The sequence below is a fragment of the Oncorhynchus masou genome, chromosome 24, assembly GCF_036934945.1.
Source record: "Oncorhynchus masou masou isolate Uvic2021 chromosome 24, UVic_Omas_1.1, whole genome shotgun sequence".
Taxonomy (NCBI): domain Eukaryota; kingdom Metazoa; phylum Chordata; class Actinopteri; order Salmoniformes; family Salmonidae; genus Oncorhynchus; species Oncorhynchus masou.
The window spans coordinates 40,465,848-40,537,936 of NC_088235.1; the positions used below are offsets into that span (position 1 = coordinate 40,465,848).

The 72,089-nt window shown below is 43.7% G+C and overlaps 1 protein-coding gene across 1 annotated transcript; it reads right to left on the minus strand.

Annotated features, from left to right (window-relative positions):
• Positions 1–1,854: 1,854 nt before the first annotated feature.
• On the minus strand, positions 1,855–49,115 carry sfrp5 (secreted frizzled-related protein 5). The gene is made up of 3 exons (XM_064933897.1): positions 47,934–49,115; positions 28,830–28,907; positions 1,855–7,579 (listed from the first exon to the last, which is right to left on the minus strand). Exons 1-3 carry the CDS (start codon positions 48,520–48,522, stop codon positions 7,251–7,253), a joined length of 996 nt encoding a protein of 331 aa, XP_064789969.1. The 5' UTR covers positions 48,523–49,115; the 3' UTR covers positions 1,855–7,250.
• Positions 49,116–72,089: the final 22,974 nt, after the last annotated feature.

The following is a 72,089-nucleotide window of genomic DNA, read 5'->3' on the forward strand; positions in this document are numbered from 1 at the left end:
TCTTTGAATTTCTCTGCAGTATTTTCAGGCATCATAAAATGTATTACAGCTTTCAACCTTTTCAGTGGCATGTTGAAAGAGGCATACTGTAGTTTAGTGTCACAATTTATTTGTACTTATCTGTAAAAATATCATTGGTTGATTGGTATGACTTGATTATCTACAGCTGGGGTCTGTTCAGGAGAAAGGATATATACAGAATGTTCAGATAGAAATTTGATCTCCTGTCAGATAGATTGGAATGGTACAGGAGATTGTGTTTGGTCTATTCATTATATCTGCAACATGCACTTCCTGAGTTTTTTGTTATGTTTGTTTTAACCCTATCCGAAACCTCAACCCTTATTGTAACCATTCAGAATTAATGCCTCAAATTAACTGTCAAAACTGGATGATTATCCCCCGTCTGAACAAACATTGAATACTGAACCATGTCAGTGTGAGATCTTGTTGGGAAGGCAGGGTGGAGGACATCAGCCAGGCTTGACAGTCTGACAGAAGCTGATGGGGGATCTGAATTAGTTTTATATTGGCCATGTCTGTGTGTGTGTGTTTGTGTGTTTGTGTGTCTACGTGCGTGTGGATATGCATCCTTGTGAGTGTGTTTGTGTGTCTTTGTGCGTATGCACGTGCACATGTGCTTGTGTGCATGTGTGTGTCAAGGGGACCAGGGGACAAAGCTGGCTCCTGTCTGTGTCCTGGGTCCCTCGTCAGGCCCTCATTAGTCACGCTAAGTGACCTTTGAGGAGGTGAAGATAGACTTTCTGGCAGTGTCCCATCTCCTGTCTATCTACATCTCCTTCTCCCTCTCTCTCTTGTCCCTCTCCCTTGCTAGCTCTCTGTCTGTCTGTCTGTCTGTCTGTCTGTCTGTCTGTCTGTCTGTCTGTCTGTCTGTCTGTCTGTCTGTCTGTCTGTCTGTCTGTCTGTCTGTCTGTCTGTCTGTCTGTCTGTCTCTCTCTCTCTCTCTCACTCTTTCTCTCTCTCCCTCCCCCTTCTCTCTCTTTCTCCCTCTATCGCTCTCTCCTCCATCACTCTCTGTCTCTTCCTCCCCTCCTGGGTGTTTCAGTGGTTCGAGAGACGGTTCAACAGAGGAAGGTTTTTATATCTCATACAAATACAGTACAGCATTGTCTAAGAATGTATTTGGAGAATGTGTGAACTATCAACTAATTTGAGTGTTTGTTATTGTATGTGTATTTGTGTGTGTTCGTTTTAGTGTGTCAGAAATGCAGCCTCTGTCTGTTGGAATCATATCTCTCTCTCTCTCTTTATCTCTCCCTTTTTCTTTCTCTCGCTTTCCCTCTCTCTCTCTTTATTTATTTATTTCTCTCTATCTCGCTCTCTCTATCTCTCTCTCTGTCTCTCTTTGTCTCTCTCTCTCCCTCCCTCTCCTTGACCCGGGTAGCAGCTCCAGCCTGGGGGGACTTGTCTGTGTGTAGCCTTATTAGAGGCAGTGTGGGCTGGGGAGAGCTGGGCGTTGTGCTGGGCTGTCTGGAGCTCCTCCAGACATATTCAGACCTGCTACTGAGGAGACAGGCTGGAACGTGGGAGGAAACGCACACACATACACACTCACATACAAGGACCGGAGAAGGAGGACACCCACATGATCGCTAGTGGAGAAAGGGCACTTAGAAAAGGTGACTTAGCCCTCTGAGACAGAGGCTGTTGTGTGTGTGTGTGGTCCCTTGTTTTACTATCTTCTCCCATCTTAGACTTGAGTTAGTATTAGAAATGTAGAAAGAGAAGCAAACAAAAATGCCTAAAAGTTCCATAGAGTAAACAACATTAGATAGTGAATGACAAAATCACATATATCTTTTGGTTTGAAAATAAATGGCACCATTAAGATAGTTATCTTTATAAAAATGTCAACTATATTTTATTTTATATTTTAATTTATTTACTTTTGCAAAACAATAAAAAGTGGTTCAGTAACAGAACTACTTAAAGTTTTAAAGGGTTAAAAACATAACTGCCTAAGTGAAATTCATCTTTTCATGAATTCAAGTGCTATGTCTGTATATGATCCTTGATTCTTGGTGTACCGTACCATAAAGTATAATTCAAGCAAATTATAACAAATTCATTTTTTTGTTTTAAAGTTGAATGCTGTCCCTTTACAGTCCTTTTACCACTGGAATTGTCATCTGGTAATGTAATGTGACATTTCTTCTAACATAAGGTACTCTCTGGTCTATATTACACTCAATTCCCAAATTAACCGATATGTTCTCACAATATATTTTAATACATAGGTAAATACCTGGTAACTAGAGAGCCGTAAAATCAAGCGTTACTAAAAAGTGAAATTTTTCAATAGTGATAGTGAAACATAGTGAGAACCAGAGAGTTCACCACCCAATGGGTAGTTTTATTCCATAATGAGTCTCTCTCTCTCTGGCCTCTCTTCTTTTTCTTTCTGTTCTCAGATTTAGTATCCTTCTCTCTATATATCTCTTTCTGAGGAGTAGGCTTATGGTCCCAATGCAGCCTGCTCTGTATGATAGTCAGTGGCAGCATCAATCCATCAATCCATATCTTCTTCTTCTTTCTAGGAATTCATACATCCATCTTCTTTTTGATATTTTTGATAACAACCTATTATTATATTTTTTTCGTTTAATTAACTTTTTCATTATTTTCTACACAAAATGAGAAACATAACAAGGAATGGAAACATGTTATTTGAATATTCCATAATGTTTCTGTGTAGGCCTGCAAAATTCCGATAACTTTCCCCAAATTCCTTGGATTTCTAGAAATCCTGGTTGAAAAATTCCTGGAATCGGGAGGGAATAGAAAGGACATGTGGATATCCTCCAATCATGTTTTCTGAAAAACCTTGGAATTTTGCAACGTCTGTATTTTCAGGAAATACCTGATCCTGCTCAGTCATGATTTTGAGCGTATGACAGAACATTCAAATAAGGTGTCATCAGCAGCTAACTAACTTTATATATCCACTCTGGACAGACAGGTAGCTTGTCTATTTCAGTGTCTACTGAACAAACAAACAGCTTGCTAAGGGCACAACCGTTAATTCAAACTTTACACATGCATTTTCTCTTACCCCTTTTTCTCAAAAGCATAAACTCTCCCTTTCGACTATTAATAAATCTTGAAGCTTGCTTTACTCCAATGTCTGCATTCTTTTGAAGAATTATAAAATCATTCAAAGCACCAAAAGCATTGTCCTTACCGCAATCTGTGCAAGTCTTACCATACTTTTTACTAACCCCCTCTGCTATCATCATAATGATAAGAGGACAACTGTAAAATATACATGTGATTGTTCTATTTATAGGATCTAACAATCTCATAGTGTCTTGGAGGATCCCGTCACCTTGTGACTGTGATAAACGCTGACTCCAATATATGGCAGGTTAGTAACACCACCACCCCTGTATCAAAAATCTGTAGTAACCATCTCAAAAACAGGAACGTCTGGGTTTCTTTGGGGCTCTCAGGGCAGGTATAAAATAGTGCTACTGTAGGGTAGGGGCTAGGGTAGGGTCTAGAGAAAGGGAAGGGGCTAGAGAAAGTGCTACTGTATGGTAGGTGCTAGGGAGTGAGTTATCAGAATAGTCTACATGGGGTGGGTGGGTAGCAGAAAGGAGATTGGGCCACAAAAAGGTTCAATGTTTGGACTAGTGGTCTGGATGGTCTGGAGGGTCTGGAGGGGTCTAGAGGGTCTGGAGGGGTCTGGAGGGTTCTAGAGGATCTGGAGGGTTCTGGAGCCGAGGGGCATGGAGGGTGTTTTCTAGAGCATGGTGGGATATGTGGGAGACTGGTGTGAGACTGGGCGAGACTTGGGAGAGAGACTGGGGAGACTTGGGTGAGAATGAGGGATAGATAGCCAGGTGAGAAGTAGCCCGAGTGCCAGTCTGTTTGTGGTATCATGCCCAACTCATTGTCATTTTGGCTTGACAAGGACAGAAATGGAGTTCGCAAGAGCACAAAGAGATCTGGGACCAGACTAGATGGGAATACTAATCCGATACTAATAGAGGTATTTGTGAGATATGAACAGTGGCTTAGTGGAGGGTATCCCCAGGTATACGCCGTATACCCGAAAAAATGTCAGTGGAAGTACACTCACTTCTTAATCCCCTATGGGCACTGCATACCCTCACTTCTTAATCCCCTATGGGCACTGCATACCCTCACTTCTTAATCCCCTATGGGCACTGCATACCCTCACTTCTTAATACCCTATGGGCACTGCATACCCTCACTTCTTAATCCCCTATGGGCACTGCATACCCCTACTTCTTAATCCCCTATGGGCACTGCATACCCTCACTTCTTAATCCCCTATGGGCACTGCATACCCTCACTTCTTAATACCCTATGGGCACTGCATACCCTCACTTCTTAATCCCCTATGGGCACTGCATACCCTCACTTCTTAATCCCCTATGGGCACTGCATACCCTCACTTCTTAATCCCCTATGGGCACTGCATACCCTCACTTCTTAATCCCCTATGGGCACTGCATACCCTCACTTCTTAATCCCCTATGGGCACTGCATACCCTCACTTCTTAATACCCTATGGGCACTGCATACCCTCACTTCTTAATCCCCTATGGGCACTGCATACCCTCACTTCTTAATCCCCTATGGGCACTGCATACCCTCACTTCTTAATCCCCTATGGGCACTGCATACCCTCACTTCTTAATACCCTATGGGCACTGCATACCCTCACTTCTTAATCCCCTATGGGCACTGCATACCCTCACTTCTTAATCCCCTATGGGCACTGCATACCCTCACTTCTTAATCCCCTATGGGCACTGCATACCCTCACTTCTTTTTTACCCCTTTTTTCTCCACAATTTCATGGTATCCAATTGGTAGTAGTTACAGTCCTGTCTCATTGCTGCAATTCCTGTACGGACGTGGGAGAGGCAAAGGTCAAGAGCCTTGCATCCTCCGAAATACAATCCTAATCCGGATGGCGCTGGGCCAATTGTGCATCGCCCCATGGATCTCCCGGTCACGGCCGGCTGTGACAGAGCCTGGGCTCAAACCCAGAATGTCTGGTGGCACAGCTAGCACTGCGATGCAGTGCCTTAGACCACTGTGCCACCCGGGAGGCCTCTACCCTCACATTTTAATGAGTGTACTTCTAGTATAATGGCGGTATACATCGGATCAATTATGTAGTACAATAAAGAAATCATGCACAAAGTATCCTACACAAATGCAAGGCACGTGAAATACATTACATGACCAAAAGTATGTGGACACCTGCTCGTTGAACATCTCATTCCAAAATCATGAGCATTAATATGGAGTTGATCCCCCTTTGCTGCTATAACAGCCTCCACTCTTCTGGGAAGCCTTTCCACTAGATGTTGGAACATTGCTGCTGGACCTCCTTCCATTAAGCCACAAGAACATTAGTGAGGTTGAGCACTGATGTTGGATGATTAGGCCTGGCTCACAGCCATTCCAATTCATCCCAAAGGTGTTTGATGGGGATGCTCTGTGCAGGCCAGTCAAGTCCTTCCACACTGATCACGACAAACCATTTGCGTATGGACCTCGCTTTGTGTGTGGGGGCATAGTCATGTTGAAACAGAAAAGGACCTTCCCCAAACTGTTGCCACAAAGTTGGAAGCACAGAGATGTTTAGAATGTCATTGTATGTTGTAGTGTTAAAACTTCCTTTCCCTTGAACTAAGAGGCCTAGACAAAGAACAATTCTTGTGCTGATGTTGCTTCCAGGGGCAGTTTGGAACTCAGTAGTGAGTGTTGCAACAGAGGACAGTGCTACGCGCTTCAGCACTCAGCAGTCCCATTATGTGAGCTTGTGTGGTCGACCACTTCGTGGCTGAGCCATTGTTGCTCCTAGATGTTTCCACTTCACAATAACAGCACTTACTTAGCTTGAGCAGGGCAGACATTTGACCAACTGACTTGTTGGAAAGGTAGCATCCGATGACCGTGCCACGTTGAAAGTCACTGAGCTCTTCAGTAAGGCCATTCAACTGCCACTGTTTGTCTATGGAGATTGCGTGGAAGTGTGCTCGATTTTATACACCAGTCGGCAGTGGGTGTGGCTGAAATACCCAAATTCACTCATTTGAAGGGATGTCTAAATACTTTTGTAAATATGGTGTATATTCACATGTGAGCTGTACACAGCCTAGTTTCAGAGCAAACAGCAAGAGTGCGCAGCTGTTAACTGGTTGTTTCATGGAGCAGCTCACAGAAGAACGACATCGGTTAGTAGCATAGGTTGGAAAGACGGTTCAACTTTTGATATCTACCAGTAAATGCGAACTAAGGCAACAATGTGTATGCAAACCAGATATTGAAAAAGTGGGGTCCGAAATTGGTGTGCAATTCAGTCATCATGCGCTGTTTGAATGAAAATGTCTGGCAAAAATCCTTTCCAATTAAATGTTGATTACAAAGTAGGCCTACCTGGTAGAATGATACCATGATGATTTGTATCAATTGGGAGGGCATTTGTTTTACAAACTCTGCCATCACATGTAGGATATTGTACAGTACAGAAACACCACTAGCCAAATTCCGCCCTACAAAGGTAAAATGCAGTAACTACGAATTTGTTCAAAAGTCTTTGATCCATTCTAATGGCTAAGTATATTATCTGATTAATGTGGAATTAAGTTTCCTGACACAAGAACCAACCAGTTGATCAGAAGATATCATTGAGTATCAGAGAATGCTGTCTGTCTCGACAGAAAAATACTTTGAAGACGGATCATACAGTCAAAAAATATGTAGTTACTGTATTTTGCATTTGTAGTGCATAAAGGGTATCTTGCTAGGTGCACAACTGAATTAATGGGCAACTACTACCTGCCAAAAATATTTTATTACAATTTTCCCATGCCTCAAAAATGGTCCACGGATGTGGTTAAGCATTATCGTGGACTTAGAACATACATTTGTTTTTCTATATATAAAAAAAGTGTGATTCTGAGAGTGAAAACCTGAAAAATCTATAGGAAAATACATAAAAACTATAGGAAAATATATATATTTTTTGCCTTTCCTTTGACGGGCAGGCCATTTGGGAATATTTTTGGCAGAATTAGAGTATACCCACTTCTACAGGCATCACAAAACCACTGGATATGAAGGATACATCTCCACAGTGTCATAGCAAAAAAGTATGATAGGTAGGACAATGGAAGGATAGACGGGAGAGGGGGGGACAACTGGGGAAGACTGGGAGTATGGTTGTGATTGTTGTATCACTAAGGTCACTGGAAGACAGTATGATAGGTGGGACACTGATGACTCTTCATATACTTGATGGCAAACTTCAACTCCTTGCTTTTCTTCTCCCATTTGTGGATGGACATGAGCAGCAGCTGCTGGTCCACCTTACGACCCATGATGAGGAAGTTACTGCCAAGACTGTCGAGCTGAGCACAGGGGCAGTTGGCTCCGTTCTTTATGTACAGTGTCAGTTTCTTCAAGTCCTTCTTACGCAGGACACCCATCTTGAGCACCTTCTTCTTCTTCTGGGCAGCGATGAGTTTACGGTCGCCCTTCTCTTTCTTCACTTCTTTGATCTTCATCTTGATAGCTATGGGAGAAGGGAGCGAGAGAGAGGACAAAGAGAGGGGGTGAGGAGAGAAGAGGAGATGGAGGGAGGAGGGAGAGAGAAAGAAAGGAGAGAGAGAAGGGAAAGTGACAGAGAGAGAGAGAGAGATGGAGAGGGAGGAAATATGAAGAGTTATACAAAATTGGATCAATGACATCAATTTTATTTCAGATGAACATCCTAATGATTGTGTTGCCTTTAAACAACATATTTAACTTATTTAAATCTATGGTAGGGTAAACAGAGACAACTTAAATCCATGATCTAAACAAAAAAACATACAATCCATTCTTTAGCAAATCAAATCAGCCTAACATTGGACCTGATCATTCAAAGACGACAATATATGAAAGCTAATCATGTGTTTTATGTCGTGACTTGGCCATTGCTTTGACAGCACACAAACGCATGCACGCACACACACAATACGCAAACACTCAGATGCACACACACACGGTTAGATCCCGCCCCAGGCACAGGGGTACTCTACACCTCTCTAGATCAGGGTTTCCCGGTCCTGGGGCCCCTCCCATGGGTGCCTTTGGTTTTTACCGTAGCACTACACAGCTGATTCAAATAATCAAAGCTTGATGATGAGTTGGTTATTTTCTGAATTCTCTGTGTGGTGTTAGGGCAAAAACAAAATGTGCACCCACCGGGGGCCCCCAGACCGAGTTTGGGAACCCTGGTCTAGAGGGTCATCATTTACCCCTGACACAACTAATCGCTATTACCTTGGGACTGCCTCAAGACTACATCCTCTGTGTGTGTGTGTGTGTGTGTGTGTGTGTGTGTGTGTGTGTGTGTGTGTGTGTGTGTGTGTGTGTGTGTGTGTGTGTGTGTGTGTGTGTGTGTGTGTGTGTGTGTGTGTGTGTACGCCCTAATCGTTGTCCCTCTATTGAGCACCTAAACACTACAATGGAAAGTTACACTGGTGGATGTGTCCCAAAATGGCATACAAAACAACACACTATAATGGGAAAAGGATGCCATTTGAAACGCAGCCCATGACAAACGTTTTATTCTCTTACTTACTGAAACCCAGTTATAAAGCATTTATAATGTAAATATTCCTACATGTGGCACTGTATATTCCTCTATATGGTTGTTTACATTCTGGTGAACCACAAATAGATAGCAACAGCGTAGATACGTATATGCTATGACAAACAGAGCATTAAGTTAGTGACTCCAATACATTCATTTATACAGCTTAATGTATACACGTGAAGGCGGGTTAAATGGGACTGCCCTGTGTGTGTGTGTGTGTGTGTGTGTGTGTGTGTGTGTGTGTGTGTGTGTGTGTGTGTGTGTGTGTGTGTGTGTGCGTGCGTGCGTGCGTGCGTGCGTGCGTGCGTGTGTGTGTGTGCGTGTGTGCGTGTGTGCGTGTGTGTGTGTGTGTGTAACAGAGAGGAATTCTCCATGTGAACACACCCTGACAGGCAAAATTAATCATGTTGAGGGTAAGGACCAACGTTGGTATGAAACATTGCTATGTTTCCAACCCGCCTGGAAGATTGCCATTTCACTTCTCGCCTGCTGTTTTATAAACATACATTCCATATTCATTTCATGCACACATATACACACATGGTCTTAGTATGTTCAGGGGGATATGTGTCTGTTTAGTGTTTGTGTGTTCCACTGGATAGGATTTGACTTGAGACATTGCACAAAATAATGCAAGTAACATACAATAAAATGGCCATGGAAAGAGTTGTCTCACACAGTTTTCAGTGAGGAAACTGCAGGTTGGATGGCTAAGTGGGCCTAGTTCACACACAAACACACCATACAAGCACACACACACACACACACACACACACACACACACACACACACACACACACACACACACACACACACACACACACACACACACACACACACACACACACACACACACACACACACACACACACACGCACACACACACAATGATGGAAGCTTCAAAAGGGGTCAGCTGTAAGTAAAATGCCCTGTGTGCCCACCTAGAGATATGTCATAAGTAATGTTCTCGGAGTCGGTGTGTGAGTGAGTCTGACCTATGTCCTGACAAGCTCAACCTGCTTTATACAATGAAAATGAAAGGAGCGAGAGAACGAGGGGGGCAGACAGATAGAGACCGAGAGAGACTGAGAAAGACCGAGAGAGACAGAAAGAAACCAAGAGAGAGGCAAAGCAGGAGAAAGTGACGGAGAGAGAGAGGGCCTGTCATTTTGAGCAGAAACAGCACTTCCTGGGGCGAGAGCACGTCAGCCTCACTAACACGTAGGTGTTGGGTATTTACAGGACCACACCTAAGAGGGTTATACCTAGCAGGTCCACAGCCAGGTCTCTCTGGGACTGCTTTGCTTGGTCAGCAGTTTATTGCCAGTGACTGACTGGATATCCAGCTGCCCAGTGGGTAAAAACCTGACAACGTCAAATCAACGTCCAATTTTGGTTGCCTGATTGACAAGAAACTTTAATTCAACTTGAAATCATGTCTGAGTTATTGTCTACGCAATAGTCGGAAGACAGCTAGTTTCCATCCTCCTCTGGGTAAATTAAATGCAATTCCGAAACTAGGAGGCTCTTGGTTCTCATGCCATTCCATAGACTTACACAGTGATTGCCCACCTCAACAACAGCCCCTTCACATTACACTCCATGCAGTTTGGCTTCAGAGCGAAACACTCCACAGAAACGGCCAACTGCTTTCTTCTGGAAAATGTGAAGTCCAAGATGGACAAAGGGGGTGCTGTTGGGGCTGTGTTTCTGGACCTAAGGAAGGCTTTTGATACTGTTAACCATGAGATTCTCATCACAAAATTGTCAAAGTTCAACTTTTCCCCTGATGCCTTGAGATGGATGAAATCATACCTTGAAGGCAGAACTCAGTGTGTCAGAGTGAGCAATGAGCTGTCGCCCTATTGTAGCTATGATGTGGGCGTGCCCCAAGGGTCAATACTGGGGCCCCTCCTGTTCAGCCTGTACATTAATGATCTGCATTCTGTCTGTACTGGGTCTGAAGTTCAAATGTATGCAGATGATACAGTGATATATGTGCATGCAAAGAGCAAACAACAAGCTGCACAAGAACTCACTACTGTAATGGTCCAGGTTACAAAGTGGCTCAGTGACTCGTGTTTGCATCTCAATGTGAAAAAAACTGTTTGCATGTTCTTCATAAAGAGGGCAATAGATGCTACTGAGCCAGATGTCTATGTGTCAGGGGAGAAGCTCCAGGTGGTATCCGATTTTAAGTACCTTGGCATCATACTTGATTCCAACCTCTCTTATAAAAAGCATGTGAAAAAGGTAATTCAAATAACTAAATTCAACCTAGCTAATTTCCGATTCATACGAAATTGTTTGACTACAGAGGTAGCAAAACTGTACTTCAACTCTATGATACTCCCCCACTTAACATACTGCTTGACTAGTTGGGCCCAAGCTTGCTGTACAACATTAAAACCTATTCAGTCTGTCTACAAACAGGCTCTCAAAGTGCTTGATAGGAAGCCCAATAGCCATCATCATTGTCACATCCTTAGAAAGCATGAGCTCTTGAGTTGGGAAAATCTTGTGCAATACACCGACGCATGTCTTGTATTCAATATCCTTAATGGCCTGGCTCCCCCTCCACTCAATATTTTTGTTAAACAGAAAACCCAGACATATGGCAGCAGATCCACAAGGTCTGCCATGAGAGGTGACTGTATAGTTCCCCTAAGGAAAAGCACCTTTAGTAAATCTGCATTCTCTGTGAGAGCTTCCCATGTCTGGAATACACTGCCATCAGACACACATAACTGCACCACATATCACACTCTCACAAAATGCTTGAAGACATGGCTAAAGGTCAATCAGATTTGTGAACATGGTCCCTAGCTGTGTGTTGCCGCTTTCCATGTTGTCTGTTGTCTGTAGCTTGTGAGGTGTGGAAACACTTTGTTGCTTTTATGAATTTTGTCTTGCTGCTTTTTGCTCTATGTTGCTCTGTCTGTATGCTACGTCTTGCTTGTCCTATGTTGCTATGTCTTGCTTGTCTTATGTTGCTATTGTCCATATTGTAATTGTTTTTAATAACCTGCCCAGGGACTGCGGTTGAAAATTAGCCGACTGGCTAAAAGCCGGCACTTTTACTGAAACGTTGATTAATGTGCACTGTCCCTGTAAAAATAAAAATAAACTCAAACTCAATTATTACAACTTCCGGAGGACGTCCTCCAACCTATCAGAGCTCTTGCAACATGTTGTCCACCCAATCAAAGAATCAAAGAATGGATCTATACTGAAAGTATACGCTACAGCTAGCTAGCATTGCAGTGTATAAAATGTGGTTGACTAGTAGTTGACTCAAAGAGAGAGAATGTCACATGGAATCACCCTGGAGAGACAATGCAGGTACGGGGAGTAAAACATTTAATAAATAATGGACATGGAACTAGAGAGTAACAGTGTCAGCAAACAGGTAACACAAACAAAAAACAACTAATGGGTCAGCAGGAAACAGAGCAAGGGAGCTGGCAAATATAGGGGAGGTAATAAACAGATGAGTGAGTCCAGGTGAGTCCAATATCGCTGATGCGCGTGATGAGAGAAGGCAGGTGTGCATAATTGATGACAGGAGTGCATGATGCAGGGCAGCCTGGTGACCTCAAGTGCCAGGGGGGAGGGGGGGGGGAGCGGGAGCAGAAGTGACAGAGAAAGGCAATAGTTGAACAGTTTTGAATAAATTAATTTCATAAAATATTAAGGAGAAGAGAGAGAGATAGCACAAATTGATTTCATTTCTTTCTTTTTCACTTTCACTTAGTTTGGTAGCGAATGCAGCTAGCTAATTTAGCCTACTCAAACACCCGGCTCAAACAGAGAGGGATGCTATGTTAGCTAGCTGGCTTTAACTATCCAACACTGGAACTCTTCCAAGTCAAGTTGAGCTTTTGGTTGTATTAATTTATTTCCACTGAGGCCCGCCGGTGTAACTGCCAAACTGCTTGCTGCTGACTGTACACTGTACTTGTAACGGGTTGACTAACACGTTAGTTCTAGTAGCTATGTTGACTATGCCGTTAATATGGTGACAATGATGTAGCCTGTGTGTAGCAGTTAGCAGTTATGATATGAAGGTTGGCTTGTAAAGTTTTTTTTGCCTAGTCACAGAACGCTGATGTGTTGTGGCCAGGCACAACTCCAACACCATCATTAAGTTAGCTGATGACACAACAGTGGTAGGCTTGATCACCGACAACGATGAGACAGCCTATAAGGAGGTCAGAGACCTGGTCATGTGTTGCCAGGACAACAACTTATCCCTCAACGTGATCAAGACAAAGGAGATGATTGTGGACAACAGGAAAATGAGGACCAAGCACGCACCCATTCTCATCGACGGGGCTCTAGTGGGGCAGGTTGAGAGCTTCAAGTTCCTTGGTGTCCACTTCACCAACATACTATCATGGTCCAAGCACACCAAGACAGTTGTGAAGAGGGCACGACAAAACCTATAGCTGCACCATCGAGAGCATCCTGACTGGTTGCATCACCTGGTATGGAAACTGCTCGGCCTCTGACCGCAAGGCACTACAGAGAGTAATGCGTACAGCCCAGTACACCACTGGAGCCAAGCTTCCTGCCATCCAGGACTTCTATACCAGGTGGTGTCTGGCCCTAAAAACTGTCAAAGATTCCAGATTCCAGCCACCCAAGTCATAGACTGTTCTCTCTTCTACCGCGCGGCAAGCGGTACCGGAGCGCCAAGTCTCGGTCCAAAAGGTTTCTCAACAGCTTCTACCCACAAGCCATAAGACTCCTGAACATCTAATAAAATGGCTACCCAGACTATTGCATTGCCCCCCCCTCTTTTACACTGCTTCTATTTTCTGTTTATTAACTATGCATAGTCGCTTCAACTCTACCTACATGTACATGTTACCTCAATTACCTCGACTAACCGGTGCCCCTGCACATTGACTCTGTACTGGTGCCTCCTGTGTATTGCCTCGCTATTGTTATTTTACTGCTGCTCTACTTTTATTTCTTATTTTTTACTTATCTATTTAAAAAAAAAAATTAACACATATTTCTCTTAAAACTGCATTGTTGGTTATTAAAGGCTTGGAGGTAAGCATTGCACTGTAAGGTGCCTGTTGTATTCGACGCATGTGACAAATAACATTTGATTTGTGGCAGTGAAGTCCACAAGCAAAGGGAAGAGGTGAGAGAAGGAAAACACGTAGATGTGAGTAGGAATTATACAACAATCAGTGTGATCATGTTGGCTGCTATGAAAGTGAATTGTGTTTGTGTGTGATCAGGGGTGTATTCATTCCGCCGATTCTGTTGAAAAACATTTCTTAAACTGAAGCAAACGGAATGAAACTGGGATAAACATACCTGAATTTGTCTGGTTTGCAAATGTTGGACTAATGATTACACCCTAGATCAGCTAGATGCAGGCATGATTGTGCAAGGCGGTGTTGAATGTGTCAATGTCTGTCACCTTGATTACTCAAATTTCTCTTGACCTGTGCACATACGTTGTAAACTTTCATTCACAGGTTAGGTTGTAGTTATATCTGGGAAACCTCATGATGCTTATAGGGAAAATGTTTGTGTCATGTAGTAGCCTGAACCTATCGATGTTACATTGAGCTGTGTGAATGGGATATGAATGACAGTCATCCAATATGCTGTAATAGAAATAAGGCCATGCTCATAAAAAAATATTGTCCTCCCTCATCTTAAACGGCACCGGCCGCACCTGGTGTGTGGGTGCATCTGCATGCGTGTTTCTGTGTCTCTGCCATCTGCCATCATACGCAATCATATTACATTCTAATAAGAGAGTTATTGCGTCATGCTTTTTCAAGCTATATTCCCCTGTTATTCTCCTTCATTCCCCCTGCACTCCACAATTTACCATTATTCAATCTGTGACCTCATGCTAGATGACAAAGAATAGGACTTTGGCTGCTACTCTAAATGTGAAAGAGAATGAAGACATTGGATGTGTCCCAAATTGCATCCTATTCCCTATATGTGACTGACCGCCTCGATTCGGTCTTATGTAGCAAAATTTGAAATGGTGTTTTTTACATAAAGCAGAGACACAGAGCTACAAAATGGTATATCATACACTACATATGAGGAACAATGGGAAAGTAATTCTGCTTTGAAAGTTGATAATCTTGTAACCTCACTTTTGAGAAAAATGCATTTGAATGTTTTGGTACCCACTGGAGAGCTCTTCTTTGTCTACACCCATTCTGCATTGTTCACACCCTCTTAAGCTTTAGCCCCACCCATCTCTTTAAGGGTTGGTGACTATAACTGTGCTGCTGGCAATGCTTTTTTCGTCATCAGATACGTCATCAGAGAACACAATAGAACATTGTACTGTCTACAATCGGTTTGTTGTTAATATAATTATTTTGTTCATAAAATCGATTTTAATCAGAACTAAAGTTTTGTCGCTACGGATTTCACAACGTGGATAGCCTTTACAGCTGGGACTGCAAATTTCTGGTCCATTTTCTTTTTTGCGTGGATTCTGCGAGTGCTAGTACTGTGGACACCTGTCATTGTCATGGGAATGACTCATGGTTATCTTTTCGTAGAACAACTGATTGCAGTAAAGAGCCAACCGGGATACTAAGGAGATCCTGAGGGTAATCGATGAGTACCAACAGCTTTACACTATGGAAAAACAACATACTCCATCATGGAAAGACAACCTCACAAAAGAACTTCAACCTGACAAAAAAAAGAAAAACAAGGTCAACAGACATGGACGATTTACTTACCATTGAAGTAGATTGAAGATTTCAACAGGGATTGTCTACTCAGGGAAAACAGGGTGACGAAGGAGTCACTACTAGACATACAAAGTCGTAGCTTGCGTGAAAATCTATTTTTTTCTGGGATTCCTGAGGATGCATCCAATAATCCAGAGTTCGCGATCAGAGAATCAATGCAATCCGTCTCTTCCTCTAGAGACTGTAAACAAGGTGGCTTTCCACCGAGTACACAGACTTGGAGCTCAGAGCGACAAGACCAAGGATCCCCGTCCGATCATCGCATTTGAACACTACCAACAAAAGGAGCTGATCAAAAGCAGGGGAAGGGAACATAAAGGGACCAAATGTTTAGTCTCAATGACCAATTTCCAAGGGAGATAAACAAACGTCATAAGAGACTGTATCCGGTACAAAGGCAACAATGGGAGAAGAGTAAGCGTGCCTTTATCATTGTGGACAAACTCTTTATAGATGGACAGCTATTCTGAGACAGCTCCATAACACCATGGCTGTACTAAATTCTACAGGAACTTCAGGTTATGAAAAAATGAAAGTATGGGAACTGTAAAAATATCTGAACATCATGAAGTGGATATGAACACACACGTACTCAATTGCATGCTCGCTTACACATGCTGACTTATACATACAGTACACATACACACCTGATCTCGCTGTCTTCTCTCACTCTCTCTCTCTTTTCTCTTCTCTCCCTCTCTCTCTATTGTCGAGAACGGTTTTATATTTTAATGTGTTTATTGTTTGTCTCTTTTTTTATGTATTTGTCTACAAGTTTATATACTGTATGTTTACAACAAGCAAGGGGAAGATATCAGAATAGGGGTATTAGGGAATAATAACATATTGTACGGAATATATTTGTTCTATGGTGAAGCTGTCTCTAGAGTAATGCAAGGTCTCTTTCATGTGAAACGTCAATTGCTTTGGAAATGCTGGAATGTGTTTTTCAATGATACTAAAGGTAATTATGATGCAAATATGACGGTGATACGTATGGATTACAATTATCATCATGAATATTAAAACTATACGCACTACATGGTACACAAATAGACACTCAACGATGCAAATTGGCGGAGTTATTATTTATTTGGAAATCACACATTATAACCTTACACTTATACAGACATCGTACACACTCTCACTAAATCACTTCCAATATCATACACATCAACCTACTCAGATTTACTACACACATAGTAGCTTGTCTCAATTTTCTAACATCTGTGGGATTGGCTCACCGGCAAACAGGCAAGGGAATAATACAAATATTGCTAGAACCCATTTCTTGAATTCTAAATATCAGACATTTGAAAGCTCTAGTTTTGACTGTCATAATACCTCTGATGGAGGTAACTTTAAAAGCATTAATTATGGTCAAATTAGACAGAGAAAAGTATCACGATCGTTGTTGTAAGAATTGGACCAAAATGCAGCCTGGTTTGGGTTCATCATCTTTAATTAACGTGAACCGGCAAAAAACAAGAAAGAGGAAAGAAACGAACGTGAACCTATGTAGTGCTAACCAGCAACTATACACAAAACAAGATCCCACAACCAACAGGTGGGAAAAGGCTGCAAAAGTGGGAAAAGGCTGCCTAAGTATGATCCCCAATCAGAGACAACGATAGACAGCCGCCTTTGATTGGGAACCATACCAGGCCAACCGAGAAATAAAGAAACTAGAATGCCCACCCTAGTCACACCCCGACCTAACAAAAAATAGAGAATAAAGGATCTCTAAGGTCAGGACATGACAGCAAGGGGTGAAATAAGTATAGCCATTTATAATTGTAACAGTTCAGCAGATTATAAAAAAGAAGATCAGTCTTTACATGACTTAAAGAAAAGTAATATAACATATACTGTCCACAGGAAACTCAAATATCAAAAAAGATCTGGCTCATTAATCTATATGGTCCAAATCAGGATGATCCATACTTCGTCTTACAGGCAACAAATTATCAAATCATTATAACACAGTGTTAAGTTCCTCAATGGACCGCAAAGGTAATCACTCTACAAACTATCATCACCGTGCCCTTATTAAGGAAATCACAAATAATGGACACATTAGAAATAGTGGATATTTGGGCACTTAAAAAACCTGACCTAGTGAGATATACAGTGGGGCAAAAAGGTATTTAGTCAGCCACCAATTGTGCAAGTTCTCCCACTTAAAAAGATGAAAGAGGCCTGTAATTTTCATCATAGGTACACTTCAACTATGACAGACAAAATGAGAAAAAAAATCCAGAAAATCACATTGTAGGATTTTTTTATGAATTTATTTGCAAATTATGGTGGAAAATAAGTATTTGGTCAACAAGCAAGATTTCTGGCTCTCACAGACCTGTAACTTCTTCTTTGAGAGGCTCCTCTTGCCCCCACTCGTTACTTGTATTAATGGCACCTGTTTGAACTTGTTATCAGTATAAAAGACACCTGTCCTCAACCTCAAACAGTCACACTCCAAACTCCACTATGACCAAGACCAAAGAGCTGCGAAAGGACACCAGAAACAAAATTGTAGACCTGCACCAGGCTGGGAAGACTGAATCTGCAATAGGTAAGCAGCTTGGTTTGAAGAAATCAACTGTGGGAGCAATTATTAGGAAATGGAAGATATACAAGACCACTGATAATCTCCCTCGATCTGGAGCTCCATGCAAGATCTCACCCTGTGGGGTCAAAATTATCACAAGAACGGTGAGCAAAAATCCCAGAACCACACAGGGGGACCTAGTGAATAACCTGCAGAGAGCTGGGACCAAAGTAACAAAGCCTACCATCAGTAACACACTACGCCGCCAGGGACTCAAATCCTGCAGTGCCAGACGTATCCCCCTGCTTAAGCCAGGACATGCCCAGGCCCATCTGAAGTTTTCTAGAGAGCATTTGTATGATCCAGAAGAAGATTGGGAGAATGTCATATGGTCAGATGAAACCAAAATATAACTTTTTGGTAAAAACTCAACTTGTCGTGTTTGGAGGACAAAGAATGCTGAGTTGCATCCAAAGAACACCATACCTACTGTGAAGCATGGGGTTGGAAACATCATGCTTTGGGGCTGTTTTTCTGCAAAGGGACCAGGACGACTGATTCGTGTAAAAGAAAGAATGAATGGGGCCATGCATCGTGAGATTTGGAGTGAAAACCTCCTTCCATCAGCAAGGGTATTGAAGATGAAACGTGGCTGGGTCTTTCAGCATGACAATGATCCCAAACACACCATTCGGGAAACGAAGGAGTGGCTTCGTAAGAAGCATTTCAAGGTCCTGGAGTGGCCTGGCCAGTCTCCAGATCTCAACCCCATAGAACATCTTTGGAGGGAGTTGAAAGTCCATGTTGCCCAGCAACAGCCCCAAAACATCACTGCTCTAGAGGAGATCTGCATGGAGGAATGGGCCAAAATACCATCAACAGTGTGTGAAAACCTTGTGAAGACTTACAGAAAACGTTTGACCTCTGTCATTGCCAACAAAGGGTATATAATAAAGTATTGAGATAAACTTTTGTTATTGACCAAATACTTATTTTCCACCATAATTTGCAAATAAATTTATTAAAAATCCTACAATGTGATTTTCTGGATTTTTTTTCTCTTTTTGTCTGTCATAGTTGGCCACCTCGCTTCGCGTTCCTAGGGAACTATGCAGTTTTTAGTTTTTTTACGTGCTATTTCTTACATTGGTACCCCAGGTCATCTTAGGTTTCATTACATACAGTCGAGAAGAACTACTGAATGTAAGAGCAGCATCAACTCACCATCAGTACGACCAAGAATATGACTTTCGCGAAGCGGATCCTGTGTTCTGCTTTTCACCCAGGACAACGGAATGGATCCCAGCCGGCGACCCAAAAAACGGGCTTCGTAAAAGGGGGAAACGAAGCGGTATTCTGGTCAGACTCCGGAGACGGGCACATCGTGCACCACTCCCTAGCATTCTTCTCGCCAATGTCCAGTCTCTTGACAACAAGGTTGATGAAATCCGAGCAAGGGTAGCATTCCAGAGGGACATCAGAGACTGTAACGTTCTTTGCTTCATGGAAACATGGCTCACTGGAGAGACGCTATCGGAGTCAGTGCAGCCAGCTGGTTTCTCCACGCATCGCGCCGACAGAAACAAACATCTTTCTGGTAAGAAGAGGGGCAGGGGCGTATGCTTCATGGTTAACGAGACGTGGTGTGGCCACAACAACATACAGGAACTAAAGTCCTTCTGTTCACCTGATTTAGAATTCTTCAAAATCAAATGTCGACCACATTATCTACCAAGGGAATTCTCTTCGATTATAATCACAGCCGTATATTTTCCCCTCCAGGCAGACACATCGATAGCTCTGAACAAACTTTATTTGACTCTTTGCAAACTGGAATCCATATATCCTGATGCTGCATTCATTGTAGCTGGGGATTTTAACAAGGCTAATCTGAAAACAAGACTCCCTAAATTGTATCAGCATATCAATTGCGCAACCAGGGCTGGAAAAACCTTGGACTATTGCTATTCTAACTTCCGCGACGCATATAAGGCCCTGCCCAGCTCGGAAAAGCTGACCACGACTCCATTTTGTTGATCCCTGCCTACAGACAGAAACTAAAACAAGAAGCTCCCGCGCTGAGGTCTGTTCAACGCTGGTCCGACCAAGCTGTTTCCACACTCCAAGACTGCTTCCATCACGTGGACTGGGATATGTTTCGTATTGCATCAAACAACAACATTGACGAAAACGCTGATTCGGTGAGCGAGTTCATCGTTGAAGATGTCGTTCCCATAGCAACGATTAAAACATTCCCAAACCAGAAACCGTGGATTGATGGCAGCATTCGCATGAAACTGAAAGCGCGAACCACTGCTTTTAATCAGGGCAAGGTGACCGGAAACATGACCGAATACAAACAGTGTAGCTATTCCCTCCGCAACGCAATCAAACAAGCTAAGTGTCAGTATAGAGACAAAGTAGAATCTCAATTCAATGGCTCAGACACAAGAGGTATGTGGCAGGGTCTACAGTCAATCACGGATTACAAAAAGAAATCGAGCCCCGTCACGGACCAGGATGTCTTGCTCCCAGGCAGACTAAATAACTTTTTTGCCTGCTTTGAGGAAAATACAGTGCCACGGACATGGCCCGCAACCAAAACATGCAGACTCTCCTTCACTGCAGCCGATGTGAGGAAAACATTTAAACGTGTCAACCCTCGCAAGGCTGCTGGCCCAGACGGCATCCCCAGCCGCGCCCTCAGAGCATGCGCAGACCAGCTGGCTGGTGTGTTTACGGACATATTCAATCAATCCCTATCCCAGTCTGTTGCTCCCACCATTGTTCCTGTTCCCAAGAAAGCTAAGGTAACTGAGCTAAACGACTACCGCCCCGTAGCACTCACTTCCATCATCATGAAGTGCTTTGAGAGACTAGTCAAGGACCATATCACCTCCACCCTACCTGACACCCTAGACCCACTCCAATTTGCTTACTGCCCAAATAGGTCCACAGACGATGCAATCTCAACCACACTGCACACTGCCCTAACCCATCTGGACAAGAGGAATACCTATGTGAGAATGCTGTTCATCGACTACAGCTCGGCATTCAACACATTATAGTGCCCTCCAAGCTCGTCATCAAGCTCGAGACCCTGGGTCTCGACCCCGCCCTGTGCAACTGGGTACTGGACTTCCTGATGGGCCGCCCCCAGGTGGTGAGGGTAGGCAACAACATCTCCACCCCGCTGATCCTCAACACTGGGGCCCCACAAGGGTGCATTCTGAGCCCTCTCCTGTACTCCCTGATATGTATATACTGTACTCGATACCATCTACTGTATCTTGCCTATGCTGCTCTGTACCATCACTCATTCATATATCTTTATGTACATATTCTTTATCCCCTTACAATTGTGTCTATAAGGTAGTAGTTTTGGAATTGTTAGCTAGATTACTTGTTAGTTATTACTGCATTGTCGGAACTAGAAGCACAAGCATTTCGCTACACTCGCATTAACATCTGCTAACCATGTGTATGTGACAAATAAAATTTGATTTGATTTGATTTGTACCTATGATGAAAATTACAGGCCTCTCTCATCTTTTTAAGTGGGAGAACTTGCACAATTGGTGGCTGACTAAATACTTTTTTTCCCCACTGTACTTGGAGGGGACTTAATCAAGCTAGTCGCCTTGACTACTTTCTTGTTTCTTTCTCTCTTCCATCAAAGGTGAAAAAAGTTATAATAGGGGACAGAATGTGATCGGATCATCATCTAATTGGCATTCACATAACTCTTATAGATTGCCCACGTGGACGGGGATATTGGACATTTGATCAAAGTTTGCTTGAGGGCAACTTATTTTTAACCAAGACAAAATTATTTATAACTGAATTTTTCCAGTATAATATAGGTTCAGCAAATCCCCTTATTGTTTGGGATACCTTGAAGTGTACCTTCAGGGGTCATTCAATTCAATATTCATCAATAATGAAAAAGCAGTTTCTGGCTAAAGAGACAAGACTAACAAGGGAAATACATATACTAATAGTTCAGGTAGATAGCAATAAAAATGACAGTACAGAGACAAAATAAGTTAGAGGAAAAACAAAAAGAACTTGAGGAACTTATTCAAGAACGATCTCATGTAATCTATTACAAAAATAAAGCAGACTGGATGGAATATGGAGAAAAATGCACAACATTCTTCCTGAATCTCCAACACAGGAACGCTAACAAAAATAATTTTCAGAAACTCGTTACTGAAGACGGAGTCATCTATGATTCTCTGAATGATATTTTAAAAGAGGAAGATAATCATTTTTGGCAGATGTTCTCTTTTCCGTCTCATCCTCTCCCACTGAATGAAGATTACGGAAAGGAATTCTTTCCAAATAATATAAAAAATGGAAAATTATTAAATGTACAGAAAGATCCGTGTGAAGGACAAATTACAGAGCAATAACTTTTTGAGGTTATTAAATCCTTTCAGTCTGGAAAAACCCCAGAGCTTGATGGCATACCGGTAGAGGTATGTCAAGCCTTTTTTGATATACGAAAAGCTCCATTGTTAGATTGTTTTAACTACTCCTATAGAAATGGTAGTCTGTCAGGTACTCAGCAGGAAGGTCTGATTATTATTTAAACAAGACCCAGATGGCAAATATAAAGACCCAGCCTATCTAAAAAACTGGAGGCCCCTTACACTTCAATGTTGTGATGCAAAAATCCTTGCGAAATGCATAGCATTCAGAATTAAAATGGTTTTACCAGGTATTGTTCATCCTGATCAGACAGGTTTTTTACGTAGACAATATATTGGAGATAATATACAACACTTCTAGAAATAATGGAACATAATGAAACATCTAAGAAGCCAGGCCTGGTATTTTTAGCAGATTTTGAATAGGCATTTTATAAAGTAAGACTGGATTTAATTTATAAATGCTATTTCTCAATTTTGGTAATTCTCTTATAAAATGGATAAAAATAACGTATAGCAACCCCAGGTGTAAAATAGTAAATAACGACTACTTCTCAGAGAGTTTTGAATTGTGAATTGTCAAGAGGAGTTAAACAGGGGGTCCGCTGTCACCATATCGTTATGACCATCGAAATGCTAGCTATTGAAATCGGAATCAATAACAATTTAGTGGATTAGAAATCCAAGGCTTAAAAACAAAGGTGTCCATCTGCAATGTCTCATTGACAATCTAGATAACTTTTCTGTACTCTCTGGAATAAAACCTCATTATGATAAGTGTACAATTTTACAAATTGATTCTTTAAAAAATACAACTTTTACATTACCCTGCAGTTTACCTATAAAATGGGCTGATGGTGAAGTAGACATACTTGGTATTCATATCACAAAATATTTAATTAACCTCTCCACAATGAATTTCAATAGAAAACTTGTAAAAATAGACAAGATCCTGCAAACATGGAGAGATAAATAACTGTCTATTTATGGAAAAATTGCCCTGATTAACTCCTTAGTCATAGTTCAGTTTATTTTGCTTTATCTGGGACGCTAAACCAGACCAAATAAAATGTGTCTGTCTATATAATGAATATGTAATGCTCCGGGTGTCGTGGGTGTGGAGTCAGACGCAGGAGACAGAGAGTGCAAGGCTGTGCTCTTTAATGCACCAACGCACCACAGGGTGCTCACAATAATAACGGCCCCAAACACGGGGAATTAGATAGGTACAACTGACAATTCACGACCAGGAACAAACACGTTCCTCTACTACAGAGCTGAAGGTTACACTCATTAATCCCGCACAACAAACAGGCGGACCGGCTGTCTAAAGAAGCTCAACTAATCATCACAAACAGGTGCTACCAATAAACATACAAGGAGGGGGAGGAAAGACAATCAGTGGCAGCTAATAGGCCGGTGACGACGACCGCCGAGCTCCACCCGACCGGGAAGGGAAACCACCCTCAGTCAGATTCGTGACAGAATATGAATTGGGTTGGTTGAGATTATTAAATATAAAAGCACTAAAACCTAAATGGTTCTCAGGTATACTACTAAGAAAAGCTCATCCATTGTTTAAGAATGGCTTTTTTGCCTTTGTGCAGATGGCCATGTTTAATTTTCGATTAAATGAAAATGATACTTTTTTTCAAAGTATCTCTCTTTTTCAAACAAGCATTGCAGAGCTGGCTACAATTTCAACTTCATCCCCCTGAAAAGATAGAACAAATATTATGGCTAAACTCAAATGTGCTGGTTGATAAAATACCTGTATTTATTTGTTTTTAAATTATATTGTAAATTGGAATGGTAGAGTTATGTCCTTCATGGAATTATCAGAATTATATGGGAAGGTCTGCTCAATCCAAGAGTACAACCAATTGATTACAGCATTACCCCAAAAATGGAGGAGGCAGCTGGCAGCGAGAGGAGGTAAGGACTGGTCTGTCTGCCCAATATAAAGGATCAAAACTGGCAGAGGAATAAAAATAGCATAAACAGGAAAGTATACCAGTTTCATTTGAGGACCAGGATGTTGACAACTGTGCCATACAGATTGCAAAATATTTTGGAAGAGATTTTTGATGTACCGATTCCATGGTACAAGGTGTATGAGTTGATATATGACAACGCAAGATTCAAGACTTCATGCTTTTCAGCTAAAATTACTACATAAAATTCTTGCCACCAACAAAATGTTGAATATTTGGGGCATAAAATCATCGAAGCTCTGCAGATTTTGTTGTGAGGATACAGAATCAATAGACCATTTATTTTTGTATTGCCCTCAGGTAGCCTGTTTCTGGTCTCAGGTTCAGGAATGGCTGAAAATGCATAGCATTGAACTAAAATTGACCCTAGAAATAGTACTGTTTGGAGATCTGGAGAGACCGGACAGTCAATTACTACTATACTAATACTCTTAGTAAAAGTATTTATCTTCAAAGTGCAATCTGTAAATTCTATTCGATTAGATAGATTGGAATTGTACATTAAGCATCACAGCATAGTTCAAAGATATGAGTTGCGTAGAAACCCAAAGTGGGTGGCCAGCAGAGATAGATGGGATGGGCTGAGGGAAGCTGGGGGTTGGTATGTGGAATAGGAGACAAGTGGGAGTGCAGTTGCGGTGCGGGATATAGAATGATTGTTAAAGATAAACATTTTTTTAAGTAAAAATAAAACATAATAAAAAGTATGTTTGAATGACACAGAGGGGCAGTGTATTTACAACTAATGTCGGTCTGCCTGAGGCTGAGTGCTCTGAAATTGGCGTAGATAGCCAGAGCGAATTTAACAGCTTCATCTATCAACAGTTGTCGCAGTGACATTGTATTGAAATGGTTACCTGCGTAGTGGAGTCTTTTTGTTAAGACATGTAGCTAGGTAAACAATTATCCATAATCCCAAATCATGAAGTTACTACCCTGCATAAATCTGCAGGTAGCTAACCAACCAAGTTCAATGTTAGCTAGCTAACATTAGGCTATAACTAGAAAAGCAAATGGCTCCGAGATACAAATTATAAGATCATACACGTAACATTAGCTAGCGAGCCAGACAGCTAACGTTAGCTAGATAGCTAACAGGAGACTAACTTGAAATGAAAACAACCTTCGTCAAAATTAGAAACGTGTAATATCTGAAAATGTAGCTAGCTAGACTATCTTACCCGTGCTCTGAAATCGGAGTAGATAGCCAAAGTGAATTTACCAGCTACGTCTATCAACCGTTGTCGCAGTGACATTCTATTGAAATGGTTACTTGCGTAGCTTTCTAGACTATCTTACCCATATACATCATAGACGCTTCTCCCTGTCATGGATGCCATGGTTGCCCTTAGTTTGAAGATGTAATCTGGATAAAGGTGTTTTCTCCATCTACTTAGCTATCATACTCTAATTCCACTGATTTCAAAACTCGGTCCTCCAGAAAGTGTTGAGCAACACTTATGCTGTTATATGATGTGATATATAAAAAAAGCTGCTTAGACAGGATTACTTACACATACTTACCTGCTGAAATACACAGAAGCGTGCTATAAGGCAGACCAATCCGAACTCATCTCTCGGCATGTCCAGCCCACTCATTATCTCAGCCAATCATGGCTAGCGAGAAGATTGCTGTCTTTTTCTGTGGCTAAACCAACTACAGTAGGCTCATAATTTAACATTTTCATTTGCATTTACAGATGGCATACAAGTCTGTTATTAAGGCACATGAAAGTTTACATTCCAGAATGCATTTCTGCCTTTTTAAAAAGTAGTGACCTGCGAAATATGGCTAGCGCAATGCGCGTACAGTGCTCTGGTTTTGACTTGGGTTTATAAGGCTTTATGCACTATGTAGGGAATAGGGTTCTATTTGGGACACATTCACTCTTTTGTCTTTCTCTTGGAATTTTATTAATGACACTGTTCCGCCATGCTTCAACCAGAAGTACCTTCTCATTAATTAAAGGTATGGCTGGTATCATATGAACTTGTGAGTAATGGACAGCAATAATATGTTGGGTAATATCTTATATTTTGGGGTGATACATAAAAGAGGTTATAGTGTACTCTGTGATCTCATGTACAAAATCCTGAAAGACGTAGAATATCTTTGCTTTAGTTGCTTGTTTTGAACAATGATTGATTGCCACTAGAGATCTGGACAGCTTGGGCAATGTCCATGATTATCATAATCATTCCATTACACAGCGTGTGTAGAACGTTGTGAAACTCGTCAGCCTTTTATTGTTCTGTGAAATGAAGGCTAATCCATGCGAGATATTGTCAAGAAACTGAAGATCTTCTACAATACTGTGTACTACTCCCTTCACAGTACAGCGCAAACTGGCTCGAACCACAATATAAAGAGGAATGGGAGGCCCCAGTGCACAACCGAACAAGAGGACAAGTACATTAGAGTGTCTACTTTGAGAAACAGATGCCTCACAAGTCCTCAACTGGCAGCTTCATTAAATAGTACCCGCATAACACCAGTCTCAATGTCAACAGTGAAGAGAGTGAAGAGGATGCTGGCCTTCTAGGTATAGTTGCAATGAAAAAGCCATATCTCAGACTGGCCTATAAAAATAAAAGATTAAGATGGGCAACAGAACACAGACACTGGACAGAGGAAGATTGGAAAAAAGTGTTATGGACAAATGAATCTAAGTTTGAGTTGTTCGAATCACATAGAAGAACATTCGTGATACGCAGAAAAATCGAAAAGATGCTGGAGGAGTGCTTGACGCCATCTGTCAAGCATGGTGGAGGCAATGTGATGGTCTGGGGGTGCTTTGGTGGTGGTAAAGTGGGAGATTTGTACAGGGTAAAAGGGATCTTAAAGAAGGAAGGCTATCACTCTATTTTTCAACGCCATGACATACCCTGTGGACGGCGCTAAATTGGAGCCAATTTCCTCCTCCAACGGGACATCGGGACCCAAAGCACAGCTCCAAACTATGCCAGATCTATTTAGGGAAGAAGCAGTCAGCTGGTATTCTGTCTATAATGGAGTGGCCAGGACAATCATCGGATCTCAACCCTATTGAGCTGTTGTGGGAGCAGCTTTACCTAAGAACATCAAGCCAATCCAATTTGTGGGAGGTGTTTTAGGAAGCATGGGGTGAAATCTCTTCAGATTACCTCAACAAATTGACAACTAGAATGTCAAAAGGTCTGCAAGGCTGTAATTGCTGCAAATGGAGGATTCTTTGACTATATTTCCAATTCATTTTGCAACTAATTTTATATATCTTTTCATGGGAAACAAGAACATTTCTAAGTGACACCAAACTTTTGAATTGTATTTTGGTCAACAGTACCCCCAAACCAAAACATCTTCCTGCAGCCATGCATTGAACTCTATGTTGTATGGACGTTACTATCAGGACATTGCCTGAAATGTACCATTTAATATATGAAATGGATCAAATTGAGTAGATTAAATTGTTTAACAATTTACATTAAATTGTTTCAAAATGCACTTAAACTGAACTCGAACACAACCTGCTGACTAGATTTTCTATTTGTATTATTGTATCTTTCCTATTTGTAATCAGCGTTGGGGAGGATCTGATTACACGTACAGTACCAGTCAAAGGTTTGCACACACCTACTCATTCAAGGGTTTTTTCTTATTTTTTACTGTTTTCTACCTTGTAGAATAATTGTGATAACATCAAAACACATATAAAACTGTCATTAGCCATTCCTGTTAACTGGGTCGTTCCACTTTTGCGTCCCTTTAAAATGAAAAGATTATGCACCAATATAGCATTTCAAGGCCTGTTATATTAAACGAATTGCCCTTTGTTAAAGACAACATGGAGAATTCAATAAATCAGATGTTTTAAATGTTCTGAAGATCAATATTTATTTCATGTGATTAGTGAATCATTTACGTCTGTCGCTAATTTAAGGTCAACCCTGTTACTGAACTCTTGTTATAATATGATGAAACTATTGTTTTTTTAATATATTTTTTCAAATGAAACATGAAACATCTAATAGTGAAATAAATCATAATGTAAAAGCTGGTTCTACTATTTTTGGCAATTTGACACGTTTTGCACACAACAAGCTTCCATTCCCCATGTCACAAGAGGATTTATGGCTGAATTAAGATGAAATTGTCAACCCTGTTACGGCCAACCCTGTTACTTTATTTGGCACTTAAATAGGCACTTACTATATTATTTTGAGATGGGAAAACATGTTTGTTATGAAGTTTAACATGTAGTCAGAATGTAAAAATTAGGCGAAATCAAACTTTTTTTCTCAAAAGGCACTGAATTGGAATGACCCAACTACACACATCACACGTCACACTTCTCTCTGTGTGTGTGTGTGTGTGTTTGCATGTGTGTGTGTGTGTGTGTGTGTGTGTGTGTGTGTGTGTGTGTGTGTGTGTGTGTGTGTGGGTGTGTGAGTGTGTGTGTGTGTAGTACTTACCAAAGTCACTGGCACAGTAATGTTCCATAATGGTGTCAGCTTTCAGTTCGTTGTCACATGGAGGGCAGGCTTTAGATGCTGAGAAGAAATACAGAGAGAGATGAGAATGATTGATATTGTGGCAAAGGCAGAGGGCAGTCCCAACCTGAAATCGAACCTTGGACCTTCCGACTTTCAGCCCAACACCTTGGATTTCACACCAAGACATTCAAACCTCTTCACGACAAAGCTCTGTGTTGGGTTAAGATCGCTACGATATAATAAATTATTACTGAAAATGCATGTATTAATTTCAGCTAGTGTAGGCAGTTGCTTATATACAACAGCCAGATTACAGTAGAGTAGAGTGGACTAAAGAAGAGAAGAAGGCTGCAGTAGAGCAAAGAATCAGCTTGTTCATACAGTGCATTCGGAAAGTATTCCGCCCCTTTGACTTTTTCCACACTTTGTTACGTTACAGCCTTATTCTAAAATGGATCATTATAGTAGCAACACCCCAAAATGATGAAAACAGGTTTTTAGAATTGTTTGCTAATTCATTAAAACAAAAAAAACAGAAATACCTTATTTACATAAGTATTCAGACCATTTGCTATGAGATTTGAAATTGAGCTCAGATGCATCTTGTTGCCATTGATCATCCTTGAGATGTTTCTACACCTGGAGTGGAGTCCACCTGTGGTAAATTCAATTAATAGGACATGATTTGGAAAGACACACACCTGTCTATATAAGGTCCCACAGTTGACAATGTATGTCAGTGCAAAAACCAAGCCATGAGGTTGAAGTAATTGTCTGTAGAGCTCCGAGACAGGATTGTGTCGAGGCACAGATCTGGGGAATTGGACAAAAACATTTCTGCAGCATTGAATGTCTCCAAGAACACAGTTGTTTCCATCATTTTTAAATGGAAGATGTTTGGAAACACCAACATTCTTCCTAGAGTTGGCCGCCCGGCCAAACTGAGCAACCGGGAGAGAAGGGCCTTGGTCAGGGAAGTGACCAAGAACCCGATGGTCACTCTGACAGAGTTCCAGAGTTCCTCTGTGAAGATGGGAGAACCTTCCAGAAGGACAATCATCTCTGCAGCACTCCACAAATCAGGCCTTTATGGTTGATTGGCCAGACGGAGGCTACTCCTCAGTAAAAGTACATAACAGCCCGATTGAAGTTTGACAAAAGGCACCTACAAATCTGATGAAACCAAGATTGAACTCTTTGGCCTGAATGCCAAGCGTCACGTCTGGAGGAGGAAACCTGGCACCATCACCATCACCATGAGAAGCATGTTGGTGGCAGTATCATGCTGTGGGGATGTTTTTCAGCGGTAGGGACTGGGAGACTAGTCAGGATCGAGGGAAAGATGAACAGAGCAAAGTACAGAGAGCTCCTTGATGATAACCTGCTCCAGGGTGCTCAGGACCAAAGACTGTTGACGAAGGTTCACCTTCCAACGGGACAACGATCCTAAGCACACAGCCAAGACAATGCAGGAGTGGCTTCGGATGTCCTTGAGTGTCCCAGCCAGAGCCCGGACTTGAACCCGATCAAACCTCTCTGGAGAGAGCTGAAAATAGGTGTGCATCGACGCTCCCCATCTAACCTGAAAGAGCGTGAGAGGATCTGCAGAGAAGAATGGGTGAAACTCCCCAAATACAGGTATGCCATGCTTGTAGAGTCATACCCAAGAAGACTCAAGGCTGTAATCGCTGGCAAAGGTGCTTCAACAAAGTTCTGAGTCTGAATACTTATGTAACCTGTTTTTGCTTTGTCATCATATGGTATTATTGTGTGTAGATTGACGAGGGAAATAAAACAATTTAATACATTTTAGAATAAGGTGTAACGTAATAAAATGTGGAAAAAGTCAATGGTTCTGAATACTTTCTGACTGCACTATATATAGATCAGCCTGTGCTGTTTTATGCCCTAGTCTAGACTGAAGCACTTGTTTAGAAGCAGCCTGTCAGAAGTTATTTGCCGAAGAGGGAATATATAGCGCAGGATCTTGAGTGATGTTTTCACTGCAATTACACTGGAGAAAATGTTTTAATTTGAGAAGTTGTATATTTTGGTGTTGAGGCGTGGCATGTGTGTTCGTATGTGTGTTTTTCTCATTACTGTGTGTGTGTGTTGGGGCTTAGATTGTGTGTGTGCGTGCGTGCATCTGTGTCTGTGTTCATGTTTGTGTGCGTGTGTGTGTGTGTCTGTGTGAAAAGGTAAATGGCTACAGTAACAGCTAAGTTTAATGAACAGTGATTTTGTGTGCAGAAGCAGAGAACCAGTCATACAGTATGTCCCAAACATGAAACACACATGTAGTCTGATAGGCTACAGTGGAAAATCAAGGGAAAAGCAAAGCAAATTACTCAAATTACTCAAATTAGGCCTCTCGTCTCAGTTTAACTAACTGTGTGTGTGTGTGTGTGTGTGTGTGTGTGTGTGTGTGTGTGTGTGTGTGTGTGTGTGTGTGTGTGTGTGTGTGTGTGTGTGTGTGTGTGCACATGGGTGTGTTAAATCACATGGTTTTATTAAGAATGTCTATGCAGTTGTCTTATGCCATTTCCTATAGAGACCGAAATTAGTTAATTGATCCACACACAAACGTTTAGGGAAGAGAGAAAGAGAGCCAATAATAGTATTGGTTGCCAATAATAGTATGTTTACCACTGTAACATACACTGAGTGTACAGAACATTAGGAACACCTACCTAATATTGAGTTCCACCCACTTTTGCCCTCAGAACACCCTCAATTCATCAGACATAGACTTTATAAGATGTCGAAAGCAGGGATGCTGGCCCAAGTTGACTCCAATGCTTCCCACAGTTGTGTCAAGTTGGCTGGATTTCCTTTGGGTGTTGGACCATTCTTGATGCACACAGGAAACTGTTGAGCATGAAAAACCCAGCAGCGTTGGAGTTCTTGACACACTCAAACCGGTACGCTTGGCACCTACTACCATACCCCGTTCAAAGGCACTTAAATATTTTGTCTTGCCCATGGCACACACACAATCCATGTCTCAATTGTGTCAAAGCTTAAAAATCGTTCTTTAACCTGTCTTCTCTGCTTCATCTACACCAGCGGTTCCCAAACCTTTTATAGTCCCGTACCACTTCAACATTCAGCCTCCAGCTGCGTACCCCCTCTAGCACCAGGGTCAGAGCACTCTCAAATGTTGTTTTTGTCATCATTGTAAGCCTGCCACACACACACTGTACGATACATTTATTAAATATAAGAATGAGTGTGAGTTTCTGTCACAACCTGGTTCGTCAGAAGTCACAAAGAATTCTTATTGGACAAGAACACAAATAATAATACAATAATAATCAATATTTTTCCTCTTTATTTAACCTTCTTAAATATAAAACCTTATTTGTTCATCAAACATTGTGAATAACTCACCACAGGTTAATGAGAAGGGTGTGCTTGAAGGATGCACATAACTCAGCAATGTTGGGTTGTATTGGAGTGAGTCTCAGTCAAAAATCATTTTCCACATACAGTCTGTGCCTGTGTTTAGTGAGTGCCGAGAATCAACTCTCACGTAGGTATGTGGTTGCAAAGGGCATCAGTGTCTTAACAGCGTGATTTGCCAAGGCAGGGTACTCTGAGCTCAGCCCAATCTTGAAATCTGGCAGTGGCTTCTGATTAAATTAAATTTTCACAGAACCGCTTGTTGCAATTTCGATGATGCTACTTGTTCAGATATCGGCAAGTGGATTGGAGGCAGGGCATGAAAGAGAAAACGAATCCAGTTGTTTGTGTCATTTGTTTTGGGGAAGTACCTGCGTAATTGTGCACTCAACTCACTCAGGTGCTTCGACTATATCACATTTGATATTGTCTGTAAGCTTGATAGGCCAGTCGTGTGAGAAACTCGTCATCAGGCAAGAGGACAAGTGAAAGTAATGGTCAGTAAAGAAAACTTTAAGCTCGTCTCTCAATTTTAAAATACTTTGTCCCTTGATAACTAGTGCACTTCTGTATGTTGTAAAAGCATTACATGGTTGCTGCCGATAACATTGCATTGTGCAGAAAATACATGAGAGTTCAGGTGCCTTGCTATAACAAAGTTAACTAGTTTTACTGTAGTGTCCAAATCGTCTTTCAAGCTGTCAGGCATTCCCTTGGTAGCAAGAGCCTCTCAGTGGATGCAGCAGTGTACCTAAGTGGCGTCGGGAGCAACTGCTTGCACGTGCGTTATCACTCCACTATGTCTCCCTGTCATGGCTTTTGCCATCAGCACAGATACCGACATGAGCAACAGCTATGTTTGTCTACATATGGACCGTTAGTGGAATTCCCATGAGAGAGTGACGGTTTTATTTGTGGTACCTCCGACGGATTTGCGAGCTGAAAAACATCCCCACAGCATGATGCTGCCACCACCGTGGAGATGGTGCCAGGTGTCCTTGTAACGACGTTCTTCGTTTGTCGCAAGAAAGTCGGACCGAAATGCAGCGTGTTGGTTACTCATGTTTATTAGTGAAACAAACAACGGAACTATACATGAAATAACTAATAAATACAAAACAACAAAACGGAACGTGAAACCTATTACAGCCTGTCTGGTGAACACTACACAGAGACAGGAACAATCACCCACGAAATACAAAGTGAAACCCAGGCTACCTAAATACGGTCCCCGATCAGAGACAACGAGAATCACCTGACTCTGATTGAGAACCGCCTCTGGCAGCCAAACCTATGTAACACACACCCCTAATCAGCTACAATCCCAATAACCAAAAAACCCCACTAAGAATACAACAAACAATAAACCCATGTCACACCCTGGCCTGACCAACTAATTAACTAAAACACAAAATACTAAGACCAAGGCGTGACAGAACCCCCCCCCCCCTAAGGTGCGGACTCCCGAACGCACCTCAAAACCATAGGGAGGGTCCGGGTGGGCGTCTGTCCATGGTGGCGGTTCCGGCTCGGGACGTGGACCCCACTCCATAAATGTCATTGTTCCTCCCATTCGCGTCCTGGGATGATCCACCCTCGCCGCCGACCATGGCCGAATAGTCCTCACCCAGAACCCCACTGAACTGAGGAGCAGCTCGTGACTGAGGGGCAGCTCGGGACTGAGGCAGCTCGGGACTGAGGAGCAGCTCGGGACTGAGGGACAGCTCGGGACTGAGGGGCAGCTCGGGACTGAGGGGCAGCTCGGGACTGAGGGGCAGCCCAGCACTGAGAGGCAGCCCAGCACTGAGAGGCAGCCCAGTACTGAGAAGAAGCCCAGTACTGAGATGAAGCCCAGCCAGGCAGTTGAATCCGGCAGATCCTGGCTGACTGGCGGATCCTGGCTGACTGGCGGATCCTGACTGACTGGCGGATCCTGGCTGAATGGCGGATCTGTAAGAGTCTGGTTGACTGGCAGATCTGGAAGAGTCTGGTTGACTGGCAGATCTGGAAGAGTCTGGCTGACTGGCAGATCTGGAAGAGTCTGGCTGACTGGCAGATCTGGAAGAGTCTGGTTGACTGGCAGATCTGGAAGAGTCTGGCTGAATAGCAGATCTGGAAGAGTCTGGCTGAATGGCAGATCTGGAAGAGTCTGGCTGAATGGCAGATCTGGAAGAGTCTGGCTGACTGGCAGATCTGGAAGAGTCTGGCTGACTGGCAGATCTGGAAGAGTCTGGCTGACTGGCAGATCTGGAAGAGTCTGGCTGACTGGCAGATCTGGAAGAGTCTGGCTGACTGGCAGATCTGGAAGAGTCTGGTTGACTGGCAGATCTGGAAGAGTCTGGCTGACTGGTAGATCTGGAAGAGTCTGGCTGTCTGGCAGATCTGGAAGAGTCTGGCTGACTGGCAGATCTGGAAGAGTCTGGCTGAATGGCAGATCTGGAAGAGTCTGGCTGACTGGCAGGTCTGGAAGAGTCTGGCTGACTGGCAGATCTGGAAGAGTCTGGCTGAATGGCAGATCTGGAAGAGTCTGGCTGACTGGCAGATCTGGAAGAGTCTGGCTGACTGGCAGATCTGGAAGAGTCTGGCTGACTAACGGCTCTGGCTGCTTCATGCTGACTGGTGGCTCTGGCTGCTCCATGCTGACTGGCGGCTCTGACTGCTCCATGCTGACTGGCGGCTCTGGCTGCTCCATGCTGACTGGCGGCTCTGGCTGCTCCATGCTGACTGGCGGCTCTGGCTGCTCCATGCAGATTGACAGCTCTGGCGGCTTCTTGCAGACTGACAGCTCTGACTGTTCCATGCAGATTAACAGCTTTGGCAGCTCCTTGCAGACTGGCAGCTCCTTGCAGACTGGCAGCTCCTTGCCGACTGGCAGCTCTTTGCAGACTGGCAGCTCCTTGCAGACTGGCAGCTCCATGCAGACTGGCAACTCCATGCAGACTGGCAACTCCATGCAGACTGGCAACTCTGGCTGCTCCAAGCAGACTGACAGCTCTGGCTGCCCCATGCAGACTGGCAGCTCTAGCTGCTCCATGCAGGCTGGCAACACTGGCTGCTCCATGTAGACTGGCAGCTCTAGCTGCTCCATGCAGACTGACAGCTCTGGCTGCTCTAAGCAGACTGACAGCTCTGGCTGCCCCATGCAGAATGGCAGCTCAAGCTGCTCTATGCAGCCTGCCAGCTCTGGCTGCTCCATGCAGACTGGCAGCTCTAGCTGCTCCATACAGGCAGGAGGCTCCGGCAGCGCTGTAGAGGAGGAAGGCTCTAGAACCGCTGAACAGGCGGGAGACTCCGACAGCGCAGGAGAGGGAAAAGGCGCTGGCTGCGCTGAACAGGCGAGGCGCACTGAAGGCCTGATGCGTGGTGCTGGCACTGGTGGTATTGGGCCGAGGACACGCACAGGAAGCCTAGTGCAGGGAGCTGCTACTGGAGGGCTGGGGTGTGGAGGTGGTACTGGATAGAGGACAGGCACAGGAAGCCTGGTGCGGGGAGCTACCATCGGAGGACTGGTGTGTGAAGGTGGCACAGGATGGACTGGACCGTGAAGGTGTACTGGAGAGCCTGAGAGCAGGACTGGCACAGGACGTGCAAGGCTAGGTAGGTACACAGGAGGCCTAGTGCCTGAGGCTGGCACATTTTTCACCAGCCGACTAACACGCACCTCAGGACTAGTATGGAGCGCTGACCCAGGTGCCATTAAATCCCTGACACGCTCCGTCGGACGAATATTGTACCTAAAGCACCAAACTAGCAACTCCCTCATTACTTTCTCCTCCAATTTCCCCATTAACTCCTTCACAGTCTCTGCTTCTCTCACCTCCAACACCGATTCTGGTCTCCTTCTTGGCTCTTCACGATAAACAGGGAGAGTTGGCTCAGGTCTGTCTCCTGACTCAGCCACTCCCCATCTGAGCCCCCCCCCCCAATAAATTTTTGGGGCTTCGCTCTGCGCCGCCGTGTCTTTTTTTTCGACTCCATTCTCCTATAGCCCTCTTCGCACTGCTCCAGCGAATCCCAGGCGGGCTCCGGCACTCTCTCTGGGTCGTCCCCTCACCTGTCTATTTCTTCCCACGTCGTAATATCCATACTGTACTCCTCTCTGGGCTGCTCCTGTTTCCATCCACGTCGCCGTGCTGCCTCCTCATACCAGCGCCTCTCCGCTTTAGCCGCTTCTAGTTCCTCCTTGGGGCGGCGATATTCACCAGGCTGAGCCCAGGGTCCTTTTCCTTCCAGTTCCTGTTTCCTCTTCGCCTGCTGCACCTTTGGGCGGCTGCACTCCCCTGGTTTAGCCCAGGGTCCTCTCCCGTCAAGGATTTCCTCCCATGTCCAGAAATCCTTAATACGCGGCTCCTCTTTTGGCTGCACCTGCCTGTTGACACGCTGCTCGGTCCGTGTGTGTTGGGTGATTCTGTAACGACGTTCTTCGTTTGTCGCAAGAAAGTCGGACCGAAATGCAGCGTGTTGGTTACTCATGTTTATTAGTGAAACAAACAACGGAACTATACATGAAATAACTAATAAATACAAAACAACAAAACGGAACGTGAAACCTATAACAGCCTATCTGGTGAACACTACACAGAGACAGGAACAATCACCCACGAAATACAAAGCAAAACCCAGGCTACCTAAATACGGTTCCCGATCAAAGACAACGAGAATCACCTGACTCTGATTGAGAACAGCCTCAGGCAGCCAAACCTATGTAACACACACCCCTAATCAGCTACAATCCCAATAACCAAAAAACCCCACTAAGAATACAACAAACCCATGTCACACCCTGGCCTGACCAACTAATTAACTAAAACACAAAATACTAAGACCAAGGCGTGACAGTCCTCTAGATGTGACGCTTGGCATTCAGGCCAAAGAGTTCAATATTGATTTCATCACACCAGAGAATCATGTTTCTCATGGTCTGAGAGTCTTTAGGTGCCTTTTCTCAAACTCCAAGCAGGCGATCACGTGCCTTTTACTGAGGAGTGGCTTCTGTCTGGCCACTCTACCATAAAAGCCTGATTGGTGGAATGCTGCAAAGACAGTTGTCCTTCTGGAAGGTTCTTCCATCTCCACAGAAGAACTCTAGAGCTCGAGTTCTTGGTCACCTCCCTGACCAAGGCCCTTCTCCCCACAATTGCTCAGTTTGGCCAGACAGACAGCTCTAGGAAGAGTCTTGGTGGTTCCAAACTTCTTCCATTTAAGAATGATAGAGGCCCCTGTGTTCTTTGGGACCTTCAATGCTGCAGACATTTTTGGTACTCTTACCCAGATCTGTGCCTCGACACAATCCAGTCTAGGAGCTCTACGTACAATTTCTTCCAACTCATGGCTTGGTTTTTGCTCTGACATGCACTGTCAACTGTGGGACCTTTCCAAATCATGTCCAATCAATTTAATGTACCACAGGTGGACTCCAATCAAGTTGTAGAAACCTCTCAAGGTTGATCAATGGAAACAGGATGTACCTGAGATCAATTTCATATCTCATAGCAAAGGGTCTGAATAGTTATGTAAAAATTACAAGAATGTCTAAAAACCTGTTTAGCTTTGTCATTATAGGGTGTGTAGATTTAGGAGAGAAAACATTTATTTAATTAATTTTAGAATAAGGCTGTAATTTAACAAAATGTGGAAAAAGTCAAGGGGTCTGAATACTTTCCCAAAGGCACTGTATATTACCTGATTGTTAATTTAAATGCATAATAACAGAGTGTATTTGGACAAGGGAAAAAATCACAAGTCAAATTTCTTTAAATTCATGATTGCTATGGGAATATCTAATTAAAAGCAACGTATTCAATTCACTTACATCACACGACAATATAGTATGGGCCCTGGTCAAAAGTAGCACACTATATAGCGATTAGGGCGCCATTTGGGACCTATTCACTGACTGCAGCCAGCCCAGTCTAATTGATTTCCCCTGTTAATGAATAAACAGGACAGAGCGTTGGTTGTGCTGTATAGAAGGAATGTATTCTCCTGACACAAACCCTGGCACTGAGACAACTGGGCAGCCAGCCAACACACCACAACTCCAGAGAAATTACAATCTATTACTCTATGGGATGAATAAGATGCAACAGCCTCCAAGTGAATTGTTCAAAACAGGCAGAGCAGAGAGGGAGAGAGAGAAGGGGGGAGGAGAGAGAGGCTGTTTGTGTGTGTGTGTGTGTGTGTGTGTGTGTGTGTGTGTGTGTGTGTGTGTGTGTGTGTGTGTGTGTGTGTGTGTGTGTGTGTGTGTGTGTGTGTGTGTGTGAGAGTGAGAGTGATAGAGAGAGAAACTGTCATTCCACCGTGAAGGTTCCCATGCATTAACACAGTGAGGCCTGCTACACAGAGGGGGTCAAGGCTTTAATTGTGTGTTGCTGACAATAAGACAAGGGCACGCACACACACACACACACACACACACACACACACACACACACACACACACACACACACACACACACACACACACTGAGGGTTTCTGTGTGACTAAAGAGTTCACCTCGATGCGCTCCAGTGCAGTGAGGCATGTTGAACTTTGACCCCTCTCATTATCAGGCGAGACGGCTAGTTAGGACCAGGTGATAACCTCCAACCTTTGACTTTTGACCTTTGGAGGTGAACGGGCTGGCCTGATAATGAATGGGCTCTCTCTCACTCCCTCTTACTTTCCCTCTCCTCCCTCTCTCTCTTTATTTAGTTCTATGAGTACATGTTTGCATGCATAAGTATCTGCACATGGTAGTACAAACTGGACAGGGGTCATGTAAATACACTAGCCTCTAATAATTTTGTTAAAGTGGTCAGTGTATGTTCTAAACATTGACAGAGAGTCAGCACTGTCATAGCCAGTTCTCAGATCTATTTGTGTTGTATAGGTCCTAACGTGGCTGTATGACCAGTGACCATAGGAGTTGGCAGGACTGATCTGGGACCAGTCTAACACTTTCAGGTCACCAATAGCACAATGACCACTAGTCATACTGCTGGGCTGATGTTTAAAGGGAACATCTGATCCAACGCTCTGTACACGGAACACTGGCCATGCCTTTGGAGAATATTATTTCTGTTCTGTAGAGGACACACTCACACACATACACACACACTGTGGGTATAGGATTCCTACAGATGCGAGAAGCGTGCTGTATTTTAGTGGTCCCAGGGGTCGGCCTGCGGGGCGATGTTTAAACTCTTCTCTGTCTGTGAGCATGGTGCATTTAACCAGATGTTAGCCTCACTGACATAAATCACATGCTGTATTTCATGTGTGCGTGTGTGTATTTCATCCCCGCCACAGCAGCGTTTTATGTCAGAAGTGTCTCTGCTCGTAAGTTAAACGGCCCAAATGAGCCGTGAGATTGTGACCTGTGCATAGTTTATTCATAAAAGCCCCTCTGATACATGGGAGTGTGTGAGTGTGTGTGCAAATATGAGTGTGTGTCTATAAGTGTGTGTCTATGTGTGTGTGTGCGTGTGTATGCATGTGTGTTTACATGTGTGTGTGTGTGTGTGCGTGCGTGTTTGTGCGGGTGCATGTGTGTATGCATGGGTTCGTGTGTGTGTGTGATACTGCACACTCTGTTTAGGATCAGTGTTATTCAATCTGACAGTAGACAGCAGGCCAGTCATCACACACTCAGTGACCAACAAGATGTTACTGTCTCACTTCAGTATCCAACGTTTGGGGGGGATAAACATGACATTTTGACTGGTTAAGGTAAATGTTAAGGTTGGGGTTAGGGTTAAAACAGGAAAAACTTGACGGTTAAGTTTAGGCATTAATTCCGACTGGCTAAGACAAGGGTTAAGGGTTGGGACAGGGTTAGGGTTAAAACAGGAAAAACTTGACGGTTAAGTTTAGGCATTGGGCCTCTTGAGTGGGACAGCGGTCTAAGACACTGCATCACGGTGCTTGAAGCGTTACTATAGAAGCTGTCACAGCCAACCGTGATCGGGAGACCAATAAGGCGGCGTACAACTGGCCCAGTGTCGTCCGGGTTAGGTGAGGTTTTGGCCGGCCGGGATTTCATTATCCCACCGCGCTCTTGCGACTCCTTGTGGTGGTCCAGGCGCCTGGATGCTGACCTAGGTCGCCAGCTGGACGATGTTTCCTCCGACACATTGTGTCAAGAAGCAGTGCGGCTTGGCAGGGTCGTGTTTCGGAGGACGCCTCTCCCGAGTACATAGGGCAGTTTCAGTGATAGGACAATTGGAAATTACAAAATTGGGGAGAAAAAGGGTTAAAAGAAATAATAGTAATACGTTTAGTCATTAGTTTCGACTGGCTAAGGTATCGGTTAAGGTAAGGGTTAAAGTAAGGGTTAAGGTAAGGGTTAAGGTAAGGGTTAAGGTAAGGGTTAAGGTAAGGCCTAAGGTAAGGGTTAAGGTAAGGGTTAAGGTAAGGGCTAAGGTAAGGGTTAAGGTAAGGGTTAAGGTAAGGGTTAAGGTAAGGGTTAAGGTTAGGGTTAAGGTAAGGGCTAAGGTAAGGGCTAAGGTAACGGCTAAGGTAAGGGTTAAGGTAAGGGTTAAGGTAAGGGTTAAGGTAAGGGCTAAGGTAAGGGTTAAGGTAAGGGTTAAGGTAAGGGCTAAGGTAAGGGCTAAGGTAAGGGTTAAGGTAAGGGTTAAGGTAAGGGTTAAGGTAAGGGCTAAGGTAAGGGTTAAGGTAAGGGTTAAGGTTAGGGATGAGTTAAAACAGAAAAAAAGTGTCCTAGCGTACCAGCTCTCACAGCTTCACGTCAGAGTTAGATGTTCAGTCATGTTTCTCAAACATCAAATGTCTAAGTTATTCAAAGTGTTTAAAGTTTAGGCATCACCCTGGATTTTTAAGGTTAGGAGGACAGGGCTTCCCAGACCTCCCTCTCATCTCTCCTCTCTCTACCTCTCTTTCTCTTTCTCTTTCTCTTTCTCTCTCTCTCTCTCTCTCTCTCTCTCTCTCTCTCTCTCTCTCTCTCTCTCTCCTACACCTCCTTTTCACCTCACCTCATCTCTCTCTCTCTACCCTCTAGACCCCCTCATCCCATTTCTCGAGTGAGCTGAGTACATCCTACAAAGTGGTTATCAAATCCTGCAGAAGCTCTGCACCACCACTGAGCAACATCCTACAACACAGTACACATGCACACTTGCACCGTCAGTCCAATCCTCTTCTGCTTGTTATGCTTTCATACACTCCAGCCTCCCTGTTCCACTCTCTCCTATAACAACCCCAAAACCCATGATCCTGCCAGGTACCGCTGCTTGTTTGTGTTGCCTTGCTATCTCTAGGTGTCAGTTTCATGTAATCGCACACCCAGCGCCCAAACACACACACACGTACATGGACATGTGCACACACATAGCACACAAACACCACAAGCACACAGACACACAGTTGGACATTGGTAGTGCTCCTCTCTCTCGATCTCTCTTGCACTCTCTCTCTGAAGCGAGAGGTGGAAAGTGAATCTAACTCTGTTGTGCTAGTTTCTACACCAGCTCCCTAACTGTGTTCCCTTTCCCTCTTGCTCTCTCTTTCCTCTCTCTATCTATCTTTCCTGTCTCTCTCTTTGTCGCTCTCTCTCTGTCTTTCCTCACTCTTCCTTTTTCTCTTGTGTATGTGTGTGTACGTGTGTTTGTATGTGCGTGTCTGTGAATGAACGTGCACATGTATGTGTGAATGAACATGTATGCGTGCGTGCGTGTGTGTGTGCTTGTGTGTGTGTGTGTGTGTGTGTGTGTGTATCTGTGCTATATCATGCAATTGCAGAATAGCTGGTATCTGGTTCTTGCAGACAGACAGGAGAGATCCCTCTGAGTGATAAAAAGTCAGAAAGACGATACAGGGAAGAATGATCTAGAGGTTTCTAAAGACCAACCATTCATTACACTTTGAAGTGATTTTAGAGCTCCGAGTAGAGGAACAGAGGCTATGAGAAAAAAGTAGAACAAATAATCACTACCTAAAAATATAAATAATGTGCTTTGATTTGTTCCATTAAGGCCACCTGTTTATGTGCTTAGATTTTAAAACTCTGAAGTTTCCCCTCAGTTCTCCAGATACTATCGGGGGCATCCCTAGACCAAACCAAGTAGTGTATGTATGAGATACCTCTAAGCTGGTACTCTACCATGTTGGAAAAATTGTGACTTCACCGTTGGGCAAAACATTTCAAAGATTTTACTGAGTTTTACAGTTCATATAAAGAAATCAGTCAATTGAAATAAATTCATTAGGCCCAAATCTATGAATTTTACATGACTGGGAATATAGATACTGTATGCAGTTGTTGGTCACAGATACCTTAAAGGTAGGGGCGTGGATCAGAACACCAGTCAGTATCTGGTGTGACCACCATTTGCCTCATGCAGCACAACAAATCTCCTTCGCATAGAGTTGATCAGGCTGTTGATTGTGGCAAGTGGAATGTTTCCCTACTCCTCTTCAATGGCTGTGCGAAGTGGCATCCCAAACATGCTCAATAGGTGACATGTCTGGTGAGTATGCAGGCCATGAAAGAACTGTGACATTTTCAGTTTCCAGGAATTGTGTACAGATCCTTGAGACATGGGGCCATGCATTATCATGCAGAAACATGAGGTGATGGAGGCAGATGAATGGTACGACATTGGGCCTCAGGATCTCGGCATTCAAATGGCCCTCGATAAAATGCAATTTTTTCCATTTTCCGTAGCTTATTCCTGACAATACCATAACCCCACCGACCACCATGGGGCACTCTGTTCACAACGTTGACATCGGCAAACCACGCACCCACACATGCCATATACGTGGTCTGCAGTTGTGAGGCCGGTTGGACGTAATGCTAAATTCTCTAAAACGATGTTGGAGGTGGCTTATGTTAGATAAAGGAACATCTGGCAACAGCTCTGGTGGACATTCCTGCAGTCAGCATGCCAAATGCATATTTCCTCAAAACTTGAGACATATGTGGCACTGTGTTGTTTGACAAAACTGCACATTTTAGAGTGGCCTCTTATTGCCCCCAGCACGAGGTGCACTTGTGTAATGAACATGCTGTTTAATCAGCTTCTTGACATGCCACACCTGTCAGTAAGGTGGATGGATTAACTTGTCAAAGGAGAAATGCTCACTAACAGGGATGTAAACTAATTTGTGCACAAAATTTGAAAGAAATAAGCTTTTTGTGCTTATAGAACATTTCTGGAATATTTTTTTTCAGCTCATGAAACATGGTGACCAACACTTTATATGTTGTGTTTATACTGTATGTTCTTTCAGTGTAGATTGCGTCTTTAGAGGAGTTTCGTAGCAGTTGTGTGTTAGAAGGATTATTATGGTGTGTCTGAAATGTTGCAGGGTGTAGTATCAGACTAAGAGTCTCTCAGGACATGGAGCCGGTACATCAGAGAAGCTCTGGATCTTAACAGCATGTCAGCAGCCTCTAACCCGCCAGGCTAGAACTGATAAGGGTTCAATCTGTTTCACACACACACACACGCAGGCACACACACGCACGCACGCACACACACACACACACATACACACACACACACGCACGCACGCACGCACACAAAGACACAGACACAGACACAGACACACACACACAAAGACACACAAAGACACAGACACACAAAGACACAGACACACACACAAGCTCGTTTGCCAAGCGTAAATCTCAAATGCTCCACTCTAACAGGATGGAGACACACACCGGGAGCCATATTCAATCAAAAGCTGTAACGAGGTTTCCAGAAAAAAGTCAAAAATGTATTTTGTTCTTGAAATCGTTTTTTTTTTTGACACTGACCCTGTGATCAGTATTTTTAAAAATGCATTAATCTGAACACAACAGAGTAAAATATTTATATAAAGCGTTTATTTTATTTGTACCAATATTTGTGTATTTCAAAAGCAGCATATGTTGTAATATCACATTGTGTGCTTGGACTTTGCAACTGTATTGTAACTATTTGATCATGAACCAGTCATTGAAATTAAATGTACACTCTGAAGTAACCTATATATTATCATTTGAATAGATAAACATGTGGTTTTCCATATAAAAAGATTAAGTTCAGGTACAATTCATGCCGTCTACTTTCCAAGGACCATGTAAAAGAATGAGTTATGGCTCAGGGAAGTGAATATGTCACATAGTTGATTCTAGTCCTATAAAAACACAACACATATTTTCATAATGGAATATGATCTGCATCCAAAATGGCACCCTATTCTCCATATTGTGCAAGGTTTTTCAAAAGCAGTGCACTACATATGGAATAGGGTGCTATTTGGGACACACTTCTCTCCTCTGCATGAGCTCAATGAAACAGCTTCTATGAATCTCTGTCTTCCAATGCTATCAAATGCCTTCCTTTCACACCGCCTGCAATAGAGTGTGTGTGTGTGTGTGTGTGTGTGTGTGTGTGTGTGTGTGTGTGTGTGTGTGTGTGTGTGTGTGTGTGTGTGTGTGTGTGTGTGTGTGTGTGTGTGTGTGTGTGTGTGTGTGTGTGTGTGTGTGTGTGTGTGTGTGTGTGTGTGTGCGAGTGTGTGTGTGTGTGTGCGCGAGTGTGTGTCTGTGTGTGTGTCTGTGTGTCTGTGTGTCTGTGTTCGTAGACACTTGCTGAATGAGTTTTCCCTGAACACTTCATATTTCCTGATGAAACATGAAAGGTTTGCAGACTTATGTTATCATTCAGAGTTCAGACTGATTAAAACTGACACATGTTTTCCTAGATTAAGTCGGCCATATGTCTCTTTCATCCTTCTCCTATCCACACTTTACATTGTCCTCCTGTCCTTCTCGGCCAAGTTCGTCTGACTCTATTAAGCCAGTTTCTTGTCTTTGTACTCTTTTAAATAGATTGTTCAGTCTGTAACATAGAACCAGAAGGATTCTAGTATTACATAGACCGATTCTATTCATATTGCCTGAGATGGTGCACTGTAGGTGAAAACCTGGGCCCAGATTCACAAAACCTTCTAAAGAAGACATTTCTTATTAACTGCTATTTTCTCCGTAACTATAGACTTATGAAGAAAGATAAGCAATGTTGCTATTCCTCAAAAAGGTTATTATGTTTATCCTTAAGCAAAAAGTAAAGAAGAAAATAAAGTTTTGGAAATGTTCTTAATTTCAAGATAGATAAACCCTTGTCTTAAACTCAGGGCAGTGATAAACAAATCTCATGAAAGCAAAGCAATGTTTAATTCACTCACAAACTTCAGCTGAAAGTTTCAGTGTTGACTATTTTAAACAAAATAACATGTTTTACAACAGTAATCTCAGTGCTTGCTGGATATCTAGTTAAAATGGTTGCCTAGCAACAAACATCTTAAGATTTGTAAGAAGATATTTGAGAAGTTCGTAAGAAAATCATCTAATCTTAAGATATTTTTGAGGAATTGCACTTAAGAACTATCTTATGAACTTCTTTTTCTTTTTCTTAAGATGTTTTGTAAGTTTTTGCGGAACAAGTGTTTTGTGAATCTGGGCACTGGTTCTAAATTGACCAACCTGGGTAGCAAAGTACAAAACAAAACATAAATGAAGGAATGAATGAATGAAACGTTCTCTTTCCCATCCTCATTGAATCTGGAAGGGAACCACTCTCTTTTCTTTACTTTTTTCTTTCACTTTACTTCCCTCACAACCTTCCCTCTCTCACGAAACTCTCTTTTCCCTCTTTCTCCTCCCTTCTGCTTTTTCATTCTCTCTCTAAAGCCCACTCTTTCTCTCCTTCTTTCCATCACTCTCTCACCTCCCTCTTTTTCTCTCTCCTTTTCTCCCTCATTCTCTCTCTTACACCCCCTTCTCCCTCACCCCCCTCTCTAACTGCCCCCCTCCCTCCGTCTCTCCTTTTCTCTCTGTAGACTAATTCGCCCTCAGTAATTAGTTGGCTAGTTAATTGGCTGTCTAACTGGCCGACCAGACAAAAGACAGAGCAGCCTTGGACAACAGAGACACAGAGGAGAGTGTCCCCTTCACATTCTATAGACTCTAGACTCACATTGACTCTCTCACACACAGTCTCTCTCTCTCTCTCTCTCTCTCTCTCACTCACAGTCTTTCTCTCTCCTCTCTTCTTTCTCCTCTATCTTTCTCTTTTTCTCTAGCTAGTTACTGTGCACACACACACACACACTCACTCACTCTAAGTTTCACACACACACAAACACACACATCAGGGGTCATACAGTAGTGGATTTGGGAAAAGTGTGTATTTCTCTGTCCTGCACTCGAGTCGTAGCCGGAGAGCCCTCCACGCTGCCTGTCTCTCTGTGCTTAATCTACTCCTGGCTAGTTCCTCACTAGACTCACTGTCTGTTGTCAGCACATCACTCATAACATATGAGATTTAATGCCATTTTCTGTGTTACATGAGCAAAAATATAACTAATATGTCACTGTCAGTAAAATATGTCTCAAATGGTTAAATATCACTATTTTTACATATACTAACGAGACCATGTTGACATTAACATTATGAATGACGATAATATATTCATCACTTACTGCATGTAAATGTAACATCTTATATTTCATGTTAGATCATTGTGAAGAATAGTTAATCCCTACTTTCCATGAATTCTACGGGTATGTTACATAGTTTGTTTTATGATTTTATTAAGATTTTCTTATAGAATAGCTCCCTGATCAGCCCAGTCACTGATAATGTTCAAGAAATGTTGCTTGCTAAAATCAGTTAAAATATTAAAAGACAAACATGGTTTCAATCAGCATCTGATTTTGATATTTTCTTCTTTTTTTGTTTTAACTGAGAATTTTTTTGGAAGCACATTTAAGTTTACGGTCGGTTTCCCTGACCCAGAAAACCTACTCCAGGAGTTAAAAGCCTGCTGAAGGCAGAATCTCTGAAAGTGTTTTCAGAGATTCAGGAATAGCCTTCGACTGTGCCTGGTATAAGGGTTTATCTGAAAAGTTGCTGTCACTGAGATCAGTCTGAAACTGTCAACTTGTTCTTCATTTCATTTTTTACACACACTAGCAGTTCTACTGTAGTCTGATACACAAACTGAAAATGTTTCCCTTGTAACTTTTATTTTTAATCTCTGCCATTGTAATAACAATAAATTGTTGCAATATTTGACATGAAAACGTTCCCTTGGTCTTTCTTTAATGTCACTCTGTTTTATAGTAGAAGTTATATTGAACACATGGACATTTCATTGTGGTCTCTCTATTATTTCCAGCTTTCACATGCAGTAGAAGAAACACTGACTTGCATATTAGCTGACCTAATGGAATATAATTCATTCTGATATCTAATCTGGAACATCACTATACTTCCTTCCCTAGCTACAGTATATCTTATAGCAGTTACATTGACTTTAAAGGTGTATATTTGTATATATAACTATCAAAATTGCTTCAGTGGTTTGTTCTTTCCTATCCAAAGATTATTCCTTCCATTACTTAAAATGAAACGTAAATCTTGTTCTACCATATCTTCTGGTCAAGGCTCTGAAGCAGGAGTAAGAGTTAACCTGCATTGGGGCTTGGGCTCTCTGCCTTCTAGAGCCAGTGTGATGTGTGGAGGCACAAACAACATTCAACCTGACAAACAGTCAGCTAAACAAGTTATTACTATAGGGAAGGGACAATTACCATGTAATTTAGGGGCAATCTTTTACACAAGACAGCATACAGTCTCTAAACATGCAAGAAAAAACAAGGTTGTGAATAAGTGTGTGTGTGATCTTACCTGGAGCCGGGGTGGCCTGGTTCCCAGCAAACTGCATGGGGATACACAGATCATTATCAATAGGAAACTTATCACAGGTCAACATCTCTGGCCAAGGGAACCCGTAGGTTTCCATAACTGGGGCACAGCTATCCCTCACGGCCTCACACAGCGAGCGACACGGGTAGATGGGCCTGTCCAGACACACCGGGGCGAAAAGGGAACACAGGAACACCTGTGTATCTGCGTGGCACCGCTTGGCGAGGAGCGGCACCCAGCTACCCGCCTGCTGTTTGACCTCCGGCATGGTCTCGTGGTCCAACAGGTTGGGGAGGCGCATCTTCTTGTAGCCCACATTGTGACAGAGGCGTAAATCGGCGGGGATGTCCACACATTGCGGCTGCTTTGTGTAGAAACGACCGTTGTGGAAGTTGTCTGATTGCCAGCTGTAGTAGTCGTATTCGTCGGCGGTCGAGGCAGGGGAGGTGAGGAAGAGGAGGAGGAGGAAGAAGGACATGGAGAGGGACAGTGCCATGGTGGAGAAGGGGTTAGTGAGTAGTTGTGCCCGCTGTTGCCTGCTGTTGCTGTGGTTCTTTTGTCCCTGTGCCATGTTGCTCTGTGCTCTTGGAGGGAGAAAGAAAAGAGGAACGTATCCAAATTGTCCAACGTGACTCGGGGCTTTTAGAGAATAAAGACTGTGCTGAAGAAATAAACTGTAATCCTTTTTTTCCTGGCCAAGAACGAGAGCAGGAGCTGAGACAGAAAACAAAAAGAAAGTGTGTATTCTGGTCTTCTTTCAACAGAGAGAAAATGTGTGTGTTAGTGTGTGTCCAGTCATCTCATCTCTGCGCTGGTAGAGCTGTGTGTCTCTGCCTCAGGTTGTTGTAAGTGGGGAGATAAGGGGTGAGTCAAGGGTAAGACGAGGGGTCAGTGGAGGGTGAGGTGCTGTGTGTCCCTCCTTTCCCTCTGTCTAATTCTCTGTCTGTCAAATTCTAAATCTCTCTATCTCTCTCTTGGTCTCTTCCTGCAGTTCTCTCTATCTCACTCCACAGCTGTCTCTTCCTCTGTCTCTGCCTCCACCTCTCTCCTTCTCTCTCTGTCTGTGTCTAGCAGTGTGTGTGGAGCAGCTACAGTATATCAGCTAGTGGGATAGTTTCTCCCTGTATTCTGTCAGGTCCCCTAGCAGACTCCCAGAACACTCTCCCTCCCACTGGCCCCACACAGCTCTGGCTCAGCTTATCACAGGCCTCACACAGTGCTACCTCAACCAATCAGAAACCAGGGGGAGGTCCTGAAGGGGGATGAGATTCTCCTCCCTCATCACCCTCTATGGTAGACACTCCCTGAGGCAGAGAGAGAGAGTAGCACTACCAATGCCCAAGTGTGTGTATGTTTGTGTGCTGTGGAGAGAGAGAGAGACAGATAAAGAAGGAGAGTTATAGAGGTAGAGGGAGAGTGAGAGGGAGAACGAGAGAAACAGGAGAGATAGGAGAGGGAGAGTAAGAAGTGAGAGGCACAAACCCCAATGTGTCGAGACTTTTCTACTCTCCCTGCACTCTCTCTCTCACACACACACACACACACACACACACACACACACACACACACACACACACACACACACACACACACACACACACACACACACACACACACACACACACACACACACACACACACACACACACACACACACACACACACACACACACTACAGCTACAGGTGGCTAGGTCGTTTGGTTACACTCTGTGAGATATGCTAATGTCTATGGTGGTGTTGAATAGAGGCGCGCTGCCTTTCTGTCTCTTTCCATCAGTAACACTGACACACACAACACACAGAGGGTCCCAGCAATAGCATCAACATGAATCCAATTCTCATTCATCTCTCATTCAAAACACTCTAACTTAGTGGGTGGACTGGTGTGTTGGATTCATATGGATGCCCTCAAATTGGGTGATTTTTCAGTGTTCTACACATTCTTCAAATTCTGTTGAGTCACCATATTGGGTGGACAAAGAAAGTACCAAGAAAGAAAGAAAGATTTTAGAGTTATGTCCACTAATTAGGGGGATCAAACACACACACAGCATTTAACCCAGCGTCCATTTAACTTTACTGAAAACTCCCCTCTGCCAGAACATATGGGCTCATGTCACTGTCCAGACATTCCGTCAATACCACAAAAAAGCAGGGTTAGAGATTGGGAAAGGGGCTTCAATACCACAATAAAGCAGGGTTAGAGATTGGGAAAGGGGCTTCAGTACCACAATAAAGCAGGGTTAGAGATTATAAATAGGGGTTCACAGCGAAGCCTACCTTTCAGTCAGTCAACTTCGGTATAACATACTATGGGGAGTTGCACTCTCGCGACATCGGTTGAAGGATCTAGAATCACACCTGACAAGGTCAATACATTCTGTGGCTTGCTGGAAGCCTCACCTTCCACAGGTGATAAGCCTGAGACTCAGATTCCTTCATTCAATTATTATGCACGTCACCTTGGTGTGAAGGGGAACAATTCACACTACTTAAACAAACAATTATGTTGTGCTAACTGTACTGTCTCTTAGTGCTAGATTGTGCTCACCCCCATGACATTGTGTGTTGAAGGTTGTGCTTGTTCTCATAAGTTTCTAATCACAAACAATGAATTATTCTTCAATTTGCTGGTGCAATAGGTGCAATAGGGTCGAGATCATGCCGCCAGTCATGTGGTTATAGCATTTCTCTGAAAGATACTCACAGTCTATGCTATGTGTAGTGTGTCTTGGCTTGGAGCATGCTTTGGCGGCCTTCGCTCGAACCAGTCCATGTGCGCATTGCCACGTACTGTGTACAAACGTCCTGGAAAGACATGTAGCATTCTTGAGGAAGCTTGGAATTACCGATGACAACGTTCCCTTCCCGGATGCCAGTATCGGCTGGAACCGAGGTGCAGGAAGCGGAGATGGATTGGGTGGTCGGAGCGAATGTCTTGTCTGCCTTGTCTGCCCGCGCCCAACCCGACTCCTGTGTGCTCTGTCGCCGATTACAGGAGGCTACTCAAAGAGAGAGGGCGGCCAGGTTTGGTGGGTACACCCCGCCGCCTGTGTCAGCCTCGGTCAAGCACTGCTTGCCTCTCTTCCCAGACTTATTGATTAAGGGTCTGGTCCCACCTCGGTGATCCTGTCCAATGTGAAGTTTTGAGACTGGGCTAGCAAAATGACCACTGCATAGCGTTTTAACCAGGTTGGCTAACTCACTAAGGCTAGCTTGCTATTACTAGCTATTCCTGTCTCCCCACGGTGGAGTTTCTGAGGTAGCTCTCTTGTTTAGCCTATGTTCAGTCCCTGGGGTAACTCCCGGAACAAGGGGCCATGGCAAGGGTCTGAGTGACCAGTGTGCCTCTCCACAAAAACATTACTGTGATTCCTGCCTGTAGCTCACTAGTCCATATGAGGTACAGATTATGGGCTCTATAGGCGATTAGTTGTTGGCAGCAGAGTTGTGCGGTCCAGTGCTGGGTTCCCAGAACCCATCTTACAGCCTAAACCTAAACTGAGGGAGACTCGTTGTGACAACAGTACCCCCAAGTGGCACTGCCAATTGGAATACGTTGCTGATCGCCGGAGCCAGTGTACCCAAAGTGGGCCAGGCTTTAGGGAAACCTTGGCACATAAAAACTGTTTTTCAACTGAGTTCCAGTGTTCACTGGTGAAAAAAGTGTTGTCTCCTGCATGTGAGTTCGATAACAAGTGTTCCCCATGTTCAGACACACGGTTGTTAAAGGTGGTGGAAATGGAAGAAGAACCAATCGCTCTCAGATCACAAGGCGGCGTCCAGCCCTTCAGATGGCACTTCACGGGAGTCTCGCTATCTGCTCCGACCAATGGTGTGCATGCGCAGTGTCTCCCGGTGAACATTGACGTCAGGGTACAGGCTACAATTTGTTGTGTGTCCCACACGCTTCTGCAGCGTCATCACGTTGATGTCCCGTGGCCTCAGTGCCCATTTTGAGGGGGAAAATATCCTCTCGATTCCATAAGCATGCATTCCGAGTGGTTCCTATGTCGAAGACCCGGGACAGCCGGTGTTCCTTGTGTCAGGATTTGGCCAGGGTTGTTCCGGGTTTTGGTCACTAGATGCCCCCATTGTGCTTTTTGACCTTATGTTTTTTCCCTTGTTCCCCATTATTATTTGCACCTGTGCCTCTTTTTCCCCTGATTGTATTTAAACCCTTAGTTTCCCTCAGTTCTGTGCTCTGTGTTTGTATGTTAGCACCCAGCCCTAGTGTTCTGTGTATTCTTGTCGATTCCGGTGGATGCTCTTGTGGAATTCTGTTTTTGTTTTTGAGGATCTCTTAAGGCTTTTTTGTGCTATTCCTACCATCTTTTGGATTTACTATTTTTGTATTGAAGGACTTCTCCTTTTTACTTTATTAAATACACCGTCTTAAGTACTGCTGTGTCTGCCTCATTTTCTGGGTACTGCTGACTATTCGTGGCTCAGTTGGTTAAGTGACTGTTTCTCACTCCGGAGACCCAGGTTCGTAACCGGGTCCTGACAGAAACACAGAGCCAAAAATGAACCCAGAGGCAGCCAGTTCCCAGGACCTTTTTGCCATGCTGTCCCACCACCAGGAGACTGTCCAACGCCACGAAGCCGCCCTGGTTCAGCAAGAGGCCTTAATGGCTAGACATTCTCATCTTCTGTCGGAGATGCTGACTTCCATTAAGCAAATATCTGATCGTCTTACCCCGGCAACAGTTCCCGTCCCAGTACCTCAGATTCACGTACCCATGGCAGTTAACCCCCTGGCTGAACCTCGTCTTCCACCTCCCCAACGGTTCTCAGGTGATCCAAGTGCTTGTAAAGGGTTTCTCACCCAATGTTCTCTCTCCTTTGAGCTACAACCCTCGTCGTTTCCCACCGACCGGTCTAAGATCGCTTATATCATCACCCTGCTGTCGGAAAAAGCCCTGGCCTGGGCTACTGCTGTGTGGGATGCCCATAGTTCCTGCTGTGCCAGCTACTCTGCCTTTGCTGAGGAATTCAAACGAGTGTTTCAAGGCCCAAGCAGTGGTTCTGACTCAGCCAAACAGCTCCTGACTCTCCACCAAGGTTGGCGCAGCGTGACGGACTATGCCATCCAGTTCCGCACGGTGGCAGCAGCAAGTGGCTGGAACAACGAGGCGCTCACGGTGTGCTTTCTGAAAGGCCTTTCCGACACTATCCAAGATGAACTGGCCACTCGGGAACCACCGGACAATCTCGAGTCCCTGATCAAGTTGGCCTCACGCATTGACCAGCGTCTGAGAGAGAGAACTCAACCGTAGACCTCTAGCCCCTATCAGTCCCAGCTCCGAGTCCCCACCTTTATCCTCGCTGGCTCCATCGGAACCCATGCAGATTGGACGCATCTCCCAGGCTGAGAGAGACCGCCGGATGAGGGAGCGACGCTGTCCATATTGCGGCAAACCGGGCCATTTCCGTTCCACGTGTCCCGGGCTCCAGGGAAACGCTCTGTCCCGTACAGACCGGGGGGAACTGTAACGGGAAACATAACCTCCTCCCATCCGTCCAACTCCCGTCTGCTCATTCCAGTCACCCTCTCCTGGGACAACCACAAGCTTCACCTTCAAGCCTTGGTAGACTCTGGAGCCGCAGGTAACTTCATGGATGGTGTCTGGGCGAAGGAGAATGGCGTTCCCTCTGAACCTCTAAGTGAACCCATGAGGGTCACTACGTTGGATGGAAGCCCTTTGGGATCTGGACTTGTCACTCATGTCACTACCTCCTTGCGACTTTCAGTTTCACAACACCAGGAATTGATGAACTTTCATTTGATCTCCTGTTCCGAGTTCCCTCTCGTCCTTGGATACACCTGGCTTCACAGCCATAACCCTCACATCGACTGGTCTGTGGGCACTATCAAGCAGTGGGGTCCTACGTGCCAAGCTACTTGTATTTTCCAGAATTCCCCGAGTTCTACTCCCGAGTCTTTAGAATCCATCGACCTGACCCGAGTTCCCGAGTGTTACCATGACCTCAAACTGGTGTTTAGCAAACAGAGGGCCACCATGCTACCACCCCATAGACCTTACGATTGCCCCATCGACCTGTTTCCGGGGACTTGCCCCCCCAGGGGTCAGATCTTTTCCCTATCTCCACCCGAACGAGCTGCTATGGATACCTACATCAAGGACGCTCTGGAAGCAGGCCTCATGCGTCCATCCACCTCCCCGGCGGGAGCAGGGTTTTTCTTTGTGGCCAAGAAAGACGGTGGATTACGTCCTTGCATCGACTACCGGGGACTCAATGCCATAACCGTCCGTAACCGTTACCCGCTACCCCTTATGGCCACAGCCTTCGAGCTGCTCCAGGAAGCAGTTGTTTTCACTAAGCTTGACCTGCGGAATGCATACCATCTTGTGCGGATCAGACCTGGTGACGAGTGGAAGACCGCTTTCAACACGCCTACTGGTCACTATGAATACTTGGTGATGCCCTTCGGCCTGACCAACCCCCAGCGGTGTTCCAAGCGCTCATAAACGATGTGCTTAGGGATATGCTTAACATATTTGTGTTCGTTTACTTGGATGACATCCTCATCTTTTCGAGCTCCCTTCAAGAACACACTAAGCATGTCAGACAAGTACTCAAACGCCTCCTGGACAGCCATCTGTACGTTAAGCCGGAAAAATGTGAATTCCATTCATCCCGAGTACAATTCCTGGGATTTGTAGTGGAACCCGGTCGAGTCCAAATGGACCCCAGGAAGGTAGGGGCGGTAGCCGATTGGCCCACCCCCAAATCCGTTAAGGAAGTTCAGCGTTTCCTCGGCTTCACAAACTTTTACCGCAAGTTCATCAAGAACTTCAGCTTGGTGGCAGCCCCTCTCTCAGCTTTAACCAAGGGTGGCAATGCAAGGTTTTTGTGGGGAAGAGAAGCTGAGACGGCCTTCCAAGGACTCAAGCAGCGCGTTCTCTCTGCTCCCATCCTGATACTACCGACTACGGATGAACCATTTGTGGTGGAGGTAGACGCATCAGAGGTTGGTGTTGGAGCTGTCCTGTCTCAGAGGGGTGAAGACAAGAAGCTTCATCCGTGCGCTTTCTTCTCACACCGGCTTACCCCGACTGAGAGGAACTACGATGTGGGGGATCGTGAACTCCTAGCGGTTAAGATGGCATTGAAGGAATGGAGACACTGGCTCGAGGGGGCTTCTCACCCGTTTCAAGTGCTTACGGACCACAAGAATCTGGAGTATATCCAGCAGGCGAAGCGGTTGAACTCTAGACAAGCTAGATGGTCTCTTTTCTTCAATCGATTCCAGTTTATCCTCACCTATCGGCCCGGGTCGAAGAATCTCAAACCGGATGCCCTGTCCCGAGTCTACGCTCCTGCCATTCGAGATGACACGGACATGCCTGTCCTTCCTGCTGCTAAGATTGTGGCTCCGATCTCGTGGCAAGTTGAGGATACCGTGAGACGTGCTCAAGCTAGCGAACCGGACCCGAAAGGAGGTCCTGCCAATCGGTTGTTTGTCCCCAAGGCAGTGAGGACTCAGGTCCTTCTGTGGGGGCACTCCTCTCGCCTCACCTGTCATCCGGGCGTAGGTCGCACCTTGGAGTTCATCCAGCGTAAGTTCTGGTGGCCTACCATAAGAGAAGACGTTGCCACTTTCGTCAATGCCTGTCCCATGTGCTGCCAGGGCAAATCTTCTCACCTCTGCCCTCAAGGACTCCTTCACCCTTTACCTGTTCCCCACAGACCCTGGTCCCATATCTCATTGGACTTTATTACTGGACTTCCTCCATCCCATGGCAATACTACTATCCTAGTCATAATCGACAGGTTTTCAAAGGCGGCCAGGTTCGTCCCTCTGACTAAGTTACCTTCTGCCAAGGAAACGGCTGAGTTGGTAATTAATCATGTGCTCCGAGTCTTCGGCATTCCTCAAGATATGGTTTCTGACAGAGGTCCCCAGTTCGCCTCAAGATTTTGGAAGGCCTTCTGCCAACTCATGGGGGCTTCTGCCAGTCTATCTTCAGGGTACCATCCGGAGTCCAACGGCCAAACAGAGAGGATGAATCAAGAGCTGGAAACCACCCTCCGATGTATGACTCGTGACAACCCCGTCCACATGGTCATCCTTTATTGTTTGGGCCGAATACGCGCACAACACCTTGCGCTCCTCCTCCACTGGTATGTCCCCGCACGAGTGTCAGTTTGGCTATGCTCCTCCATTGTTCCCGGACCAGGAGGCAGAAGTCAGAGTGCCTTCAGCCTTGAAGTTCGTCAGACGCTGTCGGCTTATGTGGAGGAAGACCCGTCTTAATCTTATGCGTTCCTCACAGAGGTACCAACAACAAGCCAACAGACGTCGCCGTCCCGGGCCTACCTTGCGCCCCGGCCAGAGAGTCTGGCTCTCCACAAGAGACTTACCTCTACGGGTGGAGTCTCGCAAGCTGTCCCAAAAATACATCGTTCCCTTCAAGGTTGCCAGGAGAGTTAACCCAGTTTCTTATCGCCTACACTTACCCAGATCCCTTAAGATTAATCCCACATTTCACATTTCATTGTTAAAACCTGTTGTTTTTTCTCCCCTTGTCCCGGCAGACAGACCTCCCCCTCCGCCTCGTGTCATTGGAGGCCAGCCGGCTTATACCGTCCATCGGATACTGGATTCCCGCCGGGTGCAGCGGTCCTGGCAGTATCTGGTGGACTGGGAAGGCTACGGTCCCGAGGAGCGCTCCTGGGTTCCTGCCAAAGACATCCTGGACCCTGACCTCATTCGTCAGTTCAGGGCCCTCCACCCTGAAAGAGCTGGTAGGAACGTCAGGAGCCGTTCCTAGGGGGGGGATTCTGTCAGGATTTGGCCAGGGTTGTTCCGGGTTTTGGTCACTAGATGCCCCCATTGTGCTTTTTGACCTTATGTTTTTTCCCTTGTTCCCCATTATTATTTGCACCTGTGCCTCTTTTTCCCCTGATTGTATTTAAACCCTTAGTTTCCCTCAGTTCTGTGCTCTGTGTTTGTATGTTAGCACCCAGCCCTAGTGTTCTGTGTATTCTTGTTGATTCCGGTGGATGCTCTTGTGGAATTCTGTTTTTGTTTTTGAGGATCTCTTAAGGCTTTTTTGTGCTATTCCTACCATCTTTTGGATTTACTATTTTTGTATTGAAGGACTTCTCCTTTTTACTTTATTAAATACACCGTCTTAAGTACTGCTGTGTCTGCCTCATCTTCTGGGTTCTGCTGACTATTCGTGGCTCAGTTGGTTAAGTGACTGTTTCTCACTCCGGAGACCCAGGTTCGTAACCGGGTCCTGACACCTTGTTACTAAAAGGGAAGGGACTTTATGTCCCATTCTAGACCAAACACCTCAGAGTCTACAAACTCATGAGCCTCTGACTATTACAACTATTGGCTGTTTGCGGCAGTGTCGAGGGGCCAAGCAGTGTTACACACATCCATGCTACCATATTCAGTCTCTAGGCTTCATAAGAAACCAGAAAAAGTGCTGTCTGACTCCATCCCAGCGCATTCCGTTTTAAGCTAGTATCATGCTTTTCTACACCTTTACTCATTTGGGACCCTCTCTCCTTCTGCCCCGTGGAAATCTAATTAGCGTAAGTAAAAAATCCCCATAAAAATCTGTCAGTTTAAGCTAGTAATATTTTTTTTGCATTGGATGCATCTCAATCTACGCCATCTGCATATGTCGCACTTCCGCATCTGCGCTGAAAGGTATTAGACTTTCTCACAAAATCATATGTAGCGTCCGAATGGTTTGGCCTACAAACTATTACTATTACAAACCACCCCATTATGGAAAGATGAGACTCACACAAACACGATAGTGTTCTCCGTATTGCTCTACAACCCCCACAAGCATCTTGGAACTCTTCTGAAGGTCCCCCAGTACCAGTTCAAAACATTAATGTAAGTATAATATATATGGGCACTGTGTATTGTCAAAAATAAGGGGTTAACGTCAACAGTGAACAGTGAAGAGGCGACTCCAGGATGCCAGAGTTGCTAAGAAAAAGCCATATCTCAGACTGGCCTATAAAAAAAAAGATTAAGATGTGCAAAAGAACACAGACACTGGACAGAGGAACTCTAGTAGGCCAGCAGCCCGTAGTCGCCATCGATGTGAATGGGGGCGTGTTCGGCCATCCTTTTTCTGTAGTCCACGATCAGCTCCTTTGTCTTGCTCACATTGAGGGAGAGTTTGTTGTACTGCCACCACACTGCCAGGTCTCTGACCTTCTCCCTATAGGCTGTCTCATCATTGTCGGTGACCAAGCCTACCACCATTGTGTCATCAGCAAACTTAATGATGGTGTTGAAATCATGCTTGGCCATGCAGTTGTGGGTGAATAGGGAGTACAGGAGGGGACTAAACATGTACCCCTGAGGGGCCCCTTTGTTTAGGAGCAGTGTGGCAGATGTGTTGTTGCCTACCCTCAACACTGTGATGTTGAACGCTGAGCTGTAGTCAATGAACAGCATTCTCACATCGGTGTTCCCTTTGTCCAGTTTTTAAAGGGCAGTTTGGAGTGTGATTGCATCATCTGTTGATCTGTTGGGGTGGTATGCGATTGGAGTAGGTCTCGGGTTTCCGGGATGATGGTGTGAGCCATGATCACCCATTCAAAGCACTTCATTTAGGCAGGTTACCTTTGCTTTGGTGATCTGCTATGGTGGTCTGCTTGAAACATGCAGGTATTACAGACTCAGTCAGGAAAAGGGTGAAAAAGTCAGTGAATGCACTTACCAGTTGATCCGCACATTCTCTGAGTACATGTCCTGGTAATCCGTCTGGCCCCACAGCCTTGTGAATGTTGCCTTGTTTAACGTCTTGGATTTAGAGGGCGCTATTTTAATTTTTGGATGAAAAACGTTCCCGTTTTAAACAAGATATTTTGTCACGAAAAGATGCTCGACTATGCATATAATTGACAGCTTTGGAAAGAAGACACTCTGACGTTTCCAAAACTGCAAATATATTGTCTGTGAGTGCCACAGAACTGATGTTAAAGGCGAAACCCAGATACAAATACAACCAGGAGGTGCCGCATTTTTTGAAACCGCCTCATGCCAATGACTCCTTATATGGCTGTGAATGAGCTACGAATGAGCTTACGTTTTCCACGTTTTCCCCAAGGTGTCTACAGCATTGTGACGTCTTTTTAGGCATTTCCATTGAAGAATGGCTGTAAGGGACCATATATAGCATGTGGTCACATGGTGTCTCCCGCAGAAAATCTCGCGTAAAATAATTTTTCCAATCGCCATTTTTCCAATCGCTTCTTATGAGAAACCAATTGCCTCGACGGATATATTATCGAATATATATGTTAAAAACACCTTGAGGACGGATCCTAAACAACGTTTGCCGTGTTTCTGTCGATATAAAGAGGAAAAGGAACATTTGCTATCTAACTGGGAGTCTCCTGAGTGAAAGCATCTGAAGTTCTTCAAAGGTAAATTATTTTTATTTGGTTGCTTTTCTTATTTCTGTGAAAATGTTCCCTGCTGCCAGCAGAGCATAGCATAGCATTGTGCCATGCTAAACTTACACAAATGCTTGTCTAGCGTTGGCTGTAACGCATATTTTGAAAATCTGAGATGACAGTGTTGTTAACAAAAGGCTAAGCTTGTGTTTGAATATATTTATTTCATTTCATTTGCAATTTTCATGAATAGGAAAAGTTTATGTCCGTTGCGTTATGCTAATGTGTTTGAGGCTATGATTACGTTTTCTCGTCGCAAGAGGTTAAAGGTCTTTCTCAGATCGGCTACGGAGAGCGTGATCACACAGTCGTCTGGAACAGTTGGTACTCTCATGCGTGCTTCAGTGTTGCTTGCCCCGAAGCTAGCATTAAAGGCATTTAGTTCATCTGGTATGCTCGCGTCACTGGGAAGCTCGTGGCTGGGTTTCCCTTTGTAGTCCGTCGTAGTTTGCAAGCCCTGCCACATCGGACGAGCGTCAGAGGCAGTGTAGTAAAATTCAATCTTAATCTTAGTCCTGTATTGATGCATTGCATGTTTGATGGTTCATCTGAGGGCATAGCGGGATTTCTTATAAATGTCCAGATATGCGTCCCGGTCCTTTAATGCTGCAGCTCTAGCCTTTAGCTCGGTGTGGATGTTGCCTGTAATCCATGGCTTCTTATTGTGATATGTACCTACGGTCACTGTAGGGACAACGTCATCGATGCACTTATTGATGAAGCTGGTGACTTAGGTGGTATATTCCTCATTGCATTTAGATGAATCCTGGAACATATTCCAGTCTGTGCTAGTAAGAGTCATGTAACGTAACTTTTTACACGTCTCTGTGTGTGGAGTAAAGGTGGTCTTGAGTTTTTTTCCTCTCTGGATGCACATTTGACATGCTGGTAGAAATGAGGTCAAATGGATTTAAGTTTGTCTGTATTAAAGTCCCCGGCCACTTGGAGCCCCACTTCTGGATGAACATTTTCTTGGTTGCTTATAGCCTGACACAGCTCGTTGAGTGCGGTCTTAGTGCCAGTATCGGTTTGTGTTGTTAAATAGATGGCTCCGAAGAATATAGTGTGGTCTATAGCTCATGAGGTACTCTACCTCAGGTGAGTAATACCTCCACATTTCCTTAATATTAGACATTGCCCACCAGCTGTTGTTGACAAATAGACACACCCCCACCCCTCGTCTTACTAGACGTAGCTGTTCTGTCCCGCCAATGCACAAAAAACCCAGCCAACTATATATTATCCCTGTCGTTGTTCAGCCACGACTTGGTGAAACATAAGATATTACAGTTTTTAATGTCCCATTGGTAGTATAGTTTTGAACTGAGATCATCCAGTTTATTCTCCAGGGATTGCACGTTGGCCAATAGAACATATGGTAGATGCGGGTTACCCACTTGCCGACGATCTCCGCCCCCTATATTTCCATCTTTACTTCATGCTAATGACCAGATTTGGAGAAGCAGTAATCTCTGTTCTCATATCCAGAAACTCTTTTTTTTTAGTCATAAGAGATGGTAGCAGCAACATTATGTACAAAATCAGTAAAAATCTATGTGAAAAAACACACAAGTCTGTAAAATGGAGTCTGTAAAATGGCAACCCTCCGGTGCCATTCAGAGGACTGTGTGTATGTACCCCATATCTGTTGCTAAGGCGCAATGATGTTAGGGACAGTAGCAGATTAAAAGCCAAAAGCATTTCCAACTCCATCTCCTCGATTGTATTCTGTATACTGTTACTGTTTGTAAAAAAAAATATTATTAAAAAGTTATTTCCACAATTAATTAATAATATACATAATAATGTAAGCACTTCATACAAAGGATTCTTACCTATAAACAGGACTGGCATTACACATGTGATTCATCCAATACTGTCCCTAACATCATTACCCCTTAGCAACAGATGTGGGAGACATACACACACTCTCCCCAACCTTCCCCCACAAACAACCACAAGCTCAGGTGTTCAACAGTTGTTCCATCCCTGAGCCCAACTCAAGAGAAGACTTGATGTGCGAATGCATATACAGTTTTAGCTGTTTGAGAAGGCATGTAAAAAAATTACGAATGGGGAGAGTTACTTAACTCATGTCAAGTCCTAGCTGATGGAGCCCAGCTACACCCCTTTCCCCTGAAACACACACACGCTGGTCCACCATTGTGACCATTTTCCCAAGCATCTCTGAGCAGTCAGACCTTTCGATCCACAATAATTCCCCATGGGTTACTGCAGCTAGTGTTGCCAGCACTGCCACTACCTTGGTGGGGGTCTCCACCGGAATTCCCACCGGCTAGGGACAAGGTCATCAAGGTTCTCGTTAGAAGCTTTGAGAAATTCCTTGTATATTATGCTCACCCACCAGGGGGCTTTGGCTTTGTTGGACCAACGCTGCCAGGCAGGCTCAGACTCTTAAGAGGGTGGTACTGCTTTAGTGAGTCTCTGACCACATTTATCTTTCTGTCTTGGCTGCATGTAAGCTACTTGCAGTAGGCCTATAACACAGATAAGGACTTCTCCTTTGTGTGTGGGTCGCTCAGGTGGGTTTCTACTGTACAGGGTTGGGGACCGGTCCATCATGAAAGGAAATAAATAGACTATATTTGCAATTTATTTTGAAATGTATATCCTCTATCTGCATAAAATTTAAACCATTTTCCTTTTTCACTCACTTAACTCACCACACTTTTCCAATCATAAAAACACACACACCCATCTTCCATCACAACTACACTCACCCTATACACCCACACATACCCACATACAGTGCCTTCTATGTCCTCTAGTATGACCTTCTTTAAAAAATTCCATATAGCTTAGTGGATCCCCTTCCCTCTCCCGGCTTAGACAGGGCTTAGACTCTTATGAGTTAAAGGGTTGAGTATAGGAGATATTTGTGCTGCGGCGAGTTGGGCATCATCACACTTTTGTGAGGTTGTATCGCTTGGATGTCACTGCTCCCATTATAGCACACAGTGTGCTTACTGCTGGAACAAGGGAAAGTCACTAGGCAGCGCGCCGTGTGCGTAATATCCAGACTGCCACATCTGGCGGGGTCTGGTCTGGGTGGTCTGCCATGGGCCGTTTCATTTAGTGTCCGTTGGATTCAGCTTGGTGCATTAATATATTTCCTCATAGCGTTATGACCTTAACTACTGTTCCCTGAAGAAGAGAAATGAGGTACAACACGTGTTTGGCCCTACTCCGCCTATTCCTGGGCTCGGGAAGAGCGGTATTAAATTGAGGGAATGAATCTGAGCCTGACGCTTATCACCTGTGTAAGGTGGGTCTTCCATTCCAGCAAGGTGTAGATTTCATTGGCCTTGTCAGGTGTGATTGTAGAGCCGTCAACCCAGGTTGCAAGAGTGTGACTCCCCATAGCATGTTGTGCCTCTTTTCCCTCCTTCAGGGAACATTAGTTATATTCATAAAATTACTTAATTCTTGGATCACTATTTTTTTCCTTGACATGGTCAAATAACTTAAGCATAATACTGGTAGCTTTTTATTAAAATTTGGCACAAACTAAAGGCCATGAGTAACTTGGTCAAAAATAATGGCACCGGTTGAGCTATAAGTGGCACTGATATAAGCAGTCTCACATAAACCTGCATATCGACCGTCTCGTTTGACCTAGAGGTGTTTTTTCTCATGCTGAAATAATTTTGCCTCAAGGACCCATAAGGTCTGTCAGGATAGATTTTCCTCTATCTTGGACATTTTGGAAAACCTTTGAAAAACGAATTCTCATGAAGTCAAAATTACACCAATTCGGCCCATGATACATCTCTTAACTTAGTTTGAGAAAAGCTAAGGGATTGGTTATTAGCGCACGGATCCCGTTAACGGGATCAAAATAAACAACATCTGGTGAAGCTGGAGCGCGCCAAATTCAAATGACAAAATTGTAATATTAAACATACAAGTACATACAAGTGTCCTACATCATTTAAAGCTTTCAAAAATGTTTTATGGCGAAAACATACCATGCGATTATCTGAGGACACGCCCCACACACAAAAGTATTAAAAACATTTTCCAAACTAGCAGAGGCGTCACAAAAGTCAGAAATTGCGATAAAATAAATCACTTACCTTTGAAGATCTTCCTCTGTTTGAAATCCCAAGGGTCCCAGCTACACAACAAATGGTTGTTTTGTTAGTTAAAATCCTTCTTTATATCCCAAAAAAGTCAGTTTAGTTGGCACGTTTGATTCAGTAATCCACCCGTTCCACTAGTTCAACATGCATACAAAGGAATACCAAAAGTTACCAATAAACTTTGTCCAAACAAGTCAAACAACGTTTCTAATCAATCCAAAGGTACCCTAATATGTAAATGAACTATCAAATTTAAGACGGAATGTAGTATGTTCAATACTGGAGATAAATAATGAGGTTTGCGCCCTCATCCATGCGCGCCACAAGCCCACAGTCAAAATGAGAGTCACCTTGAAGAACTACAAATTCTAGCAAATTTTTCAAAAAACAAGCCTGAAACCCTTTCTAAAGACTGTTGACATCTAGTGGAAGCCATAGGAACTGGAATATGGGAGCTATTTATGTGTATTTCCCATAGACAAGTGTTGAGATGGACTGTGACCTAAAAAAAACATTCCTAGATGGATTTTCCTCAGGTTTTCGCCTGCAATATCAGTTCTGTTATACTCACATGCATTATTTTTAACAGCTTTAGAACCTTCAAAGTGTTTTCTATCCAATGCTACCAATATGCATATCCTAGCTTCTGGGCCTGAGTAACAGACAGTGTATCTGAACTTCCGAACACTGCCCCCTAGCCCTAAGAGGTTTTAAGAGATGGCTGAGTTATTGATAAATCAGGAAATCGGATTTGTCCATTTAAATCCTTTGTAAATTCCCTCCATAATGGCCTATCAACATGAAACTATTTTGGGTCATCAAAGACATTACCATGATAAACCATGTAAAGTTTGTCATTGATACCTTAAAAACTAAGGAAACTCTTTTGACTATGTAAAGCTAATGCTTAATGGTAGTTGCTACATTATAGAGTGCTTGCTTTGTTATCCAACTGATCTTGTGTCCTTTGTGTCCTTTCTGTCATCCTGTGAACCCTGTTCATTGCTGCTTGCAGTTATATTTAGGATACAAATCCTGCAAGCTCTGGTTTTGGAGCATCTTGACTATTGCCCAGTTGTATGGTCAGCTGCAGCTGGTCCAAATCAGAACAGCATGTCAGACCCTCAAATGTACACAGAGGGAAATGTCAATCAGTGGTCTCTTCGCAGTCCTCAGGTCCAAAACCAAAATGATAAAACAACACCTCAAGGAACAACACAGACTGTAAAGACACACACACACACACACACACACACACACACACACACACACACACACACACACACACACACACACACACACACACACACACACACACACACTATTATTGAATGTTTGACATTAAGATAGACGTATTGTTCTTTAGTCATAGTGTTCTAAGTTTAGTTTAGTTTGTGTAGCTGCTCTTGTCCATTAGTGAGGTGTATTTTTTCATGCTCTATGTTTGATGTTGACCACAGGAAGAATAGCTGCTGTTTTCTTCAACAGCTAAATGGGATTAAAAAAATACATTAAAAAGATGAGCATTTTATAGGGTTTTTACTCTATTTTACTTTATTCTAGAATGACTTCCAGCACTGCCACACATCTACATTTCTCCTATTTCAGGGCGATGTGAAACAAGCTCAGGAGATTATGTGATAATGTGATGGTTGATAGTGTTGGAAAAGTACCCAATTGTCATACTTGAGTAAAGGTACATATACCATAATAGGAAATGACTCAAGGAAAAGTGAAAGTCACCCAGTAAAATACTATTTTAGTAAGTGTATTTGGTTTTATATGTACTTAAGTATCAAAAGTAAATGTAATTGCAAAAATGTACTTAATTATCAAAGTAAAAGTACAAATCATTTAAAATTCCTTATATCAAGTAAACCAGATGGCACCATTGTTGATGTTTTTTAAATTATGGATAGCCAGTGGCACACTCCAACACTCAGAAGTCATTCGGAAATAAAGTGTTTGTGTTTAGTGAGTCTGCCAGATCAGAAGCAGTAGAGATGACCAGGGATGTTCTCTTGATAAGTGTGTGAATTGGACCATTTCTGTCCTGCTAAGCATTCAAAATGTAACGAGTACTTTTGGGTGTCGGGGAAAATGTACCGAGTAAAAAGTACATAATTTTCTTTAGGAATGTAGTGGAGTAAAAGTAAAAGTTGTCAAAAACATAAATAGTAAAGTACAGTTCAGATAACTCCCAAAACGAAGTACTTTACACCATTGATGGTTGGTTTATGTCATATCATTATGTGATGATAACCAGGAGAAATTCACCAGGACTACTGTCACTAGCTGCATTGTTCTCCCCACAGACCACAACTATGAGACACACGTCTACAACTATAAAACAGGTCGACCTGTACAGTTAAACAGATAAGACAATAATGGATTGGCAGATATTGTTAGGGTTGTGTGATTGTTGTTTATATGAGAGGTCCACAGATATTGTTTTAGTCCGAGTCGATTGCTACATTATAAGAGGCTGGATGGCACTGACTTTAAAATGTACTGTAATATAGCATAAATGCAAAATTATGTCCAATGTTTATCAAACTTCAAGTAAGAAGTGAGAGTATGGACCTTTTTTAGTTCAAATCTACAGTTTCTTATCAGATATCACCAGGGATTATAACACATTATAACACATTATAACACTGGCAATAATATTTATTGTAGAAAATAGATTTGAGAACGTTCCAACTTCCACCATTATCTGTCAAAGCCGTAGTTAAAGTCCCTGCTGAGTTGCTACCTTGCTCGTGTGTTGAGACATTGCAGAAGGATATAATGGGAAACAGTCTCTGCCAGCAGAGTAAACAGTCACTTATCTCTATGATGAGTGTTGATTCTGAACAATAGTAAAAATGTGAAATTATGGCAAACTATAGTTTGGTCCACTGAAAGAAGACCCAATGGAAATTCATGCATGTTTTATTTGCCAAATACACAGTTACATTTTGGGAAATGTGTTTGCACAAGGATTGTATTTTGAGAGTAAGTTCGATGGAAGATATGTTGACATAAAGATATCTGAATACAAGTTTAGTATTTATCTTCACCTGTCTGATTCAATCTTGTTGTGAATTATTTTTGTCCTGAACCTTCCTGAGCAGTGTAACTCAATGTAGCTTCCAAACAGAGGACCTTGGTGCAATACTTAGTGCTTCTAGTTGGTCTACGCTTCACCAGTTCCACCCCTTCATACACCCCTCTCTCCATTCCTCCACTCCTTCATTGATCTGTTGTGCCACTCCTCCACACCTTCATGTACTCCATCTCTCCACACTCTGTCTAGATTGGCTAATTATACTGATTGAGAGAGGCCTTCTGATCTTTGAACCAGAGCTAATCAATATTAGGAGCCAATATAGGAGCTAATGGTCGGGAGACATTATTCTCTACTGATAAGGTATGCAGATGGTGTCAGAAAACACATTTACACACAGTGGAATGCACTCACACACTCATACACACACACTCATACACACACACACTCATACACACACACACTCATACACACACACACACTCATACAAACACACACTCATACACACACACACTCATACACACATACACGAAAACACACACGCACATAGAGACAATGTAAAAAAGAGAAATGAACAACTGTGTTAAAGTAGTCTATACTGCTTCTGATGAGATTTGCATTGAGATTTGTGATTGTATTTTTTATTTCTAATCCAGCATCTCCGACAAAAGTATTTTGAGAAAACACTGTGGATCAAGTTCAAGTCTTTGTACATTTCCATTAGTTATTGACAAGGAAGGAGGTATCCAATGTGCATTGTATAGTGATCACTCATAAATAGCTGTCTTCGTGTTATTTTCCCTCATCTATGTCTTTCTCTACTATTGGCCACTCAGCCACATGTGCTGAAGTTTCCTGCTTTGTGATTGGTACAATAGGGATTAGCTGGCAGAGCTTTCAAAACAAGAGTAACGGCTTCTCCACTAGTATTACACTGCAAAACAATATTCAGTTCAAATATGAAATATCTGTTTAGCTCAACTCTCTGAAAAATACACTGTATGTGCCAATGGAAAAGTCATTTATATTGTTTTTTTTGTCAACTTTAAGCTCATTAGCAGACTAATCTGCCCCTTAACTCTGGATGTTTGCAAACAGTGTGAGGTCAGTCAGTCCATACAGTGAGACGTTAAAGATTCTGATCCTGAAACACACGCACACACACGCACACACACACACACACACACACACACACACACACACACACACACACACACACACACACACAGACACACACACACACACACGCACGCACACGCACACAGACACAGACACACGCACACACACACACACACACACACACACACACACACACACGCACACGCACACACACACACACACACGCACACACACACACACACACACACACACACGCACACGCACACAGACACAGACACACACACACGCACGCACGCACACACACACACACACACACACACACACACACACACACACACACACACACACACACACACACACACACACACACACACACACACACACACACACACACACACACACACACACACACACACACACACACACTTCACCCACTGCCTGACAAATGTGTGGGTTTCACAGTTTAAACCAGCATTTACTTGAGTTGATTCAACTTTTCGATGTTCTCCACTCTCACTGCTTTGACTCGCTACCAGTGGTTCCCAAATTTTTAAAAGTCCCGCTTCAAACGTTCAACCTCCAGCTGCGTACCCATTCTAGCACCAGGGTCAGCGCACTCTCATGTGTTGTTTTTTGCCATCATTGTAAGCCTACCACACACACACACTATACGATACATTTATTAAACATAAGAATGAGTGTGAGTTTTTGACACAACCTGGCTCGTGGGAAGTCAAAGAGTTCTTATTGGACCAGGGCACAAATAATAATCAATAATTTTGCTCTTTATTTAACCATCTTACATGTAAAACTTTATTTGTTCATCGAAAAGTGTGAATACCTCACCACATGTTAATGAGAAGGGTTGCATGAAAGGATGCACATACAGTGCCTTGCGAAAGTATTCGGCCCCCTTGAACTTTGCGACCCTTTGCCACATTTCAGGCTTCAAACATAAAGATATAAAACTGTATTTATTTGTGAAGAATCAACAACAAGTGGGACACAATCATGAAGTGGAACGACATTTATTGGATATTTCAAACTTTTTTAACAAATCAAAAACTGAAAGATTGGGCGTGCAAAATTATTCAGCCCCCTAAAGTTAATACTTTGTAGCGCCACCTTTTGCTGCGATTACAGCTGTAAGTCGCTTGAGGTATGTCTCTATCAGTTTTGCACATCAAGAGACTGACATTTTTTCCCATTCCTCCTTGCAAAACAGCTCGAGCTCAGTGAGGTTGGATGGAGAGCATTTGTGAACAGCAGTTTTCAGTTCTTTCCACAGATTCTCAATTGTTTCATTGAGTTGTGAGATAGTACTTTTGTACATATAGCACACTGTGGCTGAGGAAAGGCACTACTCCCAATATAAGTGAACCCCAAATCAATGTAGTTCTCATCATATTTGCACCTTTTCAATGGTCCAACGTCCCTGTCTGTTGTTCGTGCTTTCCCAGGTAAGGGGGCAGTAGCTCTTCGGCTGCATCAGATTCACAACTGTCAGTGTCCATGCTAGCTGGGCTAACAACAAATGTAAAATTACTGATGCTAGCATTGGAAGTGCTCGTGGAAGCAGAACAACTTGTGTCATCGACAGGTGCAGGTGTAGTACTGCTGGTAGTAGCAGTGCTACCAGTAGAGTCTTTGTGGACACAGGCCTTACTTTTTTAACCATTTATCAATTTTCGAGCAAACGGAATGAGCAGCACCCAAATATATAGCCCCGTTGTAAAATATAAATGGACTGTTTGAAAATGTGAAGAATGTATACTTAAAAAAAAAAATTGATTTGGCGTACCCCCGACAGCATTGCGCGTACTCCTGGGGGTACGCGTACCCCAGTTTGGGAATGCCTGCTCCATGCTGAAGTCTCTCTCGAGGAGGGACTGTTGCATGTACTTGTTAAAATGCGATGAAATCATGTAGGAGAATTTTCTCACCACACATTGAGACGGTGATAAACCCTGATATTTGTCACACTGGACAGCGGACAGAAGAGCAGGCAGCCAACCATTTATACTACTTTTCACAGCTCTCTCTCATTTGCTCTCTCTCTCGCTCTCTCATTTGTTCTCTCCCTCTTTCTCTCTCCTTTGCGCTATCTCCCTCATTTGCTCTATCTCGCTCTCTCTCTCTCTCCTTTGCTCTCTCTCTCTCTCCCTTTCTCTCTCTCTCTCTCTCTCTCTCTCTCTCCCCCTCTCTCTCAATTTCAATTTCAATTCAAGGGCTTTATTGGCATGGGAAACATGTGTTAACATTGCCAAAGCAAGTGAGGTAGATAATATCTCTCTCTCTCTCTCTCTCTCTCTCTCTCTCTCTCTCTCTCTCTCTCTTTCTCGCTCTCTCTCTCTGTCTCTCTCTCTCACACACTTTCTTTTCATAAGAAGAGTTTAGGCCACCAAGAAGGGTTCAAAAGGTACACACACACTCACACACGAACTCAGGCACTCCCACTCGTGGACCTGTCCACTGGAGGCGCGGCCCTCACCTTTGGCTCGAGTTTGTCCAATCAGAGGGTCACTGTGTGCGTGTGTGTGTGTGTGTGTGTGTGTGTGTGTGTGTGTGTGTGCGTGCGTGCGTGCGTGCGTGTGTGCGTATGTGTGTGTGTGTGTGTCAGCATGTGATCCACTTTCAGTAAATAGCTTTGGGTTACGTGACACTTCCTCTGACGTGTTGACACTACCACATTGTACAGCCTGACACACACACACACACACACACACACACACACACACACACACACACACACACACACACACACACACACACACACACACACACACACACACACACACACACACACACACACACAACCACTTTGCTCTGCCCCAAGGAACAAAATGGCATATACAAACATCCATGCAAGGATGCACATCAGTCTGATCGTTCAAGATTGACATCAAAATTGGATGTCTATCCATGTCCTGAGGACATCAGGAAATGCCTTTAAAACCGACAACTAGAGGCAATAGTAAGCACTATTACCATCAAGTAGGATTTGGGTTTTGCTAAGGTATTGTTTACAGGGGTGGTGGATGGAGTCTGATCCATGATTCTGGATTAGAAGGTTGCTGTTTTTTTTATTTTAACCCTATCTAAACATGAACCCTTAGCTTTATCATTCGGAAGGAATGTCTAAACTTAACTCTTAACTTTGAAATTTGACGTTTGGAGAAATGGAATGATACAAAGCAGCAGAAGCAACAAAAACACTTCAATAAACGTCTAATTCTGCAGTGAGACTGTAAGAGTTGTTGTGCACACACGCACGCACGCAAGCACGCACGCACGCACGCACACACACACACACACACACACACACACACACACACACACACACACACACACACACACACACACACACACACACACACACACACACTAATTGGAAATGGTCATCACTGTTTGCCTGCAGTGCTTTTAATAGCAGATAGTGACGTGGAAATTAAATCTTAGAAAGTACCGGCTTCCTTACTCAGAGCTGTGACTATCTGTCAACATTTTGTCTCAGAGTTTAACCATGGTGATAAAATTCACACGGCTGGGATGTGTGTGTTTTATAGTGGGTGTCCATGAAAAAGTGTGTCCTTTATAAATCTGTTATCTCCGTCTTATCCAGCTGTGTCTAAGCTACAATACAAAACCTGAAGGCACAGACCATTCACATATTCCACATACACTTTTAGACAAATATGAGGAATACACTTCGAGATAAACTTTGAGACACACTCTCAGACACACTTTGGCTCATCAGGATTGGCTTAAACTCTTCATCCCTGTTTCACCACAGGGATGCTATCTCTCTCCCTCTTTCCCTCTTCCCTCTCTCTTTCTCTGCCTCTGTATGCCCTTGTCTTATAGGAGATGATAAGCAGCTGTGACGTTTTAAACCATCATTAATCTTGTCAGGACTCTTCTCACCTGACTCACAGTTTTCCCAGCACAGTAACATGATTACAAGGCACAGAAGAGCAAATATACACATTTTATCTAACAACCTGTAGCCAATCTCTCTCTCTCTCTCTCCCTCCCCCTTGTTCTCTCTCCCTCTCACTCTCTCCCCCTTTCCCTCTCTCGTTCTTTCCCTCTCGCTCTCTCTCGCTCTCTCCCCCTCTCTCCCCCTCAATCTCTCTCCCCATCTCTGTATTTCTCACTATCTTGCTCTCTCCTGCTCTCCTGCTCTCCTGCTCTCTCTCTCTCTCTCTTTGTCTGTCTCGTGCTATCTCTAAGCTTCTTCACTACCAATCATGTAGGTCGAATTAAGGTTAGTGTCGGTATTCACAGAACTCTCTTTGGAAAGGCTCTAACTAGGAATCTGAATAGCTGAACTGCTTTTCTTCCCTTTTTCCCCTTTATGAAGAAAATGTATCTTTCAATTCCCCTGTGTTATAAAAATG

Coding starts and splice junctions, on each gene's coding strand:
- sfrp5 (XM_064933897.1), bottom strand. CDS start 48,522: ATGGCACAGGGACAAAAGAACCACAGCAACAGCAGGCAACAGCGGGCA. Junction 28,908..47,933: donor CCAGGCCACCCCGGCTCCAG/GTAAGATCACAC, acceptor ATTTCTTCTCAG/CATCTAAAGCCTGCCCTCCA. Junction 7,580..28,829: donor TTACTGTGCCAGTGACTTTG/GTAAGTACTACA, acceptor CTTCTCCCATAG/CTATCAAGATGAAGATCAAA.